This window comes from Echiichthys vipera (assembly GCF_963691815.1).
Source record: "Echiichthys vipera genome assembly, chromosome: 9".
Classification (NCBI taxonomy): Eukaryota; Metazoa; Chordata; class Actinopteri; order Perciformes; family Trachinidae; genus Echiichthys; species Echiichthys vipera.
Window position 1 is genome coordinate 20,383,077 of NC_139834.1, and position 72,089 is coordinate 20,455,165.

General features: G+C 39.5%; 1 protein-coding gene across 4 annotated transcripts; it reads left to right on the top strand.

Annotated features, from left to right (window-relative positions):
• The first annotated feature begins 8,048 nt into the window (after positions 1 to 8,048).
• chl1a (cell adhesion molecule L1-like a) lies at positions 8,049 to 58,138 on the top strand. 4 transcript variants are annotated; one of them, XM_083920036.1, is made up of 26 exons: positions 8,049 to 8,315; positions 25,251 to 25,404; positions 25,960 to 26,068; positions 26,206 to 26,393; positions 26,525 to 26,647; positions 29,752 to 29,922; positions 30,229 to 30,267; positions 30,467 to 30,578; positions 30,681 to 30,862; positions 30,967 to 31,101; positions 31,738 to 31,878; positions 32,484 to 32,595; positions 33,817 to 33,980; positions 34,519 to 34,684; positions 35,198 to 35,322; positions 35,456 to 35,560; positions 37,948 to 38,145; positions 38,477 to 38,547; positions 38,649 to 38,871; positions 40,287 to 40,402; positions 41,485 to 41,689; positions 42,392 to 42,514; positions 44,092 to 44,274; positions 52,201 to 52,380; positions 53,625 to 53,697; positions 57,667 to 58,138. In XM_083920036.1, exons 2-26 carry the CDS (start codon positions 25,323 to 25,325, stop codon positions 57,872 to 57,874), a joined length of 3,534 nt encoding a protein of 1,177 aa, XP_083776162.1. In that variant the 5' UTR covers positions 8,049 to 8,315; positions 25,251 to 25,322; the 3' UTR covers positions 57,875 to 58,138. The 4 variants fall into 4 exon arrangements, with proteins under 4 accessions (XP_083776162.1, XP_083776160.1, XP_083776161.1 ...); XM_083920034.1 differs by lacking the exon at positions 8,049 to 8,315 and adding an exon at positions 22,913 to 23,230; XM_083920035.1 differs by lacking the exon at positions 8,049 to 8,315 and adding an exon at positions 22,913 to 23,230 and having other exon boundaries at positions 52,201 to 52,332.
• Positions 58,139 to 72,089: the final 13,951 nt, after the last annotated feature.

Sequence of the window (72,089 nt, forward strand, 5' to 3'; positions counted from 1 at the left end):
CTGAATCACAGTTTTTACAATTAGTTTCCAAGCCAACATAAAGCAACTGAGGGATGCACGAAGAGGCTAAACAGTTTCTTACTCCTACTCTGCGCGGCAGTACATCACCCTCACAGTAATTTGGGGTTTAGTGTCTTACTCAAGGGCTCTCAAGCAGTGTTTGTAGTCTGTAACAACAGCCACCTTGCAGTTGATAGCGTGCACAATTTAATGGCCTATACACGCCTCACCCAGTGCCAGGAAATCAACCCAACTCTTACAGAGTTTCTAACAGTACTGTGTTGATAGTCAGTATCTCTACCTCTGGGCCAACCTTGAAGTTTTGACAAGATGAAATTGCACTGACATCATCATCTCCCGATGCCTTTACAGCCCTGGAAAAAAGGTCCCTAAATCTTGAACTAGCAGTGCAGACAGAATTGGACTGCCTGTGGCCTTGCAGTGCGGAGCAGAAAACATTGGGAGAGGAGCAGGTGGTAGCAGACATTACTGCCCACGTCCTCATGTCAATCGGAACAGAAATTTTCTGTGCAGCTCATTTGGTTATAAATTCTGCCGATGGCAACACTTCCGAGTGATAACTAAATTAAAATTGCTATAATGCTTTCGTTTCAGTCAGGATGGGGGGGATTTAGTGTTCTAAAGGGTGGGGAAGAGGAGGTTGTTAAATGGAACAACATGCCATGTGATCTGAGTTTTCAGGCAGGAAGTGAGGGAGTCTGCCCTGTTCTGATATTCTAGGAGATATACCAATTTATATCATGCTTTAAGACAACTCAAAAAACACTTTGTTTCCATAGAGACCGACACAGTCTCATGTCAGCATGTTTATATTTACAGAAGACATCTCCAATGTTTAGGTTGTGCGTCTATTCCATTTATTTTAGCAGCTATAAATGTTTTAACTGCAAAACTGTTGTGGGGGATGATACAAGTACTCTCAGCTGAATATTCATTACCTATAAATATTTTAGCTCTCATTTCACCAGGTTTCCATGGACTCATCTCTTGTGTGTGTGTGTGTGTGTGTGTGTGTGTGTGTGTGTGTGTGTGTGTGTGTGTGTGTGTGTGTGTGTGTGTATGTGTGTGTGTGTGTGTGTGTGTGTGTGTGTGTGTGTGTGTGTGTGTGTGTGTGTGTGTATACATGTGAGTTTGTGTTTGCAAGGTTCAATTTTGCTGCCCAATATTAGGTTGTCTGACATCTGCAATCAATAAAGCTATTGAACCTACAAGGTCAGCCACTCTCTCATGAGATTGGCAATTTTTCTCTTACATGAAGCTGCATGAATCAACACAATCGCACATGATTTTCGGTTGGCTGCAGGAACACATTTTCTTTCATATTTTTGGAAATCAGAAACTGACATTGTTGTAACATTGTTAATATTTATTTCACTGATGCAAAATAAATGAATGGAGCAAATGAATGCATTCATATTTATTATATAATATTAACGTGCATGCATGTTATTTGAGTATATGCAGAATTTTTTTTCAAATACCTTGCCAAGAGATTATATCAAACACAGGGCTCTAGTAACCATTAAAACCCATGCAGAAGTGAGCACATATAATCTATTATCAACAAAAAAAAGTGTTCATCTTCACCCATCTTGCTTAACCTATAGTGTGCCTCTTTAAAATAAATGTTTGCCTCCTTTATAAAAAGGAGGCATTTGGGAGTTGTGTTTACTTTCATTTTGAGAGCATTAGAGGCTTATATGTAAGTGAACCCAGCAGTAAAATGGAACAAATAATGGAGATGTCACTGAAATGGCTTCCCCCCCATACTTTTCCTCCAGAGAGGGCTCCTGCACATAAACACACATCATGGATGTGCAGCTAGCCTGAAGCCTGGTGCTGCTGGCATTTGTTTTCACACATTGTTCTCAAGTGTTCAATAAAAAGATCCATCCTTGGTGATTGGGATGTAAATATACATGTATATATATAAAGACCGCTGTATGGATTTCCTACTGTTGGATAGTCTCTTCCTGATGAATGTTTTCACTCCATCCCCTTTACTTAGAATACAAAAGCTACAAGCACATTAGCTTTTGTATAAAAAACAAAATTGAACTCGGCTGATTGGAGATGTGCTTTAGTTGCAAGTAGCCGCAAACATCAACACACACAAGATGCAGTACACAAACAGTCTCATCAGCAGCACACTCAAGAAGGTGCAAGACCACAGTCAACCTCAAACAGCTGGTAACAAGCAACAACTCTGCACTTCTCAAGTGTTAACTTGCACAATTTTTGGTGACAAATGATGCAGAAATAGTGTGAAATGGCAACATTTACTCATTATAGCCACCAGGAACATGGGTGCAGTAGATCTGCTTGGCTCTCCTTTTCTTGAATGACCATTAGCTGTTTAGGGCGAACACATCTGTCTTTCAATGTTTTTGCCTAGCTTAGCATTAAGGATTTCTAAAACATGAATTATTCAAATGGATTAATTAACATACAGGACCCCTTAATGGTCAACATGCTGACTTATGAGTGTACATGAAACAGAAAATCTATAATACAAGTGTATGAAGATAACACTTTGTTTAAAGAAACTAACAGTGTTTTTTTGTTATTGGTTCTGCACGTGATTCCTTAAAAATATATACTACTGTAAACTAAAGAACGCTAAACTAAACTAGCTCCCCATGTTCATTGAGATTCAGTATATACAAAGTGTTACTTTGAATGTGCTTGTTATAGTCCCAGTGCTCTACATTCATATTGTATTTTCATTTTTTATGTAAAGCTTTTCTCGTGTCTTTGAAATTAATAACAATTCATTAATGGGGTATCCCTTACAGTTGTTATTGTACACGTATTTCATGAGTGGGCTAAAGAAACTGCAGTACAATGCACTGGGCCTTGACTTTGTGACAATCTGGTCAAAGCATCTTTTATTTGGAATATTTGGCAATTTTTTCCATCTGATATATCAATATATCATCTGATACTGTACCTATTCAGAAATTGTGATAGTGAAATGAAAACGATTCAGCAGAAAAGTGCTTCATATGGAGCCCCTGAAGTCCTGAAAGATAATGTTTTATCTTGTGCGCACAAGTTATTATCATTATCTTGTGTGCACGAGAGAATTTGTCCGCACAAGATAAAAAAGATTTACCCTTCAGAACTTTAGGGGCCCTGTATAAATGCAACACTTAGTCACATATTCCCAATGTGCATGTGTGTTACAGTCTTTTAACATTTCAATTCGATTTTTTTCTGTGGGCACTAATAGTATAGCGAGCTGTTAAGTGGTGATGATGTAACATTTCGTATTCCACTGCAACACTGATATTATAACACATACACTCACACCCCTGGGCCTTGAGTCAATAAATGAAGGCAGCTGGCTTTGATTGCACTTAACAGTCAACATTTATTCCCAGTTTGTGTCCATTTAGTAGACCATCTCAATGCTGTTATCTTGTTGGGCAGCAAATATGAGTTGATCCATTGCCAGTATGACTGAAATTTTGCATCTCTACAATATGATCAGTCGTTTGAAAATGCATGCAGCATAAGCATTCATTTCTGATACAAGAAACACTTTCTGTATTCTCTGAAGCATTCTTCTTCAGAGAGAGCATTGCTCCACACAGCATCATCCCCTTTCTTTCCAGACCATTTTCTTCCATCCTGACACTCTTTCATGAATCTGACACTCAAAGGTAAGGTTGGTAAGATCAGATGCTGCAAAGAAACACCTGTGTTCTGCGTGGCAGGAAGATGTTGAAAATTGTACTGAAAGGAATGGTTGTGGAGAAAGACCTCTGACATCTTCAGGTCAATGCGCCCACATGCTGTGCCTCAATACAAAGAAACTCAAAATTGGATGATTTCAGTACTGTAGTTTAGCCTTGTACTATGGATAATCGTTAAAGCCCTGCTATTCAGTCTAAATGATATATTTGCAATAGCAAAAGGACTATCAGTCAAAAGCAGATGGCAGTGCAAAATCCCACTGAAATTCTGTTTATATGGCTGAAGAAATGTCTATGTTGAAAGTCAGTATCTCACCGAGGCGTCAGAAGGTGTATGTATAACATTTTTTATGAACTTTTTTTTGCCATTTTTATTAAGTTTGTATTTGAGACAAATATCTGTCATCTAAAGGAGCATACACTCACTTTGTTAACATTTTGATTGCACCAACATCACTGATAATATAATATTAAACTGCAATTTAGAAATAGGGAACAAGCTATCCAACATCATTGGGTTTTCAAATACAGTAAAAATGTTTTTAAAAGAATCCATCTTAAATGAGTCCCTAACTATGGAAGCCGAGGACTGCCGTGCATGCAATTTTTTTTTAAGTACGGGTATCTCAAAATCACAAGTTAATTATTCTTGTGATAATGGGATGATTATCTTGCTATCTCGAGATAGCAAAGCTCGTATTTTCAAGATAATGAGATAATTATTCCATTTCATGTGAAAAAACAAAGACTGTTTCTTCTCATTACATATTATATTCATTAGAGATCAGGAGTATGGAAGTTATTTTTCTTGAGGTAACTAAATAATTCACTTTTGATCTGGAGATAACGGCCTAAAAATAAAATATATCCAATCATGGCCAAAGTCGCCTTCTGTACCCTAATCCTTTTTGACCTTCTGTGTTTTGTTCACTTCATTTTCTCTTCTTTGCATGCAGCTTCAGTCACCTTCTTTGAAAATGATCAGAAGGTCAGAGCCACACTTTGGGAAGGATTCAGATTAAACATAACAATGTTTTCTGGTCAGGCCGAAACAACACAAAAGGAAAAAAGTTAAATAAAGATAACTAAAGGTCAACTTTTTGTTGGCCTAGTCTGCGTATTCAGACAGATCGCGGCAAATTGACGGCTGGATTTAGCCCCCATTGTGCTCGGACCCTAAACATATTGGCAGCTCGATTTCCGTGTAAATAGAATTTTGTGGCTTGCCGGCACATTGGGCGTCAGCGGGGAGTGTTAAAAGCAGGAAACAGTTGATCACAGGAATGAGAGACAGCAACATAGATACATATATATATACATATATATATAAAACATCATTATTCATGATTAGGAGGCGGACAGACCTATTCAAGATGGCCGCTGCGGTGCTCCATCAGCCAACTGGAGCTAAACTGGCGTATCTAGAGTTCTATATATATCTATGGACAGAAAGTCATCACCTGGTCATCACATCAATCACGATAGCAAAATATCGACCGTAGAGACCACACATAACCTTTTGTTTTTTCCTCGGTTTCACATAGACAGGAAGGCAGATTGCCGCCTTTGCCTGGCCACTAATGTAACGGCTAGTCCCTCTAGTGTTTAACTCTAATAAATTATATATATGTACACAACAGACCCAATAGTAGAAACGACAGAAGAATATTTCTTTCTTAACCAACTGAAAAATCCTTACCGATTTTTCACATTCAACCAAGAACCAAACACTCGAAGATGCAGTTGTGGTGCAGCAGGTATACATTGTAATTCATGCTCAAATGCACGACACCTTAGAAAACACCAACACTGTCCATCTACTTCATGAGAGGGTGACACTGACAGATAACTATATAATGCACACATCATCTTCTTCAAAATTGGACATAATTGTGAACTTTCAGTCTACTCACGCTCCCCAACTTCTCTGAAATCAGATGACATCAACAAGTGATGTTTTAACGTGCCAATATTTACCAAAATTACAACTACAGTCTTGTTAAATTATTTTAAATGTTATTTTGATTTCTCAGTTCGCTAGAGTAAGCCTCTGAAAATACTATTTTAGGATTGTGTTGCTGCTTCCCTGTTGTGCAAGGCCATCACACATGTCACTAGGGGGCATTGTTATACCGCAGGAGGAAAAACCTGCCACCAATTAAATATACATCCATTACTATGGCAACTAGATTTTTTACACTCCTTCCTCTGTTAAACATATTTTTACATTCTCCCTTTAACTCAAAAGCACAGGGCAGAATATATGACTATCATTGTGATTGTATTAATTGATAACAATTAATTTCTATGAGGTGTCCCACTCAACACTTTTGAGTTTTCAGTTTGAGCGAAATGTTGTTTTTCCCTAGAAGTACTTCTGTTAATACAAGCTGAGACTCAAACGTGGAGAGGCATCTGTAGATCTCATTTATCAGCAGTGAAGTGTGTGAGCGAGTCGGAGAGAAACATAACTTGAGGTCAAGATCACAGGTCAGCTCAGCACAATAGCTCTATAATGGTTGAAAATGTGTGCTCTCCAAGCTGTGCTCTTCTCTCTCTCGCTCTACGGAGGGTAATGTCAAGGTGCAAGACACAGTCTTCACTGCTGGTTCGAGTGGTAATTCGTATGTAAGCTTCTCCTCTATAGCCTTATAATTAAGTTGGTATACCTTGTTGGAATGGAGCATAGCATGGACAACTTGAGAGTCGAGAGCTCCATCTGTGGCCTGACGTGCTGACAGCACTAAAGATTTTAGTGTTCTATGTCCATCCATTAACAGCCCAAAAGTGCCATTAAAGATGAATAAGAACTAATCAATGCAAGTTTTGTGTTATACAAAAAGCACCAGCATTCGACGGCCTTGTCACTTGCCTTGGTCTAGACAGTTCTGTCTGACAGCAAGCAACCTCGCCACAAGAACATTTTCAAAGGCCTAACATTAACCTTGATTGCCAAATTAGGCTATACCTGTATATTTCAATCTCAAATTTAAAGTCCAACTAAGAGTACTTAAAAGAAACACTGTAAACAGAAGGAAACTTTTAAGTTGTGACAAAATAAGGTAAATGTAGGCTATCGAGTCTGAATCAGGGGCAAACCATGTGTTGCAGAATTAATAAGAGTTGATGTCTTGAATTTGTCTAACCTAAATCTGGTTTATAATGCCACTCTTATACAAAATAAACCAATATAGGTATAATTCAGAATCAGTAATGTGTAAATAAGATGAGAAATTTTCATTTTAGTGCCTTCTGGGCCCTTTCTTGTCTTTGTTTTATATTCAATAAATGTCAAATTATTATTTTTATTGTCATTAGGGATTGAGCTTCATCAATCGATGAATTGTCTATAAAAAGTCAGAAATTTGTTTCTAATTTTCTTAAGTGCTTGTCTGTCCAAACAGTCCAAAATAATGTTTATTATTATTATGATAATTGATTGACTAATTATTTTCAAATCCCTTCTGCATCTTGGGACTGGTCTTAGCTGATATACTCAGATGGTCTGGATTTGGATGTGGTCTCGAGCAAGAGCCTCTCAGTCTGAACATAGTGTGTTATTGTGCTTGTTTGTGTAGGTTCCGTGTTAAGTGTTTATCTCGAAGAATGCTCTCTTTCCACATACCGTAAGAGATGTGAACACAGTAAATAACACAACACATTTTCTTTCTGAGGTCTGTTCACTTCTAGAGCTGACACTGCACGGCTGCAGCTGGAGATGGGGTGTGTCATTCAGTACACTCCTGTGAATACCATATTGTAGGCTACAGTGTCACACTAGTGCACTAAAATGACATGTTGTAACCTACACCTTAGTGTTTGGGGAGACAGATACAGCAGAGGACGAGAGGAGGAACGTCCACATTCATCCTCTTTAGTTATTACTAAGGGGCAGTTAGCGACATGAATGAGCTGTGAAATAGAGCATCAACAATAACACATGTTGCAGACTTTAACAAGGAGGTTCAACTGTGTTTACTATTGCATATCAGAAATAACCTTGTGCACAGTTACCAGCTCTATGGATGTGGGAGAAAATGATGAAGCGTCCTCGCGCCTTCCCCTTGATTGACATTCGACACGCACACACACACACACACACACACACACAAACACACACACACACACACACACACACACACACACACACACACACACGTGCAATGGAATATCCCCACACGTTTTGTATAAGCACATATTTTACTTAAAGCCTCTATGGGTGCCTTCCGCTTATAGTATATGACAGCAGTCATTCCACGCGCACCGTCTTCGGAGTCCCCCGCGTGTCCTTTGACCTCTGTCACTTTTAAAATAGAGAAACGACCTTGTGGAGGCTTGAGTCAGTTGCAGTTGTTGACTGTGCAGTTTTGGCCGTCAGCGAAAGACTTCGACACGTCGGACGTCTGAGGTTCAAAAGTGGCCTACGGACTTGTCGCAAAGTATTCCCGCGGAAGCTGTGATGTTTGTCGTCTCGCGGACTAAAAGTTGACATCATTTTTCACTTTTTTTGGACTCGACCAGCTTCTCCTGAGGGAACTGAAAACGAAACCTCGATAGGAATGAGACTTGTCATCACTCCAGTTGCTCGTTTTATGGGTAAGCTGCACAACTAAATGAACTTCTAGACAACTTAATGTTGTTGTATTCAGGTTTCTGACAGAAAAAGCCATTTAGCGTTGACAAAGAGGGCGTATGGTGATAAGTTGGGATGTCAGCGTGAAGTAGCTAAAAGCATCAAGCCATCACGCTGCAAGTTGAAAGTCTTGTTTATCTGCTTAAATCAGAGGCACTTCTCGGGTAAAGACTTTACCTGTGTGCTGTCTGATCCCCGTGGAGATCAGAGGCGAAACAATCAAAGCTGAGTTTGTACCCATGCAGGTTATTGGAGCCAAAGTGTACAAATCCTACAGTGAATCATCAAAGAGTTAGAAACAAAAAAAGCCTGAACAAGTTCTGATTTATTGGCTATTCATTGCCTCTTCTGGAGATTGCAGTGTTTTTGTGTGCTTCTCTCTCCCTCTGGAGATCAGGATATATTTATGTACAGAATCATCAGAAGCTTTATTCATTGTGATATTAGTACCTGCTGTGCAAAACATTCATTCCCATTCATTTATAACATTTAATATCACACTGTGATAATAATCTTTAATCGTTTCAAGCTTTTAAAAACTTTTTTTCTGTAACCATGGTGTGGCTATTTTTACGAACATTTATATATTGAGTTTGTACTGTACCACTTTTTACTCTTGTGGCAGGCTTTTCTGATTACAAATGTGATGTTCGGGCTTATACCTATCCCTCATGCTGAGCAACATTTATCGCTACATTTCCTACAGCATATTTAATTAGAGTGTTAATTAGTGAGAGAGTTTTTAATGAAATGTAATGCAATTTAATGAAAATGTTTCTGGTAACATGATATAAATCCTCCACACCAGACTCACCAACCACAACAACAAAAAATAATATCAAGACAAGATAAAACAAACAATTCCACAGTATTCATGCCAAGATAATTGTGTCCATACATCCAAGTACCATTTTGCAAGTAAGCTTTAAAATTGTCAATTTAAAGTTATTGATAATGTTTTGGATTTTTGTGACTGATACAGGTTTTTCGGATTGGCACAAACATGGTTGATTTTGCTGTACAGTGATGTTAAACTCACTTGCTTTCTACCTTATTTAAAATTCCCAAGAATGCAAATGGTTCGCAGTGAGATCACTCGCTCTCTCTCTCTCCCCTCTGTCTGGCCACTCAGAGAGTGAAGAGGAGTGGTGGTGGGTGAGATGCCCAGGCCATTGGCCATGCTCAGCCCAGTGAGGCCGGCCCATTCAAGTCTGAACAGTCTTGTCATATTGAAATGGGTCCAGTCTCTCTCTCTCTCTTTATGACCCAACTTGACTGAAATGTGATAATTGGGGTATCCTGGGATCCTCACTCCCTGTGGTGATGCTTGGGCCAAGCTTTCAATAAATTCATTACAGTACAACAAGTTGTAGCATGAGAAACAGGTCAGTTTTTAATTCAAACTTTGAAAAACATCTTGTTATGTGTTTATTCAGGCATGGTGTGATTTCACTCAGATTCTCTCTCCTAGACATGGTACTAGAGAAATGTGTCCGATACTGCCTCAATGCTGGTTTTGGCATAGAAGAAAGTTATATATGGTATTAATTCTCTGTGTTTGCATTAGCTCATGTTTTGCAAATGGTTTATTCTGAGTCAGGTCATATGATAGCAATCATATTACATCCACACAGGCTTAGTAGTAAAGAGTAGGGTTGGGCGATATGACGATATTAGATTGTGAATGATTAGAATGTGTTGATGTCGTGTCGATCTGCCAAAGATTGACACAGCGTCCTAAACAGTATGGAGAGAGTGAAACGGTGAGGAGTCCAGCCACACCGCAGCCTGCAGAGGCAACAGGTAGCTTTAGGTAGCTCTTTGTTAAATGTCCATTGTATTCGGCACAATTGCACAAACTGATTAAAATCCGTTCAGAAAGGTTCTTTGGCCTAAATGCTTTCTTATATTTTTTTTTCTTTAAGGCTATGTTTTGTCATAGGGAAAAAGTTGGCATTGTTCAGTAACTTGCAAAAAAATTAAGAATCAATGTAAAACGTGATTTTACTGTAAAAAAAAAATTACATTTACTGTAATGATATTTTTGCCATATCAAACCATCCCTAGTATAGAGCTGTTAAAAAATCATATTGTATATACCGCATGTACTCATAAGCACTAGTAATGGAATGATTAGTTGATTACTTAATTGACAGAAATGTGTTGACTAAAGGGTTTATTAATTGGGACTTCCAAATCCATGGCTCACTGAAATTTCTGGTTTATTAGAGTCAGAGAAAGGATGATCATTTCTAAATGTCAGATGCTGAGTGTCTGAGTGCACTTCTTACGCAGCAAGCAATTGAATGCAAACTGACAGGGGATTCACAGTGGAAATGTCATAATGCCTTGACACCGTGAAATGGAAATCATAACTTTCCTAAGGCAAATAGCTCCCCGGTGGCAACAACAAGAGCGCATAACTGTAAAAGTGTCCTAGTAAATCACTTCCTACTGCTTTTTCAGAGGTTGTACACACCGTCACCCTGGGACAGGTATGTCTAGCATGTGTTGCCACATGCCATGCATGCAGGCATGCTGTCTTCACCTCCCTACTTAGCCTTCAAGAGAAAAAGAAAAGATAATTGCCTCTCAGCAACTTCTGTAATTGTATAATTGGAGTCTGTCAGAGGAGTTTTACTCACTCAATATAGTTCTACGTAAAACCCTGGCTTTACAGGAGGGGTAAATTGACAAAAAAAACTTCAAAAACTTTGATTTGGCAGACTGAATATTTTGTCGTTACTTTATGATTATAACATATTTTATATAGCATATCTATGCAGCACTCTGTTACTGTGTAATGCATTAAATGGGTTTGAAATGCAGCCAAATGTGTCGTGACAGAACAGAGTATATTTAGTTGTTGTCAGCATCTGAAAGGCTCATTGTTATCCATCAGGAGAAGCTAGTTCGGTGTAAGAGCCTTAACAGGCAGGGGGTGAGTTTCTCAGCCACTTAATCAGTGACGAGTTAGGAAGAGTAAAACTCCGTGCCAGTTACTTATCAACATGCGGACGCTGCTTGAAATGATTTGACATTACCTAATAATCTAATTAAGTGGTGGAAATAAACCGTCTAGATGGCAAATAACGTCCAGAGAGATTTCCGATGGTTATGTGTCCAACTGTTAGCCATGCATATACTGAATATATCTGTACTGACACATTATCGGCCTATAATTAGAAACTTATATCACAATGCATTATTCTGATGATAAAATAATCTGCTGATAATACAAAGCCAAATTGCTTTCATTGACTTGACAAGTACAGCATCTACACACTCACACACCTACATACTCATTCATACTAATACATAAGGTGGCAGTACGCACCTTTCAATTAAGTTCATAAACATGTCTGATTCGACATGTCAAAGCATTAGAATTCTTAAGCAAATGCTATATCAGAGCGAGTATGTCTGTTTAAAAGTTTAAGTTTTTTGATACACCTGACTAGCAAAAAACAAATGCACATTTCAAGAGTCAGAACTGTCCTTTGTTTTTGATGCATTAACAATAGTGACGTCAGTTAGATTAAGATTAAGTTACCCCTACATCATAGCCTTTCCTAACTACCCTCAGGTTTGCATAAAAACAGGTTTATGAACTTCTTTTGAAAATACAAACCCGTTAAATTATTTTTTATCTAATTGGTATCTGCCATGAGAAATGGATAATTATTAAGCAATTATTGGTGTCGGCTGAAAAAAAATCCATGTCCTGCATCCCTATATGAAAGAATACAACATAATCTAATATGATCTAATAATCTAATATAACGGTGGAATAAACTGTCTAGATTGAACAACCTTCCAGGGGGATTTCAGATGGTCGATCTCTGTGTTCGAACTTTATTGACGAGGCAGACACAGTTGGGAATTCCCTTAATTAGAAAGTATAGGAAGGGAGGCGAACACACAACTCAATCACCCACTATAAAACAATTAAAGGCTTCTTATCCCTGCAAAATATCATTAATCAGGCATAAGAAGCTAAGATATTCCATTTGCAAAGCTCTCAAATTGCGGTAGGAACAATAACAACAACAACCACGACAAACACATGAGACATTACAATTTCACCCTCAAATCATTCACATATTACTGTGTTCAATTCAACAAAAATGTGGGAAACAAAATGCCTGGACTGCTTTAAATGGCAAAGCCTGCAAAATATATGATTCCCAAAGCAAAGAATGAATGAAAAATACATTGTGTTTGCCTTTCTGGAGAAGCACAATAATCACATATTTTACATATCAATAGCCTCAGAGAAAGGATTAATGTGGATTAACTGTTAAAATACTGTTTAAGAAGATAATCTGAAAATACTGCATACATGAATAAATTTAGCGGTCTGTGTACTTGAGAATGTAAGATAACAGCAGTCAGAAACTGACGTGTCTTTTTGTATTAGGTCCAGTCTTCAGTACCACAGAGCCATCCAATATATATCAGCTCCCCAATGCAAAACTAATGGATAGAAAGGATCTAAAAATGGTACGTTTATGTTTGATAAAGAATAGCAGGTGGTTCTGCGGTGTCGTTCCCATGGTCTTTCCTGCTGTGAGTATTAGTTTGTGGAGTAACTCCCTGCTTCTGTGCCATGAAAGGACAAGGAATCCCTTCCTCACTCCTCGCTCGATAATTTAATGATGCTTGGTTGGCTTTGATCAGAAGATGTCCATGAAAGAGAAACTAAATGGGATGAACACCCATGTGCGTATTTGGTGAGGGGATTTATTGCCCTCCTCCGCAGACTTCCAGTCCACATTTGGAATGCTTGTGAAATATTTACAGGAGTCACTGACACAGGAACTCGCCATCAACACTCTGGTTTAAAATAGAGGGGTCACTGTCAGAAACTGATTGTGTCTTCAGCCTTCCTACCCTGTCTGCCTTTTTACATTTGTTGACAGATTTGTTAGGATCAAACTTTCTCCCATTCAGGGATTAAGTTTGTATCCTGTGGAAATGTTTTTAAAATTCACAGTGAATCTTTCCAGCATAGATACCAGCAGCCTTGTTGCCATGGTGTCTGGCTTTCTGCCTTTCGGCTCTGGCAGTTCCTAACAACCAAGGGCAAAGGTCGTGACCGCTCCAGCCGACAACTGTTTTGTGAAATCAACGCCTCACACAGGGGGCACAAATAACTTTGCACCCCATCTGAATTGGAGCAACTGAAGTTTCTCCAGCGAGCACCAGAGAAGCGGGATGATCTGGCTTTGAGGGCGGTCACGAATGCTGTCCTCAGCCTGCCTCTACCCCCCGTGTTGCACTTTCAGGAGCTTTTGTACAAGTTCAATTGACAATAGGCTGCATTCCTCCTAGCAAGTGAGGAACATGGTTTGCTGGCACTTGAAATGCTCTTCATGGCATTCTTATGGGCTCTTGCTTTTGAACAGTGCCCTCGCTGTTAAGACCCCTTTCGAGACAAACGCTCACTTTGAGATAGAAATACAGAAATAAGTTGTGACATATACAGTGCATCGTCTTGTTGCAAGTGACAGCGTGTCCCAGTTGCCCAACTGTGAAGTAAACATCCTCTCCGCATGTGGTCACCTCCTGCAGATTTCTGAGTGGATCATTGCAAACTTTGTTTTGTTTTTTTTGCTCCTGGATCCTGTAGAGAGGGAGCAAATTTCAATAGGCTTGTTCAAAATCAGGACGTGCCTCACAATCATCTGACTGTACAGCAAAGATGATGATAAGAGGTCTTCTGTGTTTGATAGGTAAAAAATATAGCTCTGACGCACGGTTTTCATGTTCATACATGTTCCCCTGCTTTAAGGCTGGGAAGATCTAAATGAGCCACAACCGGTCCCCACCACGGATGAGAAACTGGCTCAAAACATTTCTCTATTAGTTTTCTTCCGTGTGAAGAAGTATTTATCCTTTACCTAAGTGAAAGTAGCATAATGATAACAATATTGATCTACAAATAAATGTCTTGCATTACAAATTTGATATTATTAGAATTAAGTGTCACCGGCAAAATGTACTTAATGTATCAAAAGTAAAAAACAAACTAGTAACTACTGTATAGCTGTATATAGCTCATAGAGGTATGAAGCTGCATAAAATGGACATACTCAAATTAAGTACAAGGACCTCAAAGTTGCTACGACACACAGCTAAAGATAATACTGTCTTTTTCACATTGTGAGACATTGTATTATAAAATTAATATATTATTATGCTATGAAAATAATAATATAAATATACATCCTTATCATGTTTCCTCACCTCTACTTTTGTAACCCAACATGGGAGGATTAACTTTGACCCTTGTACTCTGCCCAATGATTTTACTTATCCACTGCTGGTATTCCTAACAACAGGCTGAACTGAATGCCTGTCTTTTCCTGCTGCTGGAATTTGATTCAAATGCTAATGAGCATAATTCCCATGGGTTTCTCTCTCCTGTGTCGTAGATATCACCCCAAAAACTTTGCCTCCCCCCTCTTGTTTTCTGCCTTTTTATTGTCTCTCCCCAGTCCCCAACTTCCATGCGTTTGCGGGGTCACAACCTTGCTCTCAGTAATCTTACACAAGACTCTTGTTTGCAGCTCTTCCTTTACAGCAGGTGTCGATATGAATATCCATTCTCATCCGGCCATGAAGAGGTTCAGACAAATCAGCATTCATCTGCTTGTCTGAAAAATCCCTCAGATAATTTTTTTTTGGGTGTCTTTGAAATTCTTGTGGAAGGAATCTACACATCAAAGTGCAAAATGGTTTCTTTTTGTTACCTTAAAATGAAGGACTAACTATAACTATACCTTGTCCCCAGAAAATACTTGCACTACATATATACTTAGAAAATCTTTCTAATTGGCTTGTAGGGGTCTGTTTAAATTGTATACGAGAGCATTGTGAACATAATTCTGGAAAAACATACATCTCTATAGCTAATTGATATTTTTTACAACTCATTCGTTCACATATAACTCATGCCTTCATACACGCAATTATGTATATTAAGGCTTAAAGCTATACAAATGTAAGTTGTGGCTGCTTTGAGTGACAAGTGGGTTTCATCATATGTGGCTAGCTCAACAACCAGGCTTTATTCGGCTCATCTCAGCTGCAGCCTTTTTGACCATTTTGTGATTAACCGAGAGCAGGCGTAGTCAGGCACTGCCAATTGCCGATGACCTGACCTGCTCACACTGAGCTTCACAATACCTCTTCAAAAACCTATAGATATAGTCATGGCGATGACTTGGATGTTTTATACAGACTATGTATGACAGTCATGAGCCGGAAGGTTCCTCTGAATGTCCTCCTCGCTCCCAATAGTACCTTTGTGTGAGAAAATGGGGCATTTCATAATTGTTAGTCAGGAGAGTTGCCGGGGGGATGTTGCAATATTTGATCTACAGTACGCAGGCTTCAGTTGATACTTGGCTTTCAATGTGAGACCAGCCGTTGTGAGTAACTGACAACCTGTTAACAAGATCAGTATCTGTGTTGAAACATGTAACTTGATTGATGTTGTTACTTGATATGTGGCCTACCTGTTCACATGCTGAAAATGTCAAGCAGTGTATCATCTGCATACAGATTGATCTGGGCCACCATGTACTTCAGAACATTTTATTCTTTCCTCTGACATTTTCCTCCATACACCAGATCCCAGACATCCGAGCCAACACACTGGAACCCCTAAAATACTCTTTAATGGACCCTTTCAATTGGGCACACAGACCAGAACAAACATTCATTCATGGTGTTCCAAAAATGCAAATGAAGCAAGGCCCTGACACTTACACAGGGGTACCCCTGTCATGTGCCTGTGTTAGCCAGCAGTGAGGCCATCACTCACACAGGGTAATGCAAGGTACAACTCCTATGTTTCTTGTCCCAAGAGTAATTTAGACCTACCAAGCTGATGAGTATCCTCAAGCACCATTAACTTTGAGCCAGAGGAGGTTAAAACAAGCTGAAATGGAAAATTTGTAGTCTGTTTCCAGAAAGATCACATGAAATGACCTGGCTGCCTTTAGTGCTGTAATTGTACTGTAGCACATTTTATCCACAATCAGTAACGCTTGTATTAAATTGACTGTGACTGTGTTTTTACTTTACTTATCTAACTGATTGAGATAACATGACTTGGAAATCCTCATTAAATTTCAGTTTCAAAAAAGATACTTAACAGATTCATTATGTGCCGTGAGCCCTTTTCAGAAATTGCTTCACATGTACTGATGTTTAAAGTATAGATTTAAAGGCGCACTTGGGTGAGGTGACTCATGAGCCTTAGTCTATTGACATGTTGCAGCAGATGCTTAATAACTCCTTGATTGCCAACGCATCACAGAAAAGTAATTTACTTTTGATTGAGTTTCTCTCAAGTGTGATGATTTAGTAAATGCAGCTGATTTCTTCTTCCACAAGCATGAAGTTAATGTGGGAATTTCAGCAATTAATTGTCAACACTGGAATAATGCTATTATGCATTTGAATGCGTATCGTTGGGGCGGCTGTGGCTTGGTGGAAGAGTGGGTCGTCCTCTGATCGAGAGATTGGTGGTGGGTGTGTGAATGTGGTGTGAATGGTTAGATCAGATTAGATGGTATGTAGATGTCCACTGCCATCAGCGTGAATGTCTGTGTGAATGGGTGAATGTGACAAACACTGTGAAGCGCCTTGAGTAGTCAGATGACTAGAAAGGCGCTATATAAGTACAAGTCCATTTACCATTTATCGTTATTGCCCCATGTGTCAGGTATATCTTTTTTAATCTGCATAGATTATCCATGATACCTCTTAATGTCACGTGCATTTATGGGATTGGAGCCTCGGCTCTTACTGTTAAGGCAGAAGTATAACTGCACATCCTTTTATGTCATGTTTGAGAAGATAAGATGCAGGTGCAAGCTGTTTGAAGAAAGGCCCAAGTGTGTTTTTTGTAAAAATGACAGGAAAATCACTCTTTTTGTTTTTTTCCTTTTATTTTAGTCTGCCTAAAGCTTGAGTAATGACATTGACATACTGTGCTTTGGTGGTTGAAAGGAAGGGTGGGAGAGGACACGTGGGAGAGTGAGAGTGTTTACAATGGTGTGTGTGTGTGTGTGTGTGTGTGTTTGTTTGTGTGTGTATGTGTGTGGTACAAGACCAGGCAGGTCGGGCCCTAAAGTGAGGCTTCATTACTTTCTGTGCCTGAGCCCGATGGAGATGAAGGCTAATCCCAAGGGTCGAACGACAGCTGTTATTTCTAAACATCATAAGATGGCATTTATCACAACTTGTCACTGTTTCCATGGAAGTCTGTGAAGCTCCATGGGTGGCTGCTATTGTCAGTTCCTTCTTTTCCTCCCACCAATGAGAAGAATAGTGAAATGAGAAGAGTTAAGCGTGTCAACAGGTGTATTCACTGTCCTTTGTCTCAAGTGGAAACAGAAAATGTACTGCCATTGCGTATGGACGTAAGAATTTCTCTTGGGTGGATATGTGTGTTGATTGTTATATTGTTATAGCCAAACAATAGCTGGAGATCAGTTAACATATTTCATTTCTAAATGTATATAAATGTCTTTAAATTCTCACACACAAGCAGAGTTATCTAAAAAAATAAACCCAGCACAACCCACTTGATCCATTAAACTAAAACAAAAAATGAGTGAATGAATAAAGGATGAATGAAACAAATTCCCCCACATTACAATTTCTTTATGAGGAAAGCATTGTGTTTAAAAACTGAATTCTCTCTCCTAGTGTCTCGTGCCATTGGAGCTAATCCTGCACATAAATAGAAACACACGTGCCAGCACTGAATTTATAGGTCATCTGCCCTGAGTGACTAAACACACATTATCATTATTAAAGTAAATTAAAGACATAAACCTTCAAGCGTACATATGTAGGCACAAAAATTCAAAGCACAGGAGTGGAACCTACCATGATGCCCAAAACTGACATGGCCTAACATTATAGAATGAAATATTGCAGTAAAATTTGTACACAACTGTGATCCCATAAAATGTTAATGTCTTAAATTAAACTTTAGCAAACTTAGCAGAAGGTTTGATAAAAACAGCCGCTTTAAGGCAAAAACTCTTTTAGACTTTTGGACTTCTTAAAAAATACTTCACCAACTCACCTAAATACCACTTAAGGCCTTCAAGATTATCCCATAAACTAATTAGTAGCTTAGTTCAGGCTATAGAGCACAGCACTACCCCCTTATCTGCCTTTATGCAACAGTGATGAACAATGTGTCAGGGTGAAGGTAGATGCGAAAAGGTCTTCTCGTGCCCTCAGCGTGTTTGAAGGGATGAAGCTGAGTGTGACTGTCTCCACACTGTCTCTCTGTGCTGCTAGCTGTGGCAAACTGATTAAGCTCCTGAATGCTACTCTTTGTCACTCTTCACTTCTGCAAGGGCCGTGTTTCTATAGTGATTCATGTTTTGTCCTAGCTTGTGTCATTTAACATGTTTTTTTTCCAGTGGAAATTCAGTTTTTGCAGTATTTCATTATTATATCCCCATGTTTTCTGTGACTGGGAAGTATTTCTCCAAAAAAAGCCAATGGAGTAGGAGGAGGTAATCTTTGTTTGTTAAGGAAATACCAATCTTGTGGTCTATGTTTTGGTACCAGGAATTTAATAGCGTGTCAACTTTTTGCGTGCCCGGCTAGCTACTGTTTATAGACGTGACATTTCACATGTCACTCCACAAAGCACTGTGTGCCAATGCAAAAGCCACTTTAAGCTTAGTGGCACTTAAAAGAGCCACAGATCTCAACAAACTTCTACACTGCAGTAGTCACATTTACATTAAAGGATGGAGGAATGAAACCACTGTTCTGAAGTTAGAGAGCTGAACTAACATGGTTTCATGAACTCAAAACCTATATGGTGTTTACATTTTCAAACCAAATGTAGGGACGGATCACAGGCAAAGACTATAAACCAGTGTGTGTTTAGGTTTAAATATATCACACGCCTGTGGGGTATAACATACAAAATTAGGTTAAGTGCAACATGCTTTGCAATGTTTTTGATGTTGAGGGTTTTAAAGTTTTAAAATATGAGCTGCTACACGCTTTTGCCTTGAACCTGTTTTACTTGTCTACAATTTAAAAGTGTAGAGCTCCTGCTCTTAACATAATACCGGCAGCACAGGTTTGATGTGGATGTGTTTGATGTCCGTCAGAGAGCTGTTTGTGTGAATTCCAGGCTTACATGATTACTAGCTCGCTCAGGGATTGAAACAGACAAGGCACATTACTGCATCAATTAGTAATGATGAAGACACGCTAACCTTAGAGGTTCAACGTGAGTTATGTTTTGACTTGAAGTATCTTAAAACTTTGATGTGTTTAGAGGGAAACACGGCTGTAGGCTGTTAAGCCCACATGTTAGTCACTGATGTTTATATTGCACATGTAAAACTTGTTTTGAAAATTCTTTAAACCATCATAAATTCATTGGCATCAGTTTTCTCTCTGAAGAAACTGAAGAAAAATATTTAATACCGACATGAATGAGAAAACTACTGTATCTCACATCATTTCTATGACACAATTATTCAGATATAATGATATCAGTACAGTACGTGAGACTTCTGTCATCTACAGAAAAGCCAGGCAATCATAAAGTACTGTTAAAGAAGCTTAGATAAGAAGCGTAGATGAAGAGATGTTATTCACCACAAATACTAATCAGACAGCAACATCTACTGTACATAGCGATCTAACGATTTGTGTCACCCATATAAAAACATCCAGCAAAGATGGTAACCAGTTTGGATGTATCAGTACCAGTAATACAGACAGAAACTCTTCAAAAGAAACACATTCAGAAACACATTCTTCAAAGCCAGTATTCTTTGCTTGTGGTTTTGCTGTTCTGTTGCAATAAAAGAAATAGTTTTCCCTGCATAACTCAGCAGCTTGAACACATGCACGAGAGTTTTCCTGAGGCAGTCAGAAAATTTACTTAATCACACATTCTTTACTATTACATTTGTTAAACGTCATGAATTTTAAGATCGAGATCTTAAGTTGCCCATTCAGTTTAAATACTTTGCTAAAACCAAAGCAAACAGGGATTTTTTATTTTTTATTTTTTATTTTTTTGCGAAAGCCCTCTAGTATTTGTTCATGGATAGCGTTTGTTTGAGTCTGAAGGCTAGTTTTCTCAGTCATTCCTCGAAGATTGTTATGGCATGTGAAACTTCCACACTTATTGCTGCCATTGTCTGTACTGACAGCAAATCTATTCACAGGGTATGTGTATCTTTTTGTGTCCGCAGTAGTATGTCTGCTTGTCTACACATTGTGTTGCATGGCCTCATGACACTCATTGAAATCTTTTCTATTGTGATTTTAGACAGTGTTGGAGAATGTAATAGCATCATGAATGGGCTACAACCTTACTGTTGTAATAGATTTACTGTACATACTTTGGTGTGTCCTGGTGACCTTCCGTCCTTTCTTTGATTACACTCATTACACACACGCACGCATATGCTTCAGATATTTAACAAAGACATTTTATGTTGCACTATGCAAAGCTTCTTTTTTTTTGAGAGGTATTTTGTAATTGCTATGCTTGTGTTTGCTTTGCATTAGGACAGAAGCAAAATACTTATAATTAGAAGAAGCACCTCAGGCAAGGATTGTTGAGGAGGAAATACATCATGACAAAGGCATGGGGCAGGGCAAACCTTGTTGGTTAGTCGCCAGAGTGGATAGAGATGTCGGGCAGACTTGATGTGGGGATTTGCAAATGTCGTTGACTCTCGTTTGTTTTTAACATTCACGTTAATTTAACAAGCACAATGAAATTGCTCATGAGTAGCGACCCTGACTTGGAAAAGTCCTTTTCATTCTCTTTTGTTTAGTTCTCTGTGTCAGAGTCTAGTTGTCATCAGTCGGCTGTGATTTATAATCATTAGAACAATGATATTTTGAATCTGATATATGTTTACCCGGTGCGACAGTATTGCTGATATTGTTTTTACCCTGAGAGGCTGTGTGCTGTGTGGGATCATGGCAATACTTTGATCCTGGAGACACCTACTGTAGCAGGAACTACCACAGAAGAGGACTTGAGTAATTTGAGTAAAGTCTGCCAATAGGGGAGTGACATATGATGGGACCCCCGCCCCCCAATACATTTTTACAAAAGATTACTTCAGCATTCATCTGTTATGTTCAGTCTGGTTTCCTTTTGGCACTGACTTGTTCAAACAGCATACAACCGGGTGACCCTGTGTGTATATTTACTAAGACCAGGTGAATGTTTGTTTGACCATTCTACAGCTATTGTCTTTTGATTTACATTAATCTTTTGTGCACATGCTCCCATGTCTGCATAGAAGTATGAGCTTTCAGTGGACATGCAAGTTAGGCTTCGCCTCTAAGGTTTGTTTCTCTATGTTTACAGAAGCCATGCTCTCTTAAACATGGAAAAGGTCCATTTGAAGTGAGGACAACTGCCCTAAATGGACTCTGTAATTATGTCCAGCCATTCTGAACTGACAATGACGTCAGTGAATTGCAGGGCAAACCAGGTTAAATCAAGGTTAAAAAAAAAGTAGGAGAGTATAAAAAGCATAGCTTCCTAATTTATGTCAGGGTTTTTTAATCCACAAATAAAGTGAAAGGCAGGGTTGAACTTCTAATTTCTTCTAATTTATTTTAAAGTAGAGTAAATGCAGTTCAGATTGTTTTCCTTTCAGAACTACTCAACATAGTTTTCTTTAAAACATTATTCTTCAATTCTTCACTTTAAATAGTTCATCTCAGAGTTGATGTAGCAAGGAACTTGCACGACCTAATTTCAGGCTTTGATATACTGGGCTGTGAAAGTCAGCTCTTTTTCATGCTGGTTGGATTACCGTGCAGGGCAGTGTAAGCATTTCTTACCCTATTGATGTGCCCATTATGTCTCTATTAGGCTTAGAAAATTATGTTGTAGATACAATCTCTATTATTCCTAAATACAATGCTGATCTGGAAACACTTTAAACTCAGAACGGTTTCTGTTGAGCCACCTGTATGTATCGCAAATCCCTGCTTTACTCCCTGGAATATAAATAGGGCCTATTGAGAGAGTTTCATATAGATAACATCCAAAGACCTCTGCATAAAAAGGATATTTAAGACACTCGAATAGCTTCAAGAGAAATACAGATTTGACTGAATCATTTCTTTACATATCTCCAGATAAGAAACTGTGCTTGAAAGAAAAGGCCAAATCACAAAGATACTAGTATACTAGTAGCCTGTTATCAACAACATCATGTCTATTTCAGGCATGTTCTCCTTATGCCTCCATCTATCAATACCCCGGAGCACTGCATGGAAATGGAAGTACACAAAAGCTCTGGTCCTCTGAGAGAAGGTGACTCCATTCTCTTTTCAACACATTGCATTACAATCATTGAGACGGAGCCGGGTGTAAATGGGCGTGCATAGTTTGTAGGATGGGCAGGGTGGAAGGATCCAGGGAAAAGGGAGTGTGATAGAGAGAGAGAGAGGGAGTGAGAGACATGCCTGTACTTCCTCTCCGCTCAGTCTTTAATTCTGAGTAGCCCTGCAGTGCAGGCTTTGTCCCAGTCATTGTCACAGGCTTAGAAACCTCTTTGCAAAGTGAGAGGCTTTGGCGACATATGTCACTTCAGTGAGTCTCCTGTCGCTCCTTTAGCCGCTTGAGTGAAGGGGCGGGCAGGGAGGCGTGTCTGTGCACTTGGAGAGTAACAACGTGAGGTGAGGAGGAAGGACATCTCAGAGATGTTGGTTCAGAGAGAGTTGTTGGAATGATCCCTTGATGGCCTCATACTTTTTTATGGACTTGTAGTGCAGCTGCCGTTGGCCTCTGCAAGAGGTGGATTTAAGATGTAGAATGACTCAAAAATCAGTAAGTAATGGTTACTTCATGAAGTTTGTGCTGTCATTAGTCCCTTTCTATACCTACTGTGTATGTATTAGAGTAAAATAACGTGTGTACAGATCATTTCTGGATCCCTTGGCACTCTTAACTTTGCAACTACACATTCACAGTCTGTAGGAGTGCTGGTTTGTTTGAGGGAGGTCGAACAAAGTTAGAGTTTAAAGAAAGGGCGGGGTCATTGTATTGTAAAGTCTGTGTTGGCAAGGATTAGTCATGTAGTATTCACACTCTTTTAGTGCCCTGGCCAACTACTGGCTTAGGAAACAAAATCCCTGCGGATTTGTGGCTATGATATGCCATGTGTTCAAGTGTCCACCCCCATTTTACGCTCTAAAGATTGTGCCTTTGAAATGGACAGCTTTGTTTGAGTTTTCATTTAAGTGGCAGGTTTGCAGATCTCCACATGCATATATAATGTAATAATCTGCCTAACCCACAAGGATCCTGGGTCTGCATTAGGCAGTGGCTTTGCTGAAGGAAAGTTTCTTGTGGGGTTGTTGCCGTTTTGCCAGGATCAACACAAATCTGGATAAAAGGTCCCACTTCTCATGTCACTGGTCAGCTGTGGGCCTCCTGCCTAACAAGGACTCTGCGTGCTCTGCTGGGCCGATGTGGTTTTCTGTCTGTGATTTAAATCACAACACTTTCACTAAAGTTTTTACTTACGTCTGTAAAATAGTACTGTAGGTGCATGTGTGCACATGTGGGCTTGTGTGTGTGTGTGCGCGCCTCTGTGTGTGAATTATAGTATACAGTAACATCAGGGTGGGAATGAGAGAGGCTTACAGCTCTATTATGACATGAAAATGTATGTTTATGCCACTGAAACAAACATCTAACTCTCTTCATCTTTGATTACCATTCAATCTGGGAGAAGATTATAGCAAAAAGTCCTTATTGCAGATAATACTCTGCCCAAATCTCTCAATTTGTTTAATTGATTCTAAATTCAAGCAGCTTAATCTTACATCTAGTCTACAACAATTACAACATTAACCTTTCTCACTAAGAAGGGGCAACACATGCAGCTTGGCGTCCTTAGAAGAACCCTGAGAAGCACTCTGTCATTGTTAAGCAGCGTAATGTATGATTGCCGGAACTCCCCCCCTTCATTCTCCTGATAGCAGGATTAGCTAGAGGGTGAACCCATTTGGCATTGCCAGTGCTGCTGCCACAGTCTCAGCACTTTGAGAACTAAGCCGTGAAATACTGACGGGCTTAGACCAATTTATAGTCTGCCATCTTGGATCTAACCATCGTATCAGACAGAGGCTTTGTGCCAGTCAGGTTTACTGTAAGCATGTCATGCGATGCCATCAGCCAGGCTTTACAGTTGAAAGGGTAATCTCCAAACAAGTGTTATTGTGTGTTTTGCTGCGACATCACAACAATAAGGGACAACTAACACTAAATAGCTAGTGTCCTCAATGGGATGTTTTGTGTACATTAGACACAGGTTCTTTAAATGGAGCTTTTTACAGAACTTTATGTTAAGTGTAAGTTGTTCTTTCTGAATGAAAAATCAAAGTTATTTAATGTGCAAACTGGTTACATTTTTATAATCATTTTGATTAAGTAAAAATTAGGATTTTTAATATTTAATTTGCCATCGCTACTACTCCTCTGTGACTGTTTTGCCTGTGAGTGCTAAGCCTTCAAATCAAATTCAATACATGCCCTTTAGGTAATTTACATTTACTTGCAAAACACCATGAAGAACATTATTCTTCAGAATATTTCAAAGGAAAGCATCAAAACAAAAATAATCTTTAGTGTATTTTAATTGGGATTGCCGTCAAAAAACACTGCAAAGTTTTGGGGTTTGACATGTTTTTACATTGTAAGATTTTGTTAATGTATTTGTCTTTTGATTTTCTTTCAACAATGCTACCTTAAGTAGAATTTGCAGCCCATTTAGAGCAAACCAGCTCTCCCTCTGTGATGATTAGAACAGATGCTATAGGGCTCTTAATTGTGATTCTTTCAGGTCCTCTGTGCCTTACAAATCCTAAGTGAGTTTCTCCTGATCTCTACTGCATCCAATAACCAGCGGAGGGGGATGAGGCTGGTGGGGAGCCTGCAGCTTGTTCTGCTTCTGGCCTCAACCTCCACAGCCACAGGCCTCAACATCCCTCTGGAAGGTAGGAGTGTCATGATACCGACTAAGGTCCTGCTTACTCGATCAGTATCTAAAATATGAAATCAAAATAATCTTTATTATCTTCTTTGTAAATCAAACTGGTTGCTCAATGAGAAATATTTAATTCTTCTCTATCATGCTGTTCTACATTTGTCAAAAGTGTGCGTTCATGATTTTAGTCCATCAAATGTAAATGTTTGCAGCTTTTAAAAATGATGACTAACACATAACAACTTAAAGTAAACTGTTTAAGTCACAAGTGCAACAGAGGTTGCTTTGTTTAGTGCTTCAATTGCTTTGCAATGAAGTCCCGGTGTGCTGTTTTAGTTCAGTGTCTATCTAAAGCACCTTATATGTACAGATTATAGTGATGTTGGCATTCAGTTTACTAACTTCTTAACTTCATACCGGGCAGTAGGAAAGAATAGGAAACAGCAGAGGAAAAATACAAAAAAGTTGTTTTTTCTTTTTTGCAGTGGGATCTTGTAACAGAAACTTAATCACCAATCTTCTAACACCTTTGTGATATTTTTTTGTGTGTGTCTTTATATCATAGTGGAGCAGCCTCCAACGATAATAACTTACACATCTGGTCCCATTATTGCACTTCCTTATGACAACACCATTACTCTGAGGTGTGAAGCCAGGGGCAACCCGCCACCAGAGTAAGTGACATCCACACTCATGACTGTCATAATAATTAAAATCGCTAAAGACGAAACGTGACAAAAGATCACAGCTCTGTTATAACATTATGCATTCTATTGATTGGGAATCTATTCTGTATATTTTGCTCGAACAGATACGGATGGACAAAAGATGGGGAAGACTTTATACCTCCCCATGTCACAACAAACAAACCAACACTCACAGATGGCACTTTTGTGCTTCACAAAAAGGACCTCGTCCAGTTTCGGGGTAAATACCGATGCTACGCTTCTAACAAGCTGGGAACAGCCATGACAGAGGAGATTGAACTCAGAGTTCCTAGTGAGTAACCTCCACATAAGAAGCTCATTTATTACGTGAAATTGCTGATTAATGCTTTTCACAGTCGAGTGATTATAAGTGAATTTTAATGATATGGTTTTCCTTTTCTTTAATATCTGTTTTTTTATTAGGTATCCCCAAGTTTCCAAAGGAGTTCAATTCCCCCATTGTTGTTAAGGAGGGAGAGCCAATCACCCTGGAGTGTAACCCTCCAGAAGGCGTGGCCCCACGTCAGATCTACTGGATGTCTCTTGGTAAGCCAAGAAGCAACTGTTTATGCTTATAATTCATACAGTATGTTAGATATGTCTGTTGGTTGATTGACTGCCCAAGAAATAGTTAATGGTTTTCAAATATAAGTCTTCATGAATATCGAAAGACACTACGAGCCATTGTGTCACTTTGAGTTGTGTTTCAATTTTTGTTACATCTGTGGTGCAGCAGTGGAAGAGTGAACAAACACTCATCCGCCACTGTAGTCTTCTCCAGGGAGGGATCAAGTCTTTGGGCAACACGTTCTAACTTCCAACTCATCAAATATGGCAGCTTGGTCGGTGGCCTTCAGCGGCTGATACCTACGCTCAAGGTACCCTTAAGCTTCTGCATCAGATGCTAAGGGCTTTGAAGTCCCTACGATGACATGACACAGTATAAAAAATGTGATTTCAATGGGTCCTGACCAAGCAGCCATATGTAACGAGTTGGGAGTAAGAATGTTTTGTATCAGGTGGAATAGTGTGGATAATATGAAGTTTCTCACAGATGAAGACAAGTAGCTTGCGACACCATGTACTTTGGAACAGGCACATGGCTGTCCTCACCCTCTAATGGCCATCAGTGAAGATAGCAGTGACAAGAAGATCAGTCGAGGAAAGGCACACACTCGAGGCCCACAACGTTTTTTTCCCACCACTGCCAAAGAAAGTGAATTACTGTATAAACAGTCACCTCAGTTCTTTCTGAAGCGCTTTGTCAATATTGGGCTGAGTTTTCTGTCCAATCCCTTGAGAACTCTTCAACCGCCTCCAACAAACCTGACTGATGTCAGGAAGGAAAACAATGTTTAGGTGGATGGGGCCTAGAGGCATCAAGCAGAGTGAGTGAAAACAATTCACAGTCTGTAATTCTCGTTTTAAATTTTGTTTAAAAGTTTTGTTTTTTTACTGCAGATTACCACGTTTATATTTCCAGGGATTGTCACAATAATCGATACACTTCATAAGATAAAAGCTACTTTAATGTCTGAAAATACAAACGCATCAAAGGCATCACTGGTGATTTATCATCTTTACTCCCAGCAGAATATTGTGCTCTCTGCATGAGTTGGAAAAATATTGTTCACTTTGTGTATGTATTACAACCCATTTCCAAAAGAGTTGGGACTCCAAAAATGTAAATGGAAACAGAATGTGACGACTTGCAAAACATTTAAACCCCCTATTTAATTGTAAACATCACAAAGACAACATATGGAATGTTGAAACTGAGATATGTCATTGTTTTATAAAATAATATGCCTGATTTGAATTTGATGCCAGCAACACATTTCAAACAAGTTGGGACGGTGGCAACAAAAGACCGGAAAAGTTGTGAAATGATAAAAGAAAACACCTGTTGGAACATCTCATAATTAATGAGGTTACTGGCAACATGACTAGGTATGGAAAGAGCACAACTGCAAAAAATGACAGTTAAAACTATATAAACCAGATTCCAGGAACGCTGTCACTTTCTCTGGGCCCGAGCTCAAGTAAGATGGACTGAGGTTAAATGGAAATCTCACCTGTGGTCTGACGAATCTTTTTTGAAGTAATTTTGGAAATCATGTCCTCCAGGTTAAGGAGGAAAGGGACCATCCGGTGTGATATCAGCGCACAGGTCAATAGCCAGCATCAGTGATGATATGGGGGTGCATTAGTGCACATGGCATGGGTAACCTGCAAATCTGTGAAGGCACCATTAATGCTCAACAATATCAACAGGTTTTAGAGCAACATATGCTGCCAAATAGATAATGTGTTTTTCAGCGAAGGCCTTGCCAATTTCAGCAAGAAAATATCAAACCACATTCTGCACGTGTTACAACAGTGTGGCTGCATAGTAAAAGAGTTCGGGTGTTAAACTGGCCTACCTGCAGTCCCGACTTGATCCCATTAAAAATGTTTTGTCCATTATGAAATGCAAAATAAGACAACAGAGACCCTGAACATTACAATTTCAAAATCACAACAATTGGTCTCCTCAGTTCCCAAACGCAGTGTTGTTAAATGAAGAGAGAGCAATTAATTTCATATTCGTATAATATTCAACATTTGATATGTTGACTTTGTGCTATTTGCATTTAATATTGTTGCTGTGTCCCAAATCACACACTTCGACTCTCAAACTGGCTTTTTTGAGGGTGGAAGTGCATTCATGCCGAAAGTCGGTAAAATGCAGCGAACTGCATTTATCCAGTCTCGCCCTCAAAACCGGCCCAACAGTTGCGTGTAGAGCGATGGACACTCACCGCCCTCAATCTCCGCCATTTTGTCTACGTAGCGGAAGAGGCGGGACTAAATTCAAACTGGAAAACAGTGAAACAACAGCGCAACCGAGCAGCAATAACTAGATTCACTTTATCAATGTAAAATGAGGTTCACAAGGATTTTTGGCGTTTTGCTGAATCTGAAGATTTGTTGGAAAAGCTTTTCGAAAAATAAACAGAAGAATAAATATGATCGTCAATTCCTGTAAGTGTGTGGCGGCAGTGTCTGATTTGAGACAGCATTTACTGGGGGAATTGAGTGTACTGATCGCGTCAGTACATAGGGCACACAGTGCACGAATGTCAATACACTTCTATTTACATCTGACACAGCGTCCCAACTCTTTTGAAAAAGAGGTTGTATATATCAGAAGCAAATTCTTTTTTTCATGAGTTTGCCTTGAACATTGACTGAACAACCAATGACTTGAGGCTATGTCTTAAATGAAGTGCTGTGATAGAGTTGACCAAGGAGTGACACCGAGCGTCACTGACCCGTGACCTAAATAATGACTCTATGTAAACCAAATATGTTGTCACAGTGCACTTTTGTGTTCACCGGCTCTATACAAGGAAACTCTTCAGGGCATTTCCATTAAAGTCTAGTGTATATGAGTCTTCGCTGTATTGCAGTTTGCTTTCATGTGACCTGAGTGTCTTGAGTGTCATTCTGAGCTTATATTTTTTAGATAATTTTTACCTTTTACTCTGGTGAACCTGATATACTTTGATATATCCGTCAAATTTGTGCTTTCTTACCATCCAAGATGAATCTAAAAAACAGACATTGTCTTCATTGCATATCAGTGATATAAATATGCTCTTTTCCAGGTCTCCAGCACATTGAGCAGGATGAGAGGGTTTCCATGGGCATTGATGGCAACCTGTACTTCTCTAATGCCTTACAGAAAGACAGTCGTCAGGACTACTGTTGCTTTGCTGCCTTCTCCAGAATACGCACCATCGTACAGAAAACCGCCATGGCTGTCGTGGTCAAGAGCTGTAGGTTTACAAAATAGTCTGTGAGCCTTTAACCAAAATACAACAATCTGTTCTACTGTGGGTCATTTGTTACAGTAAACATGACATCAAGATGTCCCTGAGATGTGAACAGAAAAAATGTTTATACATCCAGGTGTTTTTACTTTTAAGTTCAAGACATTCCTCTACTGCATACCGAGAACCAGGGCATGATGAGTCATGTTTATGCTCAAGGAAAGACACTGAATTGAGCAATACATGTTGAATAAGACAAACCATCACCACCCCTACCAGTATCTTTCTCACTGTATTTTGTTGTTGTTCCAGTGAGAAATGGCAATGAATCTGCTGACAGCGAAGAAGCCAGTGAGTGATATTCACACATCAAAGCCTTCACAGTACAAATGAAAAACACATTTCATATCACATAAGCGGGCAGCACACTTGCTTTGCATGTTGCAAAAAGCTACAGATAACAAATTGACTATAACTCGTTGTGTGTAGATTGTTTGACCAGTGATTCAATTTATGTATAACTAAGGAAGACTATTTGTGTTCAACACAGCTGAAGCCCCCCCAGTGAGAATTCCAGGCCTGCTGCTGCCCTCTGGTGTTCAGACAGAGAAGGTGCTGTTGAAGGGAGAGAAGCTGCAGCTTGAGTGTATACCACAGGGATAGTATGTATACATGCTGTATCGCCACACTAACATTACATCAACATAATATATTATCAGATTTGTCTGCCATTGTAGCTCATAACATCTTCTTTCATGTCTTAGTCCCACTCCAAAGATAACCTGGATGAAAATGGGAGACAAGCTGCCTCCTCGGACAAAATTTAACAACTTCGGAAAGCTGTTGTCCATATCTGCTGTAGATGAGAGGGATGGTGGGAAATACATGTGTAAAGCCCAAAACTCTGCTGGAGAGGCTGTCCACTACTTTGATGTAATAGTGGAAGGTAGGAGCTAATTATGCATGTATGTGGGGATGCATTTGTATTATGCTTCAAAGAGAAAGAAAGATGTTGACACGGACACAACAGTTCTTCTTTACATCTCCCAGAGCCACCAAAGTGGCAGAAAGAGCCCCCTCAGAGCCAGCTGACAGTGATTGGTTCTGATGTTCACATCAAGTGCTCCATCAGTGGAAAACCACCACCAGACATAACATGGAGGAGGAATGGAGACATTTTCAGAGGTGAGTAGGAATATTTCTAGCTGTGGTTTCAAGTGTCCTTCAAAGCTCTAGAGACAGGCTGTATTCCTCGATAGAAAATTGAGATTTCACATAGTTCAAGTATACACTGGCAACATTAAAAGTACTGGTAATCGTTTCTTGACTGATTATGTACATGCAAAAGGTACATGGTTATAGAAACGATGTATTGTATTCTTAAGATTGTTTTTTTTAAGCTGCATATGTGATTATATTTATAGTTATTTTAAAATGAGTTGATTTCCACTGAATTTTAGGGTTCAATTTTAAACTAATTAATTTTAGTATCAATTAATCTACTGTTTATTTTATCCATTAGATTATTAATCAAAGTAAAATGTAAAAATATCCATCTCAATTTCCTGACTGAGAAATGGAGCAAATCATCACATTCACAATGTTTGTCATTTTTGCTTCAAAATGTATTTAAACAGTTACTTGATTATCACAATTGTTGCCAATTTCCTGTCACTGATCAATCAACTAACTTTAAAAAAAACAAAAACTTTAAATATTGTCATAAGTGTTGACCTAAAAAAGCCATGTTGGTTGTACTCCAGTGAAGACCTTGCGAAACAATTTTGCTGCCATGTTTTTATTCCTGTACGTTGCGGTCAGATGACACAGAGAACGACAGGCGAGTGTTTGATGACACTGTGGTGTTCCATAATGCCAGACCAGAGGACAGTGCCGTCTACCAATGTGAAGCCTCCAACAGTCATGGCAGTGTTCTGGCCAACATTAACATCATGGTCATGAGTGAGTATTACAGAAAGACTACTGAAATACTTGTACAGTCAGCAAAGACATAGTTACTATCTAATAAAAACAAATGACAATACTTGTGCAGAAACGGTCTTTTAACATCCCGCAGTTTTAGTTGTAATCCATGCTGTGTAACACAACTACGCTGTTTGGCCATGTCTGTCCTGCTGTTACTACAGCCAGTTCATGTATTATTTAATTTAGTAATTGATTAATTGATACCTTTTTTACACATTTAGATTGCTTGTTTAGTCCAATCAGTGGACTAAAACTCAATGAGTGCATATTCGATTATCAAAATGGTTGCCAATTAATTTTATGTCAATTGACTAATTGATTAACTGTGTCAGTTCTACTGCCATGTTTCTCGACATAACCTAAACTTGAAATGGGATTTCGAATGACGTTTTCTTATTGAAGCACTTCGACTCTCTATGAGAAATCTGATATCTCTTGAAGTGCTATAAGAGGTGTGATGCTTGTGCCTGCGTCAGAATTATTAGTAGTTATCTGCTCCTCTGTCCTTCTCCTTGGTGGCTCATGGTCAATTCCCTGACATTTGAGCAGCTGTAATCTCTCCTTTCTACCCATGCTCTAAGATATGGCTCCTCAAATACTGACAAAGGACTACCAAGAGTATGCTGTAGTAATAGGAGGCAACATCATCATGAACTGTAGTGTTTTCGGCTCTCCACCACCAACCATTTCCTGGTAAGTGATTACCAGGAAGAACAGGTATATCAGTCCATGTGACATCACACGAAATGTCACAACATTGTGACACATAAAACAGAACAACTTCCCACCTTCATTTAGTAGGATATGTTTTCTCCACGTGACAGTTTATATAAGTGTCAGTTCTGTGCAGTTTAAAGATGTCTTTACTGTCATCTCAAGAATAAACCAGAGCATATACTGTACCACTACAGTGAGTGATGCTTAGTAATCCCACAGTGCATCAGGTATCTGCATGACATAGATGTTGACATTTATGTCAGTTTAATGAAATAATCCCCCTCCGTTCCCTGAAATTTGGCTGATTAAGTCTATAAAGTATCACTGCAGCTCTGCTACAGTGCTACAAAAGGGAAATAGGATCTCAGACAGTCCATGAAAAAAACACTCTCAGGGTTCCCTGGGAAACCTGGAAAACAGTTGACACATTTTCCAATCATGAAAAACACACGGAAAATGAGAGGAAAAGTAAAAAGTCCTGAAAAAAAAGGATTTCAACATTCTCCTATTTTCCTTTCAATTGAGAATTAACTACTAGGTAATGTATGAGAGCTCCCCAAAACAAATAACATTGCCATCTGAAAAGGGGTGATAGTTTATGGACTGAACTAATTTCAATAGTTATCTTGGGGAAAGGCTGTGAACACATCCCTAAGTCATGGCACATTGTAGCAATGTATTTTTATATTCTCTAATCATTTTGTCATGATTTCTAAACATGTACAATATGATTTCATAGCCATAGACTGTTTATCTTCTAAATCAGACTTTTATGGAGAGGAACATATTAGTGTATGATTTAATCCCCGTCTATTATACCAGCTAGATTATCACTTAAAATGTCCTGGAAAAGTTCTGGAAAATGGTCTTGAGAAACCCTGGCCCTTATGATATAAAGATACTTCTTCTGATTCAATTAGATGATATCCTAATGTTGATGATATGTAATGATGGCAATATGCACTACTGTATACAATATACTGATGATGATACTGTTGGAACTGTATGGAAGATACAGTAAATCTTCCCCTAAAATGACAAAAATTAAAAATTAAATAGACATGATTTACTTGACTCAAATCTGACCTAATTAATTGGTTGACACAACCTCAGGCTAAAATTGTTGCATCTTAATTGTCAAATTATCATTCTGCTGTCATTCTAAAAGAGTGAGTGTCTAAACTTTCTTTCCTATAGGGCCAAAGATGAGACTCCAGAAACCATTGAGGGGGAACGATTCTTATCTCTGAAGGAATCTTTGCAAATCATCCGTGCAGAAAAGAATGACAGTGGGAAATACGTGTGCGTTGCCTCTAACACGGAGGGCAAGTCAGCTGTCACTGCTGTGCTGGATGTGAAAGGTATCTCAGCAACATGATTAGTGCTTTCTTTATGTAGGAGTAATAATAGTCAGTGCACACAATTATGTATTATTCAAGGGCCAGTTCACACAAATGACAAACAGTTTTCAAATGCTACTATCTGCTTGGATAGGCTTTGGCTTGTGTGCAAACCACGTCACGAAAACACTTTCCTTAATATTTTTAACACGCTCTGCTGGGATTGATCAAGCTGTAAGATTAAGTGGCCTGTCCTCTGAAACATGCTTGGGCTGAAAAGCCAATAAACAGCTTATCATCTAGACTTTAAATGCATCTTTTATTGATGTTATATAGAGATGCCACATAAATAACAATGCCATGGAACATACAGTATTTAGAAATATGTCTTTAGTTTCGTAAATACAAATTACCATGGGAATTATTGATCAATTTTAAGGCCTTTCTGTTTTGGTTACTTATTTCACAAAGATGCAATTACTGGGCACATGACTCATTTATAAAGTAAAGACATACATATTATAATCCTGGCTGTTTTATATGTGCTATTTATCTTTAGACCCTACAAAAATAGCATATCCACCTCAGGACATGCAGATCATCAGTGGGACCACAGCCCAGTTGATGTGCCAGGCAGAGTATGATAAGAGCCTGCGGAGTACCTTCGAGGTGGTGTGGAGGAAGGATGGTGAGGAGATCCCGCTCCCCTTTGAGGATAATTCCAGGTAGGTTGCTTTTGTTTTTCAGGTGTATTTTTGTTTAAGATGGCTTTGTTAAGTGTCTTTATCGCAATGCAAATGGTAGAGAAGAAATATAAGTCCCAAAAGCCTTGTGCCTTATCCTGCTCAGCAGAGGGTCAAAGGCAGGGAATTTTTCATGTCTCTTGTCTGCTTAATAAATTCACTGATTATGGTTTAATGGGGGAAGTTTGTTATCTACATTTTTTTAAGCAGTTTTAGTTACAGTTGTTTGAAAGTCAGGCCATAGCACAAACTACTGCGCTCGAATCAAATAAATAATCTTGCACATATAAACCATGATTGTCTATCACTACGTGCATTTTGATGCAGATCTAGATTGAGATGTTAAGGGCAAAACATCTACATTTTTCTTATCAGTAAAATCAATAACAGGAGGAGGTGGATAATGCAACTTGCAAGCTGTATTTGCTCACTGAGGTCTTGATTGATTTCATTTATATTACAACTATGTACTAAGGAATGTGCTTATATGTTCAGGTACTTTGTGGACGACGACATGCTGCAGATCATGAATGTGAACCTGAGTGATCAGGGAATATACACATGCGTTGCTAGAACCATCCTAGATGAGGACAATGCCACTGCACTACTCACCGTGCTGGGTAAGATGCTTTTTTGAATAATATAGTATCGAATATCATTCATCATTGATTGACATCCGCGGTTGATTGTTTTGGATATTAAATTGACAGGTGCTACTGAGCATTTGATGTAATGTGCTATTTTGTGTTGCAGATGTTCCCGACGCTCCAAAAAATGTAAAGATATCTGTGCTTAAGAGTCCGAGAAACGTTAACCTGTCTTGGATACCAGGGAGCAATCACAACAGCTCTGTAACAGGTAGAAAAAGTACATCTGTAGAACATCTGAAGTCTGAAAAAGGGGGTAGAGGTGTTAAATTAACAACATTTTCTCAGAGATTCTCAACAGCTGCTTATACAGTATACTGTTTATAGCTGTGACTCAGTTGATGCACTCAATAATAATTACGAAGAGTTTTGAGGGTCAAAACAAGTAAAAGATGGATACCCGTATACACAATAGAAAGCCAAACAGTAAGGGCAAACAAAAACAAGAGGAAATTAAGGTCAAATAAAACAAGAATACAAAAGAGGTGAAAACAGTGTTGAGAACATAAAAAAATAGTGAAAGATAAGAGTGATAAAAAAAGATTAAAAACTACAAAAAAGTCAATAAAAATAAATACAAATTAAAAGAATAAAAGCAATTCAAGCAATGAAACGTGTGGATATTAGATGTGTGGGCCCATGCCACACAAGACAGACCTGGGCTGAATGAATGCAAAAGAATATAAAATAATAGCAATAATTTCCAACTTTCTTGTCTAAGTTCTTCTTACGCACATAATATTATATAGATAATAGCACATAAACAGTATTTACATGCATACACTTGAATGCATACAAACTACCCATGAACCTGGTACTCCAGCTGATTTTGTTCATTGACTGCTGTGTGGATAAAAGATCCACCACAAAAATAAGTTGAGCTGGATCGCCTAAGTTCGGCAAAGAACGGTTAAAAACTGGATTGGAATTGTTCCTGATGCAAGTTTAATTAATTTACTGTACACCGGGAAACACTGTCATTTGTCCTCTGAGAGTTACTGTTAAGTGCTAACTTAATTCAACAAGTGGCGGCTGCAAATTGCTGTGAATTGCTAAGGATCCTGGCAGAGAAGCTTGTCAAATTTATGCCTCAAAAAGAACCTGTTTATTTTTGGAACATAGTGACGATAAGAATTCAATTGGTAAATGTACCGTTGTAGAGTTCATTATCTTTGATATGCATTACCTTTGATCAGAAATTAGAAAAGACATGCCTGAAGAGAATCCTTTGTTAGGCTAAGATGCACAGTCATTTTCTTTGTTTAATGAAACATCTCAGAACAACAGAAATCAGTTGTGAGGCCAGCTCTTTTCTAAACGATATCTGTGGATCAGTATGGCTCAGTACCAGGTGGAAGTTTGTGTAGAAATATTCATTTAATATAATCTATTTGATAGGGAAACTGTTAAATGCTATGGCTTGGTTACTTATTGTATATCCCCTATGATAAACATTTAATTGGGTACTCTTTGCTGATATTTTGCACACTTACTAATGAGCATAATTTTCCACACACTTACAGGTGTAGTGTGGCTTTATGAATTTATCTGTTATTTTATGGAATAATTGAATTCCATTAAGGGATTTATCGCATTTAAAAATGTAAGAATTTACAGCCTTAAATATCACCGTCTTTTAAGTTGATTAACTGCTCATTTAGGGTGTGTGTCCACAAAGCTTATTTTTCTGGCATGACAACATTAATGTTAGCTAGGTGGCTATGACTAATAAGCTATCAACAAGCCGTACGGTGATAAAAGCACAACAATCACCAGCATCAATCAGTGGACAGTCAATCTGCTCGCACATATGGACTTCTCTGTCTCTGTTGTGATAGTTTGCTCTACTGGAGCAGCTGTGATGAAACCAGCACTTTTTTTGAAAAGTTCAGAGATTTTCAACTGGAATTGCCTGCAGCGGCTGCACAAAAAAGGTAGAGCGCTCGGGAAAAAAACACTGGGTTTACCCCCTTTTCGGCGCATACCCTCTCTCCTATTAGGGATTAATTGAATAAAGAAGATAGTTTTCAGAAAAACAAGCTATGTGGACACAGCTCCTGAGGCTGCATTGACACTAACTTAGGTGTTGTAGCGAAGTTCTCCAATTCTAAATATATAATAATAATACTCATAATTCTCTTTAGGTTCATCGCTACGGTTGACCTCTTCCACATTGTCACATTGTTTTCTTATCATCATTTGATACATTGTAAAAAGAAAAAAAGATTCTTCAAAGTTAGATGAGATCAATCCCACTCTCATGCTTAGCTTAGCATAAAAACTGAAAGCAGGGGGAAACATCTGTCATCTCCTAAATTTAAAAGAAATCTCCTACCAACACCCCTTAAGCTTTATGCTCAGCTTAGCTAATTGCCACGGACTCTAGCTTTGTACTTAATGCACAGATATGAGAGTCCTCTCTTCTAAGTCCCAGAAAGGAAGCAAACAAACGTTTTTATTAGACTGTTGAACTGTTCCTATTAAAAGTGTTGAGCAATAGATCAATAATGTCTAGTGGATTGTGCAGTAAGTGAAACAAATAAAAGGAGGATGCTGATGACTTAATGTGTGTGTGCCTTGTCTCTTTCATAAACACAGAATTTATAGTGGAGTATGAGGAGAGCCAATGGGAGCCTGGAAGGTGGAAGGAGCTACAGAAAGTCCCCGGTAACCAGGCAACAGCCGAGCTATCGTTACATGGACACCTTAACTACCAGTTCAGAGTGTATGCTGTTAATGCTGTTGGACCTGGACCCCCCAGTGAGCCCACAGAGAGATACAAGACACCCCCTGCTGGTGAGGCTCACTCCCTTTAATGAACATTTTCTGCTGATTGTGAAAGCATTCAAGTTTTACCATTTCTTTTGAAATGTACAGAGAGTTGCTTTGTGGAGAAGCCAGCCTTTGGCCACAGGACTTTGCAGCAGTAGGGGGTGTGATTAATATTGAGTTTCAGAAGCCCTTAAAGTCCCCAAGTATTAGCTCCAGCACATGCTGGTACTTAATTATAGCTCCGATTTGAATATGCTTATGTGTGAAATGAGGATACTTGGATTATTACTAAAATTTTTACATGAATTATTATTATTATTTAGTATCTTTAGTATTGTACACATTTTCCTCAAAGCTCCTGATAGGAACCCAGAAAACATCAAAATTCAAGGCCATCTTCCTCATCAGATGGACATTAGCTGGGAGGTAAGAGTAAGAACAGACCTATCTATAAGACTATACACTAGAAACCAGTATGAAAGCATTTTTCAATATTTCAAAGTCATCAGTGCCCTTTCCTGTTGTAGCCGCTGTTGCCTATCGAACACAATGGCCCAGGCCTCGAGTATAAGGTGAGCTACAGGAAATTGGAGGTGGAAGATGTCTGGAGGGAGCATCTGGTCAAAAGACACTCCTTTGTCGTGAGGAACACGTCCACTTATGTCCCCTACGAGATCAAAATTCAGAGCAGGAACAGCCACGGCTGGGGACCGGATCCTAAAGTTGTCACTGGTTACTCTGGAGAAGATAGTGAGTTACATACTTAATACTTCCTCTAATGTATGTATTCATGTCAGTCATATATTTATCTTGAGTTCTGCTGTTTCATTAATACACACTAACGCGCTTAACTAGCACTTATAAGTGTAACTTTTTGTGTTATCCTATCCCACCCTGTCTTCAGTCTTCTCTTGGCACTGTCTGCGGGAAAATGTGTCAGGTTAAGTTCTTTCCTTTTTTCCTTTTGCCCCTGGTTTTTACCCCCATGCAGGTGTGCAGTAGTGAGTTTTCCTATCCTCTGAAAAAATAAAAATAAATAAAAACACCGTTGCAAAATCCAGCAGGTGGCACATAACCTTTGTAGAACAGAGGGATGTTAAATTTCCACTTCTGTCTCAGAAGCTGTGGGAGCTTTGACACATCACAACACACTTTTTGCTGTAGGCCTCTTAAAGCACAATGTCTGCTTCTCTCTCTAGTGTCTGCTGTGCTCCTATCCCTTACTACTCCCAGTTCAGTAATATGTAGAGCAGAAAATATTAAGAGCAATTTAATTTCATGTTTGGTGTTTTATTTGTCCCTACTGAAAAAAAATTAAATAATAATAATAAAAAAGAGCCTAATTTGGTGTCCAGCTGATTATGGATTTGGTACACATTTATGCTAAGCATCACTGTCTTCATTTACCAACGTAATCTGCAATAGACCATTTCTGCACTAAACCAAAAGAACGACCTGTCTAGTCTTTATCTATATATTTATACTCACCGAGTGTTGCCTTGAAGTCTTGACGGAAGCATTGTTTTTGTTGCATGCCTCCCCAGTGAACAGAGAATCAAAAATTGGAGAATAGTCTTGATGCATCAACGGAAATGGAACGGAAATGGAGGCCACGAAACAACAGCAAAACGAAGAAAAACAAACACTTTTATATAAACAGTCTCACAGACTTGCATGGACAAGTAGTGTGCCCGTGCGTTCGTCTTTAACGAGTAGCAAGTGTTGTAAATTGTAAAATTTTGGCAAAGATGCATGTGTTTTGGAAGTACTAAGAATAGGACTGGATAGACGAGACATTGCTTATACTGCATGAGTTATGTGAGAGTTCTTAAATGTATGTTTTGCTATTGTTAAACACTGACCCCTATTTCTTCAAAGCATCAAGACTTTTCTCTGTTTTTGGAATTCTCCGTTCACACAAGCATGCAACAGAAGATATCTCTTTATTCAAGGCAATGCTCTGTGTGTAAGTGATATACAAATGGGCATTTTGAGGGGGAAGATTGTGCCTCAGACCATTGAATAAGACTTGCTTACTGTATCTGCAAGCATTTTTTTCAGTTTATTTTCTGTCTTTATACATTTTTTATGGTAGAGTTTCTGCAGGGGTAGCCTGTTGTTTGCAGTACATCTGTGTACCTGACCTTCCTCTATGTGTTCTTCAGTTCCGACTGCAGCACCACGGGATGTAGCAGTGGAGGTGATCAACACCACTGTTCTGAGAGTTAGCTGGACCCCGGCTCCACCTAACACAGTGAGAGGTCATTTGGGGGGCTACGATGTAAGTCGACACGGCCCTGAAACCTGATTTCTTTTAGTCTGTGTTGTATAACTGAAGGCTTTTAATGCCAACAGAGGAATGCTAGAAATTTTCAATAAACAATAAACAATTGTATTAAAGGTCTCATTATAATAGATATTTCAGGTCTTTACCTCTTCACCTGGCTTCAGTTGAACCAAAAACAGCTCCACAGGACAGAGACACCACTCACTCACTGTCTTTTATAAGTGTCATTTCAGCCAATACTTTAAGAGCAAATGCTATAATAGGCAGGATATGGCTGAGAGAAAAAAGTTCATCATGTGATTTTACAAACAAGATTTTTCTTGTCTTCTTTTACGTGCTATATCCCAATTGTCTTAGACTCAGCCCTGAAATAAATATTTATATATATTTTTATATTTATAAGCTTCCATAGTAGTGTGACTTTGTAATGGGAATTATCTAGTTGAAAGTGAGATTGCAACACATTGACATTGCTTGTAAAGCGTAAAACACATTGTTTTCTAAAAATAAAGGTATACATCATATGTTTGACAAATGTATATCTGGTAGTGTAATAATAATAGAAACATTTTTGTTTTTCACTACCTGTATTTCAAACTCACCTTATGGCTCTTTTCTGAATCGTTGCGGTGTGAAAGGATTTTTCATTAGTCGGCTAAGAAACAGCAGTGCACCACCACCACCACCTTATGAACTCAACGATGTGATACCTGCATGTGCTCACAGAGGCACCTCAGCTTTGAGGTGAAGTCTCGTCATTTTAAGTATGTAGGCGTTACAGTAGTTAACAGAGTGACAATGACAACATGATTGTGCAAAGTAGCGACTGTCACACACCATCACTTGAGGTGATTGGTAACAAAAGCAACCTCTCAGACTCACAGTTCTTATATGATGTCTAATTTCAGATAGCTGTCTCATTAAAGGGGAAACCAAGCATTAATTGCTACTCCTCAACATTTACTATTTCATTTTTCTGTCTAACACTGTCACACTTTCTCTTGCCTCCCTTCTCACTGTGGTCTCTGTTCAGACTTGTTCCTCATCACAATTTTCTATTAACTTCCCTCTCACAGGTTCACTGGTTGAGGAAACGAAGTTTGCTGAATCCCAACAAGATTTTAGATGAGCGTCGGTCCCTGTCTTTTTCTGGGAAAAGGACTCATGCCATCGTGCCGGGTCTCCAACCTTTCTCCGAGTACAGACTCACTGTCAATGTTTTCAACAAAAAGGGGAATGGGCCCAACAGTGACCCTGTCACCTTCAATACTCCAGAGGGAGGTGAGGTGATGCAAACATACAGCACACATATCGATGCTCCTCACACACTTATAGATACAAACCAATTACAAAATACACTAAACTTGCAGAAAATACAGCAATGACATGGTAATGTGATTTTAACAGAAGCACATGAAAGGTAGGTGGGAAACACAAACACAAACAAAAAACATTTACAAAGTCATACATTCCGGATTTTTCAATGAGGAAGAAGCATTACATGTAATGAATAAATAAATAAAATTTGCTAATTGAATATTGAAATAAAATATAATTAAAGTATTTTTTATATTTCAAAGCATGTCTGAAATAAAAACAATTAATACAACACAATATGTAGCTTAAAGACCAGGAGACAAAAAAAATTGTTATGAAAATATTTAACACTTATGTAAAAGGTTGTTCAATATTACAACCCTGTGAAATGACCATGCTGCTCAAAACATTCATATGCTATATCAGTGTGTTTTTCATCTCTTTAACAAATAAGTAAAGGTAAAAGGAATCTTAAAGCACTGACTAAATATCAAGCATAAAACAACATTTTTACATGAGAGAGAGAAATCTTAATTTATTTAGACATGACTGAATAAAACACTAAAACAGACTGGCGCTTGATGTAATGTTTAACCACAGCCAAATAAGCTGCTACAGTAACATGTTTGTACAATAGATGCATTAACATCACTGTCATTTTCATAGTTCCTGAGCAAATACCGATCCTGACAGCCTCCAACGCCCAGAAAGACTCCATTTTACTGGTATGGGGCCCACCGCTGGAGGCTAACGGCATCCTCATTGGTTATCTCCTGCGGTACCACCTCAGTATGTACACAGACAATGTTGTTGGACTAATTACTCATTGACATACACAGTGTAGACCTTTGATCCTATGTGAGGTTTTTCATTAATAGAATTCTCATTGCTGTAGCTCGGTGCTTTGTAGTGTGAGGCGCTGTGGGTGAAGCGTAAGCAGGAGTGTAGCTGCAGTGTGTAGTTGAGAAAAGACACACAGGGAGGGAGCGCAGAGTGGGTGGATCTGAAATACGGCTTATCTTTGAGTCTACAGATTGAATGTACTTTTGATAAACCTGAAAACATACTACAGTGTACACAGTGATCTACTCTTCTTTCCTCTCATCTCCTGTGTTATCATACAAGACACTAGGTTGCACTGTTTAACACTGAACGCTCCACAGTGGTCTGCAACAGCTCAGTTGTGCAGGCCACTTCAGACAGTTTCTTATCTTGTATCCTCCTGTTCTGCAGGTTCTTTTCCAAAGTACTGTTTGTGCCTTTTATCAATTTTCTTTGGCATTTATCACTCAGAAGCCAAAATGAAGAAAAAAAAAGCTTGAGAACAGTCAGGGTGAAGAAGTGAGTGAGGAACTTTTATTACACCCTCTGTGTTTTCAAAGCCTACACTCTCACTGGCTGACATTTCTGAAATCTTTTGTGTAAAATGTGAAGGCAGAGACAGCCCTTTGCCGCCTCCACCAGCACCCACGGAGTCTGGCCAGCTCCTCAATACACTCTCCTTTCTGCTTTTTCCCGTATCAGATGTCAGACTTTACTCAGGTTTTCACACACACTGCAGTCCGTGGGTGTTGCAGGTGCTTTGGTTGAACTGATTCACCATTTAACTTAGTTTAGTTTTCTTTTAATTCTATGATGACATGCAGCATATGCACAATGAGTCAGTGAATACTCCTGTGTTCACACAAACACAGGCAATATCCAGTTTTCTGTGCTGCAGCCATCGTCTTTCTGGTCATCACAGGCTTGACTTATATTTGGCTCTCACCTGCATTTCAACTTTGCCACAGTAATGACAACAATGTGGGGGTTTCTACAGTTGACGCACATACTGGTTCTCTGATCTATATTGCAAGTTTGGTAATACATAATGCTGCTTGTGATTGCTACTCCTCTGATTTCTTTGTACTGCTTTCTGCCTAATGTTTATTCTTTCCCTTTTTCTTCCTTCTGCTTTTGTCCCACCTGTTCTGTGTTCTTTCTGCTTTCTTTCTGCCTCCATCATATCTGCTTCATTTCATCCTACTGTATTCTTTCTCTTTATTCCTCCTCCTCCTCTTTTCATCCTTTGCCACTTGTTTACACTCAAGAGGAGCTATCTACTCCTTTCATCTCCTTTCCTCTTTCTTCATAATGTATTCCTCCTCAGCCCACCTGTCACGGCATATATCTGCTATATTCACTTTCTGCATGGACTAGCATGACATCTCTTCATCTTCCCCCTCCCTCAACCATTGGCCCTCATTATAGCTGTGTCCCATTAACATACAACATGAGCCAATGTTGATGACTTTTTCTATGTGTATCCGTCGTATACTCACTTATGCCTCGTGAACTGACCTGACATCTTTCTCCTTCTTCTATAGTTAATGAGACCACACTGGAGGTGGTTGATTCCCAGGAGAAGAACATCACTGGGGCTGACACCACCCAGTGGCAGCTTCAGAGCTTAGAGTGGGGAAGCCTCTACCGCTTCCACCTTAGTGCCTGCACTAATGCAGGCTGTGGACCTTCGCTGGCCCAGGAGAGCAGCACTGTTTCTCAAGCAGGTGAGTGGATGAAATCAGTGTACCTGTTGTGATAATGTGGGTAAGAAGCAAGCACCTGTGTGGGTTTGGGTATGAAAGCTCCACCACTTTTTGAAGTAACCTATTAACATGGTAGTTACATTGTAATAATTCATAAAAAGCACTGATTTATAGCAATGATATATTGTACTATATCATCAATGAAAAAAACTGTTTAGTCATGGTACTAATAAGCCTTTGGAAAAAGATGTATAATGTCTTCTGTGGCTCTGGAGGACAGTTTGTCAAGTCTGTGAAAATAACCTGCTTCTTTAGGTTTTCACAATGATAAAAAGCAATTTCAATTGTGCCCTTCACACAAATAAAGTGCTTTACAATATTAAGAGACAAAGAGGATAGAAGGAAGAAAATAGCACAAAAACAAGCACAAAGTAATTAATGGAACAATGGAATACGCACAATAACACCAGGATTAGTTATTAGATATGATACTACAGTAATAGAGATGGGAACTAACTGAAATAGCTAAATTATGTTTCATACTTTTTTAAATGCTCTGTAAGATTACCTCCCTAATATCCCTGTGAATGCTTTTCCACAGTTTGCATATCAGAAGGTTCAGCAGAAAGTCTACAGTTTAGGCCGGTATACTGAACCATTTAAATCTTTATATAAAATCTCAAGGACTTTCTTTTAGACAATTTCTGAAAGATACAAGGAGCCAGCATAGCCCATCTAAAACTAGAGTGCTGTACTTCCTCTTTATAGTTTTGTTTTGAAGTCTAGCAGCAGAATTGTGAATATTTTTTCTCCTCTAAATACCCTTTTAAAGAAGACCAGGGAAAAGTTAAAATAGTGTGCTTGAGATGAATGCTTGAATTGGCTTTGTGGCGTCTTGCTAGCTTAGAGAGTATCCCTGCAGTATTTCTCACAGTGCCCGAGATGTTGGCTTATACATAAACTATGGTCTCTCTGCTGTTGTGCGATTTTAAAGCTTAGTTGGATTCCAAGACACAGGGAAGTACTACTTCTGATTCAATCTGGGGAACCAGAGATGTAAGATTCTTGGAGGTATCTCTTTAGCCTCGAGGTTGTTGGTGTTTTTTTAGCCGTAGATTTTATTCATCTAGTTTTTGATTGCAGAAACACAACGTGAGAGTAAGATTATGGCATTTTGTTAATTTGGTTTAAAATGCACTACTTTTGGACTTGGACATTTATATATAGTCTTTCTACCTTACGCTTGACAATTAGCTCCTCATTCACACATTCATACACAGATGGTGGGGGAGCTGTCATGTAAGATACTGGCACAACAGCCTAATGACCTACCCATCAGGAACAGCTTGGGGTTCAGTGTCTTGCTCAAGAACACTGCGCCATGTCGATAGGAAGATAGAACTACCAACCTTGTGATTAAAGGAAGTCCCACTCTATCTTCTGAGCCACAGCCACCACTGAAATGGTCATGTTCATGAATCGTGTGTCATCTGCATAGCCGTGAAAATTACTATTCCACACATTTTGAAGACTACACCTAAAGGAGGCTTGAAAACATAGAAGACAGGGCAGGGGATAAAGGCAACTTTCCAGTGTTACAACAAAAGAAATGTTTCTTCCTCAACGGCATAAATACAAAAAAAAATGTAATTGCTGTCAAGATGTAAAATGTCCTCCCCCCTTTCCTAGCTTTTAAGAGGGAGGTTTGGGTTTCTAACTAATGACAACTTTTATTGTTCACGGTTCCTTAGAACAACAGCCTAATGGCAGCACAAAAGATGTCAGTCTCATGTTTATGATTTTAAGGACATTATCTCTGACACCATTAAAAACAAAGTCAACACGAACAGTTGTTGTAGTTGAATCAAGACAGCACATGCGGGATTTACTTTCACACTTACAGGGCTTTCAACAACAAACAAAAAATAGCCCTATGAATCAGAGTCAGCTTTAATGGTCGAGTATTACACTTACTCCAGTTTGTTGTTTCTGTCAATGTACATATAGACAGAGATAGACTAAGCTATCTAAGACAAAGACAGAAAGCAGAACAAAGATCGACATTAACATTTGCCTGCCATGTACAGATCAATTTAAGTTTAATAAAAGTGTGTACATACACATAAATACAATAGTGCAATGGTGCAGAGTGTAAATTGTGCTGGAATACAATATAGAGTGATAAATATAATACTGTAGGCTGCTTATATACATGAGGCAGGTTGATTTGGCAGCATTTACATATACATATACAGTAAATGTTTTGACAGGTACTTTGTATACAGAATGTATTTATTTACCGCTATAATAATATGTAGTTAACTCGAAAAGTGGATGCTTGGATTTACAGGTTTATTGCACAGGGATTGTTCCCGACACTATGCACTGGTATTAAAGCTGAAGTCTGTAACTTTGGGGACAGTAGACCGGTCAGCTGTTAGGCAGGGCTTACTTTTAGCTTGGTTTGATCAACGTTTTACAGCTAGTACACTAAAATTTGTTTTCGAAAAGTCTTTATGCAAGAAATTCGCTATTCAGTAAGAGAATCTTGATTAATATTTTATCCGCACCACGGAGCTTAACAGTTTCATTGGAGCTCATGAGCAGCATTGACACTGCGTCGTTGTGCGGTGGAATCTTTCAGAAGCCAAGCAGCAGTTTCGATGTCCATGACTTTTTCACAGATTGTCCGTCTCATAGTGCTGTCAGGAGATAGTGACAATTTCAGCAAAACAAAATACTGAAAGTTACAGACTTCAGCAGAAACTATTTCTGTGTGTTTAATTTTGTGTGTACAGTGTTCTGTAGTGCATACTAGAGGGAAGACGTTGGAACAGGTTCTGTTTGGTCTGTGAAGGGTCCAGTGATGCTTCCTGCCTGTGTCCTGACTCTGGAGGAGTATAAGTCATGGATGGTGGGCAGGCTGGTACTGATGATTCTTTCTGCATTCCTCACTGTCCGTTGCACTGTCCTGTTTGGTGGCTTATCCAAACCGCACAAAGATGGCCGAACAGAAACTTATTGCACTGTTGATTTGTATCAGCAGCTTTTGAAACAGGTTGAACTTCCTGAGTTGGCACAGGCAGTACATCCTCTTCTGGGCCTTTTTCCTGATGGTCTGGATGTTGGAAGTCAACTTCAGATCTTGAGAGATAGTGGATCCCAGAAACCTGAAGGATTAAGCAGCGGACGCAGCGTGGTTCAGTATGGTGATGGGCAGCAGTGTTGGTGGACTTTTCCTAAAGTCTACTGCCATCTCCAGAGTTTTTGAGAGCATTCAGATCTAGGTTGTTTGTCCAGCTGTCTAGGAGGATGGAGGATGAAGAAGTGAACACAGGAATTCTTAAGTCTAGAAAGTGAATGTCAGAGGTTCGAACAAGTTTTAACAGCTGATAGAGCTCATAGAGAACAGTACTGCAAAACTTCCACTGTTCTCTCTGATAATTCAAGAAAAATTGTCTCTCAGTGCATACAGCTTCATAATAAGGCGTCGTGGCATCTTTATAAATTAAACATGGACTTAAAGTTCAGTTAACAGTGGCTCTACATGATCTCTTCAGCACTCAAATGGAGTTGATAAATCATGCTGATGTTCTGCCCTGTAATGACCTTGAGTATTCATCAGGTTGTTGTTAAGGGTGTCATCCGTTTCTCCCACAGGCTCGGTCTCACTGAGCGAATTAATGAGCTTATAAGCTCAGAGAACAAAACACCATCAGCCACACTGTCCACTTTGAGACACTACATGAAAATCCATGTTATAACATGAATTGATTAAAGCTAATATGTGTCAAATTTGATGTTGTAATAGCATATAGCAATAGTAATAATAGCATCTATTTAAGTAATTCTAATGGCACAGGCTTTTTAAGACAAACCTGGTCTAAATTGTATTAATATTATAATTATAATTGTGTATTTTGATGTGTGTGTTGCTTTCAGCATATGTTTTTATGACCAATGGCTTCAATTTGTATCTTACATAAAGCAAAGTCATGTCTGTCTGTTTTGGTTTAGCTCTTTGTTAACACTTAATTTATCGCTGAATTAACAGCCAATCGGGCTAGTCGACTGACAGTAAGTGTCACTATTAAATTAAGCTGCACTTGGCAGGTTTTTATTTCAGCTCTCTTAGTACTTGATAAATAGAGGAAATGTATTGCTAGAACAGTTAAAAGTTCTTGGAAAACTCCTCCTTCCATTACTTGGCGAAAAATATGAATGCATGAGGAAAATATGTTTCCATTATCTCTAATTTTTTTTGATAAAAGTTATTCATTCCTCTCTGGCTTTTATGTTTCCTTTGAGAGGTACTGCATCTTGTATAGATGTCCAGCCTGAGAGCCATTAGAAGCATTGTTTGTAAATATGGTTGAGTAGGAGCTCGGCGGGGAGATAAAATGGTTCTGTTTTGGAGCGCTGTCCTCGGGGCAGGTTAGTCACAATGCAGCAGGGCAGATTTATGGATGCCAATAGCATGGAGCAGGGGCACTATGAATTTAGAGTCGTTGATGGAGAGTAATGAAGTGACAGTAAGAGAAATGAATGCATGTGGGTAAGTGTGCCCTGTGAAGTGCTCCTTAGATTTCACCTTTGTGACTGTATGAGCTTTTAATGCTTTTCGGCATTTGTTGGGATAAATGGTAGCTTAAAATTATCTGGACAAACAGACTGACATACCAGAACAAAAATGCAGCCATGGAGGTATTAGCAGATGGGTGTCCACGTGTCAACGTTTAAAAGGCTTAGAGAGTGGCTAAAGTAAGAGAGAGGAAAAAAAACACAGAGGGATGGGGTGAAGCATCTGTGAGAAAGAATGGCAGGGGGAACAATGGGAGAACAGCCACTAACCATAGCAGAAGACTGTGACAGACAGAGAAAAATATCTATTTTTCTCCATCAGGTCTCATGAGATAACAAAGAAGCAGACATAAAGCAGAGTGCAAACATGACAAAAAGCACAGTGGAGCATATACCTCTCAAGTCACATAAAAATAACCAGCTTCTCTGGGGATTCAATTATTTGCTCCCTGGCACAGCATTTGACCCAAGTTGTTATCTCTGACGTAGTTGCTAATGGTTTGAAATTAAAATTTGGAAACGTTTAGTCATGGAAACATTATTAATGGCCGGCTTCATTTTTGAAGCGGTCACTACAGGATTCAGCAGTCAGTGCGGAATAGTCTGTGTTGGTGTACAGCTGTGTGGATAATTAGCGACAGTTCATCAGAAAAATTCCAACATAGTGAAAGACATCCCACAACATAATCCAAAACCAATAACGGTCATTCAATATGCACTTATCAAATTCAGATTATTCAGATCCAAAAAGTGTTTACTTGTCATCTTATGTTTAAGTACAGTGCATATCCGATATAATACACTACAGATTTATTGAATCGTACATTTGGCAGTCAGTATGCAAAAAAATATGACTTCAAGCTACTACAATCAATATTTGCAACTTTTCTTTTGTAGCACAATTTCCACCAAAAGAACAAATCTGTTTTCAATTATTTGTGTGTGTCACGGGCATCAGTTAAACTGTGATTTTGATTTTGAAACTGACAGGAATTTGGACTCCCACCCCCAATATTTGGAATAATAATGTCAGTTTTGAGTGGTGGCAACAATCAGGCAACTGACATCTATTGAATACACTGCATTTGTTATTCAATACACACTACATACTCAATTCCTGCTTATAATTAGTAAGTACTGGTAAATGGGAGGACAAAGTCTATGGTGATATTTTGTCTCCATTGTGCCCTCTGGTAGAGCACCTCTCCATCAGTCACTACCACACCATGAACAAACAGATTTTCTCATGCAGGCATCCACCTGCGTGTGGTTTTATTTTTGAGGATGCACCACCCACATATCTGTGTGTGTGTGTGTGTGTGTGTGTGTGTGTGTGTGTGTGTGTGTGTGTGTGTGTGTGTGTGTGTGTGTGTGTGTGTGTGTGTGTGTGTGTGTGTGTGTGTGTGTGTTTGTGTGTGTCTGCGCACATGTGTTCGTGTTTGTGCCTGGTCTATAAACCTTAAAGCTGGCTTTCCATATATTTGTAATCTTCTGCTGTATTTCATTTTCTTTTTATCCCTCTGAAGATTTGTCCCTGACTCCAGCTGTGGCCCCTGTTCAGAGCAGTATGTATCACTGCCTGCAGCTACCGCTGCAGCTAGCTAACATAGAAGTAGTGGTAGAAATACACAATTTTGTAGGTGTGTTTTTGTAGCAAGTAGCTGGTCTTAGCCTCAGTAAAGGTTTGTCCTTCATAGCTGTACAGGTATAGTTTAGGAACAAGGAACTTCTCTTTTGTTGTAATATGTCGGCCCAACTCCTACTGCAGATGCGTTGCAGTTTAGTTGCAGTTGCACTGTACTTGCGTAGTTACTTCTATTCATCTAGGTTTCCCAGTTAATCTAACACTCCTGCCTTCATGTAGTCTATAGAGCTCGCTTGTTGCACAATGTCGAGTATTAGATCCGGAAGCACTGCAGCAGGAATCTAACATCTGAGGCTTCTCTTTCATTTCAGGCCACAACTGCTCTCTCTTCTTTCCCAGCTCTCTCCCAGCCACTTCTATTCATCCTCCTTTAGGTATAGCGCACACTCACGCATGTACAGCCAATGATATCCCCTGTGATCTCATCTTGATGTTCCTTCAACTTTCAACTAACAATATGATTGCAGACATGGAGCCATTCCAGTCTATTCTGATATTCACTCATGGTGGGGGAGGAGTCAGGAAATGCAGCTTTGCTTAAGAGAGAGTGAAGACTAGATGTCATTCCCGCCCACGATCTCTATATCTACCCTTTATGAGCCAAAATCCAGCTCCACTCAATTAAGTCTTGGGCCCAGCACTGCCTTTTGAACTGTCATCTTGAAGAGTTTCTGCCAGCTGAACTGTTCTCAAGCTGCAGGGGAACCTATTTGCCTCTGCTAATCCTCTTTTCCTGCCTTCTTTCTCCTTTTTTCCTCTGCCTGGTTGTGTTTTCCTTTCCTCCTCTTTCTTCTCTCTTTATCAGTTCCAGCCCTGTTGAACATAAGCTCTTATGTGAGTGACACCTTTGCCAAAATCAGCTGGACTGCCAGAGAAGAGCAGCAGGACTCAGAGCTTTATGTGGCTTATATGAATAACCGTAAGCTGCTTTTCCTGTCCCCGCCTTGCTAAACATTGATAGGAATTTTAGGTGGCATCATGTGTAGGTTCAACTGGTTTAATGCAAACATCTAAAAATATATTTTAAGCTTGCTTCCATCATTTCCATGATTGCCTCAACTTGTATTTAAAGTTATATTTTATACAAAAAATAAATTTCTACTATTTATTACGTGGCAATAGCTCACTCTTCATTTTCCATTGCATGAATGCTAATACAGACTTGCTGCTTGTGCACTTCTTGTGCTTGGCTGTGCAGGTGATGGTAACTGGCGGATTTCAGAGGCTGTAAATGCTTCTCAAAGTTTCCACATAATTGATGGGCTCAAACCTGGGACAGTGTACACTGTGCGCCTCATGGCCAAGAGGCTGCTTGATAACGCTAGCATTTTCGAAGACGTTATCCAGACTCGAGTCAAAGGTGAGAGGAGAGAAAGGCGTCGCAGTCAATAGAGTTTATTGAGTTGAGTTCTAACCTGCCATAAGCGTACAAGCAAATCCTTGACAAATTGATATCGACTGTGGTGAATGTGTGAGTTTATTTATTTTTCTTGCATCATTTGTTTTTCTTTCTATCTGATATTCACTCAGAAGAGATAGAGTGTTATAGCTGAAGGGAATGTGAGTCAAATACGATGTGAGAACATCCTCTCAAACTAGAATCCATCAAGTTCTTCTGTTTTCCTTCAAAGATAAAGTTGTATGAGGAGCGCTTGAGGGGACTGTCATACTCTAATAGACCAGCGTGTATATCCTCAGCTTTGTCTCTCTTTTGTTCACAGGTGCTGAGGGTCAGCAGACTGACTTTTCCACCCAGGGCTGGTTCATTGGGACCATGTGTGCTGTGGCACTCCTCACCCTTGTTGCGCTCATGGCCTGCTTTGTACGGAGAAACAAAGGTGGCAAGTATGCAGGTACGCCGCCGCCGACCCAGCGACGAGACATTTTCTCCATGGAAAAAGGTCAGTTAGACTTTGACCAGGGTTGGGTCCCTCTGTTGTCCATGTTTCAGAAAGTGAACCAAAATTCAACTCAGGAAATGTGCAGTACATGTAGGAGATATCAGTCTGACTTGGTTATAAGCAGTTTAATTTTCTCTAGAATCTTTAAACATAACCAGTTTTGCGGGTTGATGCTTTGATTTGACTTTTGATATCATTTTGGTTCACCTCCTGAAATAATGACAATGTGCAACAGGCTTGAACCCTGACCTCCAACCCGCTTGGAAATGCATTATACATGCATGTCTGACAACTATGCATGTTATCCCTGCCAAGCCCAATATCCTAAGCCCAAAATGAACTGTCCACAAGATGCATGCGGCTACCATAGCTTGCTTTTCTGCATTGTGAAATAATTTGTTTGGCCCTGATAATTCTGCTCGGTACCTCTGATTACAAACCTTGTCAAGCCAGAGGAGTGGGAACCAGCTGGCTTTGCTCCACACCTCCCCACCCCCTCACCTGTGCAGACCTCCTGGCTCTTGTTGCTGTGCCTTGTATCAGAGCCAAATTCAGTCTCACAATGGTTTCTACCTGCACAGTGTCTCCCCACTCAGTTTCTCTCCTCTCAACCGGCTTTCCCATCTTCTCCCCACCACTCAACCTCTTTGCCTGCAGTAGCTTTTGACATGAAGCACTGAATATTTTATCAGCTCCTTTGGATTCTCTCTTTGCCCATCCAGCTCTTTTCATGAAACCCCTCTTTTGTCTCTCTTGAAAGCAACTGGTATTTTTTAAAGCATATTTGCACAAAGAACTGCTGTGTAGCACTTTAGGCAGACAAACAGAAGAGAGGCTTTCAGTGTACAGACTTGATATAATGTTTACTCAGTCATATTTAGTTCTTCTCAAAAGCTTTTCGGTTCTAACATTTGAATTTCACCTTGTATATACACTCAAGTGATGTAAAATTTCAGATAATTTATTCTTGTATATCTACCAAGCATTAGTGTTGAGTTTGTTGTCGCTCTCGTTTGCAGAAATGAGCTGACATAAAACCACTGATGTTGATTAAAACTAATGAAAGACAGATGCTGTTTGAGTTATTTTCCTTTGGAAACCATTAAAGACACAATCCCTTATAGTTATTTGAATTTGAAGCATTACAAATGATTTAGTTTTCCCAATAGCACAAGTAATATGTAATACGGTCTATAGGGAGAGTACTGCTCTAACATTGAAATGTCTGTCCACTCCCCCTGCAGTGAAAGAGAAGGAGGACCTCCACCCTGACACAGAGTCACACGGAATGAATGATGACACCTTCTGTGAATACAGGTGGGCTGTTCTCCTGCTCTGCAGAGCGCTGCAGTGCCAAAGTGTACTGAGGAAATTACTTTTTTTTTTTATATGTAGTTGAAGGGAATTCTGTAGTAGCAATATTAATCTAACAACCATATGTTAAATATTTTCCATCTGGAAACCCAGTTGTCATTTGTTACAGTAATGCTTTTCTCTCCCATTCCAAAAGCAAACCATGCATTCATGAGCTTTACCAGGATCAGCCAAGAAGCCATTGCTCACGTCATTTAATGGGCTAGGTAATCACATGGTGTAGTTAAGAGCAGTGGGTAACAAAAACATGTTCTTTGCTCTCCTTTAGTTGGAATTATGTGCTTTTATATTGTTGTCAGATTCTCATCTGAGTGTGTGAGTAAGCTTGCTCCTGTAGGCATCAGTAGCTTATTTTGTCTGTTACTGTGTGTGCGTCTATCTATACATCTCTCTCTCTCTCTCTCTCTCTCTCTCTCTCTCTCTCTCTCTCTCTCTCTCTCTCTCTCTCTCTCTATATATATATATATATATATATATATATATATATTATATATATATATTTACTTTCATTCATATATATATATATATATGAATGAAAGTAAAACATGAAATACTACCGTTAAAGCCAAATTAACATATTTATTTATATCTCCCTGTCAGGCCCTTGGATGTGGTCAGAATCATTTTTTCTAGCTGCTTGCATTTTGAGATCATATTTAATGTTGAATGTCTGATGTTTCGAATACTTAATAATCCATCCATTTTCAACCACTTGTCCCCATCGGGGTCGTGGGGGGGCTGGCGCCGATCCCAGCTGACATCGGGCATAAAGCGGGGTACACCCTGGACAGTACCAGTCTATCGCAGGGCACATAGAGATGAACAGAGACAGACAACTATTCACACTCACATTCACACCTATGGGCAATTTAGAGTCATCAATTGACCTAACACATGCATGTCTTTGGACTGTGGGAGGAAGCAGAAGAACTCGGAGAAAACCTACGCAGACACAGAGAACATGCAAACTCCAAACAGAAGGCCCCCCTCTCGCTGTGAGGCGACAGTGCTAACCACCACTTCACCGTGTCGCCCACACTTAATAATCTAGTTCTGTAATATAATTACAAAAAAGTTGTCTATTCCGTCATTTCAGACGATACGTTGACAAAATTGATAAAAGGTGAACTTTGACATGTACGTTTAGTTACTAGTAAGTTAAGTACTTACTAACCCTATTGTCTGCATTATGTTTCTGGTGGTCTGGGCTGGAGCTCGCACCTAAACAGGAAACTTGTACTTAAATACAGCAGTTTCAGGGGCTTTACTTCAAGTGAGTAGTATGAAGGAGCTAAAAGATTGGTGGTAGTGAGACCTCACTTTGCAAAACATTTCTTAGACAACAGCTGTACTGCTATTCATTATTTAAGCTCTTATATCAGCTGCCTCCTGAACCTATTAAGGTTATGTTTTAAGCAACTCCAATGTATAAGTAAACAGGCATTAACTAAGCATGGCAAATGGGTGAGAAAACCGAGTCTTTAAGCCTGAAGCAGACAGCCGTTCTACTTTATAATAGCTGTTGAATTTCCATTGTTTGCATTGTTTAGCTGCTACGGTGACAGTTTAGGGAAAATGGCTGAATCCTATTTTTCTTGACAGCACTGCAGCAACTGTGTGACAATGGCGTGTCTGTCTGTGCACACACACAACACAAATCACCCAAAATAGCCTCTTCTGTCCACTTTGATTCTGCTCGTCATCACATTATTAAGAGCGTGATTACTCACAACTGTGTGGTTGCTGCCAGTTGCATTCCTGTGATTCTTGCCAAGATTATAATTGCGTTGCACAGGAAATAATGCATTGTCTACGGCCCTGTTTATAGATTTCATAAGTGTGTTTTTATTGTCCCACAGGGCCGTTGATCAATACCAGTGACTTAATGATTGCTGTGCAAATACTAAGGGCGCTTTCAAAATGTTGTTTTCTCTGACGTTTAAAACTGATGGAAAGCACGCAATTTTACTGTCCAAATGAATACACAAAATATTATTTATTTTTGCTCTGATACCAAGTTCACATAAGAGCTCCTGAGGAAGAAGAAGCTAAGCTAATATAAGTTTGTGAGTTGATGCAACTACCTGTTTAGGATGCCTCTCATGGTTGGTTTCATGAGGCTGTTCTAACTATTGTCCCCCCAGAGTGCCCTTAGCCCAACTATGATGTTGTTTTCCTGGCTTTAGAGCTGGATTCAGAGCTCTCTTGTGCCCTTTGAATATCTGACAGCAATAGACCACCCACTGCCACGTGTCTGGGGAGCTGACAAGTGGTAATTATGCTTCAGACGATGTCTCTTTGGAGACATGCCTTTGCTACCTTGCCCCTCTGTCCATTGCAAGAACAGCAGGTGTCATGGCTGTTGTAGGCTACCAACAGTGTGATTTTTTCCACAGCTAGTGTATCAGTATTTTGTTCTGTATTGTCTTCTTTTATCTTATCTTAGCGCTTCCCGCCATGTTCATGTGCAATTAGGGAAATGGCAGTAGCTGTGGAGAGAGCTTTCCTCCACCTTTAAACTAAAAGAAATAAAAAGAGGGGAAGGAAAAAAAAATCCCATTCATCTGACATTTCTGTTCTGTTTCCAGACCAAGTCAGCATGGGTCAATGGCGAGACAAATTTAATTACCTTCTGCCAGGTGATGTGGCTCCATCTCACACCTGTTTGTGAGGCTTAAGGAAAGCCTTTTTAAGGAAAGCCAAGACTGAGCTGAATACCGACCAGGGTCCTGAATGAGAACTGGGGCTCCAAAGCCCTTGGCCCCAATTTTATCAACGTATTCAAAGGCACTGTGGGCGGGCTGCGGCAGCTATGACATTCCACTGGTCTTAGATAACAACCACTTATCTTCAGCGCTCTAGAGTCGGCAGGGAAAGAAGGTTTGATAAGAGCTGAAATGCGGACCTTATGTGGCTTGCATGGTAAACGGCCTTATGAAATAGGATAGATAAGATTGGTTATTAAAAAATCCCTGTGAAGGATACCCGATTTGTAAACTTAGCTTGAACCACGTCTCTGCACGAAAGGGCTGTTCCAAATGTCGAGCTTGTATTTGACACAGGTGTCAACTATAGGACGCCTCAAATGGCGCTATCATATACCAGGCACCTGAGAGTAGTCTCAGAACGCAGACGCTCTGTGTTATGAATACTAAACCAAAGACGAGAGAGAGAAGTGTTGCCAAACATGGATGGTCTAGGGAATTAGAAAAAGAGAACAGGGAGGAAAAATATCCACAGTGTTTTGAGGTGACCCTGCGTCTTTTAGTGAGACACCTGCAAGTTGGCCGGTTGCCCGGCCTTAAATTGGCATCTAATCTCCTCGGCCCGCGTGTGGGCCCCTCGGGAATACCAGGAATGACAGGCTGTTTGTCTGGGATTGCATATGCCCCACCCCTTCGCTCCCTTTCTTGATCTCAGCCCCCACCTCACCCCAAACACACACACACACACACACACACATACACACACCGCCCACTCTTCTTCTTTCTCACTGCACTCTGGCAATTTCCATCCCTGGTTCTAAAGAGATTTGAAATTGCCTTTGGTCTTGAAGCCTTGGCAATTAGCAATTAGTGAAGTGATTGCAGCAAGCCCTCCCTGCCTCCCTTGTGCTCCCTTTCCTGCTGAGCAGCCGCTGCATCCACCCCTGCCTATCATCCATAGTGATGTATTGAAACCCCAAGAATTTACTTTGTGACTTAGAGCCTGTGTGTGTACGTATGTTAGTGCAGCCTAGCATTTAACAGTATATATGTATTGTACAGGCTCTGTGTTCTTGTGTTTCTGTGTATGTGTGATACATGTGCTATTGTGTATGTGCGCTCACGTGTCAGCCTCTGAGTGTTGCTTCTAAACATATGCACTGCACCACTGACCCTGACCATCCTTCTCTGTTGTTGTTGATGGCAGTGACAGCGAAGAGAAGCCACTGAAGGGTAGTAGCTTGTGTTCCCTGAATGAGGCGTTGGGGGACAGTGTCAGCAGAGACAGCCTGGTTGACTACGCCGACGGTGGAGGAGAATTCAATGAGGATGGTTCATTTATCGGAGAATATTCCGGACGCAAGCACGGAGGCTCTGTTAGCGAGCCCAGCGGACCCAGACCAGTCACTGCATAAAGCCAGGCTCCAGTTGAAACGGTCTACTTCAAATCCTTTCAAGATACTTTTTAAAATTCAGCTTCCCTGGCATTAAATATAGCTTGAATAGCCAAAATATGGGGGAATAAAAATGAATCTATTGTTCAGAAGTTCTGCACAGGGACTAATAATGAAAGAATGCACCAATCATACACATCAAACCATGTAAGTCTTTGTACATACTGTAAGAGAATGACCTGTATCATTTTTATTAACGATAATAAAGTGTTTTTGTACCCATTAGCCACAATCTTCCGTTGTGTTCTTTCAGTAAAAAGACGCAAAATAGTAAACATTTTCACCATATGTATTGTTTTACACAGGGGATGAGAATAACAGAGTAGAAATACATGTGTGTTCATTCATGTATATCTAGTCCTAAATTATTTACCACCCATTATTGTCTATTTTATGTTTCTGACTTTTGTCAATAATCAAATGTATTAATGTTGATTATTTGTTTTAATCAAAATGCTGATCAGCATTTTATATCAATACATCAAATAACTGGATTGCTTACTCCGGGTAGGGAATGAGTCCTTACCCCAACTGAAGGAGTTAAAGTACCTCGGGGTCTTGTCCACGAGTGAGGGGACGATGGAGTGTGAGTTTGGCCGGAGAATCAGAGCAGCAGGGGCGGTATTGCAGTCGCTTTAGTGGTGTGGTAAATCTACAGGTCAATCTTCATTCCTACCCTTACCTATGGTCATGACCCAAAGAACGAGGTTGCAGGTACAAGCGGCTGAAATGGGTTTTCTCAGAAGGGTGGCTGGAGTCTCCCTTACAGATATTGTAAGAAGTTCGGCCATCCGTGAGAAACTCGGAGTAGAGCCGCTGCTCCTTTGTTGAAAGGAGCCAGTTGAGGTGGTTTGGGCATCTGGTAAGGATGCGTCCTTGGCGCCTCCCTAGGGAGGTGTTCCAGGCACGTCAAGCTGGAAGGAGACCTTGGGGAAGACCAAGGACTAGGTGGAGAGATATAATCTCTTGTAACTACTAACTTCTCATGTAAACATTAGAACAACATTAACACAAGATCAAATTTAAAAATCAAATTCCCCCAACGATGCCCCCAACCGCACTATACATCAAGTGTATACAAGTTGTTAAAGTCATGTGTGCTGCTGCATTTATCTCTGGAGTGGAATCATGAATACATTTATTTAAGAAACTTGTCGCTTTCACCTTCAGTAATGAACTCCTATTTATTTTGTACTTTTTAATTATGTGTCTTTATTCTGCTGGATATCAGCAGTATGAATCACCTTTCATTCCTTTAAAATAATCAGGCTGCTGGGCTATTTATTATTTAGTTTTGATTTAAACTTAGTGCAATGATTCATCCTTTTATAAAGTATATGCTACTTCTTTTCTTTAATTTAAAAAGCACCCACTCATATAGTGATTTACTTTCAAGTTGTCACAACGTGGTGAAAGGTGTCCTGTCTTTGAGTTTTTTGTCTTGTGAGATTCATGTTTTATTTCGAAAAAGTAATCTTCCTCTCGTTTCTGGTCACTTGCCCTTACTCCTGTGTCACCGCTCTGCTGTGTTCCCTGATTAACCGATTGTGTCTACCTATGTCATCCTCCCTCATGTGTATATAGTTCTCGTCTTCCCCTGTCTTGTTGCCAGAGTATATTGTCTCGTTGTGTACCTCCAGCCATAGCCATAGCCTTGTCTTGTCTCTAAGTATTGCCTTGTCTATATTTCTGTTTCCAAAAGCACTTTTGAAGAAGAGTGAATTTTTGTTTTCTAAAGTTTTTTGGTCAGCTTGTGTTACTAGTTACATTTCTTAGTGCCTTTGTTTTTCCTCCTTCTGAGTGATTTTTCTTTCGTGAAACTTTCAAAGATAGATATTCAGATCAGTGTAGTTATAGCCTGTAGCCTTTTCCTCCCTCTGGAGCGATTTTCAGTTTATATGTTTGATGATTTTTGCCGCGTCTGTTTTGCTTGTTAATTCCCTCGTCCGAACTGACGAGTAAAGTTTTTTATAGCCTGTTTATTTATCGCTCTGCATTAACCAGAAATAAAGCTTGCATCAATCGTTCCCGACTACAGTTGAGTCCACATTTTACCCAGTCCTAACACAAGTCGAGATATCCTTCCACTGAACATCAGATGTGAATACATTCTAAGAAGATATCCTACCCCGGTGCTTAGCTTTACCGCAAATTTTGTTCACAAACTGCACAAAGCGATATCGGAGTGATACAAACATGGCTAAATTAAGCTTGATATTCTCAAAGGTCAAATATATTTCAAATCCCCTGGGTTTTTTCCTGTTATCTCCCTAACACATGCAGTGAATCCTTGCATGCATAATATATGTTGCTAAAATATTCATCAAGGATATAAGTAAAGTTGAGATTCGTCCAATTCAACAATTTTACCTAAACTGTAATAAGGGATTTAAGGTTCACCACCGAGCTCTTTTAACATAAAAAGACCTCTGTAAAAACAAAGAAAGTTCTTGATAACCAAAGAGATACAGTTAACTTTGTCAAATTGCAGTGGGGACTTTTCATATTTAAGTAAGAGGACATTTGGTCTATAGAAATGCAAACCAGACCCACATTATCCCACACAATAAACAACATGAGAAAACAATACAAGAGAATATTCACTTCAAACCGAAAAGAAAGAAAATTGGTCATATGGAAGAAAGTTCATCTATGAAATATAGTCAACATCTTCATCAATCTCTTTCCTATTATTTGGTTCAGATAATTGGAGCCAGGTCCCATGGCTCCAATTATCTGAACCAAAACAGCTCTCCCTTCAATTTCTGAGGAGAAAATATACCTAGCACCTTTGATGAGGCAAAAATCCCAACTAACAAAGATGGGAGATGCTCGACTCATCCATCATTTCGTGGGAGCCTCTAAAAAAGCCCAGATTCACTCCATTATTTTTGAGTCTTTCACATAGTCTAGGTTCAAAAGGATTTTATTTTGTCTTATTAACTATATTGTCCCGCCATTCAAAAACAAACAAGTATAAAGGCAGGATGAAAGGACAAACCATTATAAAATGCTTATTTTTCTTTATTTCAGCTTCCCTTGTTCAAATCCTCTAACTTCTGACACTGGACTTCGCGTACATCTCTAAAATACCTTGGATGCCATTATCTTCCATTTTGAATACACAGCTTCCTCGCGGCTGTATAGTCTGCCTATATCCTGGTGATTATAAATAGGCATGCCATTGTAATCAACCCAGACTTGGGATAGTGGAGTTGAAAAGCACTCCATGCCTCATGGCAAGATAAAGGTCATTTAAAGAGATAATCCCTGTATTGTCGGGATTACGCCCTCATCCGTTTCAAAATTGCTTTCTCAATGGAACGTTAAAACCTCTAAACAACAACAAAAGATTATTCTAGTCAAAACCCCCCTTGAGTGTGACACAAGCAGCTTTTTTGCTCCACTAAATCTATTTGGAGGACATGCAGGTGACCCTTTTCATAAAAAGTCCTGTTAACCCTGTTTTTGAACGAGCAAAGGTCAGGACGAAAACATGTACATCACCTGGATCCATGTTCAATGGAACAGCCTCGTTTGTTTCGTTCATGTTACCGCTGCACGCTCACACACGGACTTATAGATTCAAGCTCACTCCATTTCAGTCAGTTTGATCGGAGCTGATATTTAGGTTAAGTATCCTAGAAATTGCCCGGTGGGAGGAAATCAATAGCATACTGACGCACGCTGTGAGTTCAGCCCAGTAACCGTGAGCTGTAACTCAGCGTTGCATCAATCTTTAACCAACTTCTCAGGGTAGGAGATATTGAGTTTACGTTCTGACTATACCCAGTAAAGAAGAAGGTAGCACGATGGCTGTGGTGATCTCATCAATAATAAACACGGTTGGGTTCACAGAGAGGGCCACTGTCACAGGTGTTTCTGGAGATGCTCCTATGAAAGACCCACAGTATTGGCCTCTTTTGAAGCAATGCATTTGCAGAGGAATTTGCATCAGGAGTTAAACCAGTGTCACAGCTCCCGCTCTCTTAAAGCGACAAACAGTCAGTTCATTGAGAGCAACACAAGCAAACACTCTCAAGGACGAGCTTTGAGCACTTTACCAGAGAAAAGGGGTTGAGGTTGGGTGGAGAAAAGAGGGGTTGCATATTGGAGGTTATTTGACAGCAGGCTCTTTATTGACAGCATTGCAGATGAAGAAAGGCAGTTCAGGAAGACAGTTCATGACCTTGCCTCGCAGATGTTTTATCTTGCATATTCCTCCAATGGCCTTCACTCTTTGTCTGCATGTTTTGAAGTGGATGTGGGCTGAATGCCTGGGCTTACCTTTTCAGTGAAAGCCAAAGCAGACAGCCATTGAGTGAGATATCAACGCCCAGACACAGATACAAGAGGCTGCTATTAGAACAGTCTAACATCTGTTTTGTCTCATTCACAAAATCTTAATAACCTGTGACTTCTATTGATTCCAAGTAGAATAAATTGAAATGCATCAATATCTGAAATAAGATTCTCCCAGTAACAGTAACACCGGGAAGAACTCCAATTTAACGTAGGTCTCAGGCATCCTCCCACTCCTGGTCATTCTTTTGTCATCTCGACATGGTGCTATACTCACCTTTCTCTAAAATTAAATTTGTCTCACTATGCAAATGGAATGGGATGATTCTGCATACACAGAATCCTTTTAGAGGGCTATTATTTCCCTGGTAAACTGCTTTAGATGCAAGCCCAGACACTCTCAAATGACAGCCAGCAATTGAGTTGTGTGTGCATGTGTGTGTGTGTGTGTGTGTGCGTGTGTGTGTGTGTGTGTGTGTGTGTCTTTGTGTTTGTGTGTGTGTGTGTGTGTGTGTGTGTGTGTGTGTGTGTGTGTGTGTGTGTGTGTGTGTGTGTGTGTGTGTGTGTGTGTGAGAGAGAGAGAGAGATAGAGAGAGAGTGAGAGAGAGAGAAAGAGAGAGGGTATGAGTAGAGCAGGATGAGGCAGGGACACTCAGCCATAGCAGAAACTAATGAGACATGCATCAGTAATATGATTACAGAGTCAGCCTGGCTGTGTCAGAGACCAGGGGGGCGCTTAAGAGACATCTGCAAGGGACAAAAGTGGACACTGGGATGTGAGTTACCTTACGCCTTACATTACTCTACCTGTAGGCTGAACAAGCGGCAGCGAGTACAGATGGTGAAAACAATGATCACGCTGTTACGCTGCCATTCAGATTATGACAACACTTAACATCGATGAAATTGAGCTTGATGAATTGTGATCGGCAACAACTCAGGTGCGCCTATCATTAAGGAACGCAGCCCGGGCCCTTTGAGGTCAACAGTTCCCGAGTTTGATCCAGAAAAGGATTTTACAGAGACTATACTGCTGGTGGATTAGATAAGAGACTTGTAAGTGCTGCGTGGGTGGTGAATAATTCTCACCTTCCTTTCTTAACCCGGGGGCTGTCAAAGCAACAACTTGGCACAAACCACAATCCATACACAATATACGGAAGTCAGACTCAAAGTCTCTGCGACAAAGCCTCGAGGAAAATGGCATCCTTAACGTGCACACAGCTTAAAGGAAGCAAATCAAAAATGATTTTCTCATTTGTTCATGTTTGAACGCTCCACCTGCTCACCCACACTGATGTTTTTAATGTTATTTTTAGTGCATCAAAACCCTTGTTAATAACAATTCAATTGGTCTATTTTAATGTTAGAACACAGAGTGCAGCAGAGTGTGTTCTGCTTTTTAATTTTTTTCTTTCTTTGTAGGCAGTAATCAGACTGGTATTGTACAACACCCACCCACCCACCTCCTAAAAATAAAAGTTTGAAACCTTACTATGATATTTGCTGTTAGTTTTATTAACGTACAAAAGGCAGCCAGTAGCAAGAGAGAAGTGGAGTGAGCGTATCTCTCATGCTTTCAAAACTAATCAAATGGGTTATTTCAGTTTGCGTGTGTGTGTTGATAAGCAAGTGATAGAGCAGGCCTGGATATCAAACAGAAGGGAGAGATACTTCAATGTCAGTTTTTGTTTTCCAAATCAATCCTTTTTCTTTTTTTTCTATGAATGTGCTCCTGCCGTGTGTTTCTCGTGGAACACCACTCCTGAATTATTCATTGTACCTTCATTAAAACACCTCTATTTGCATAACACAGAGGGCCGCAAAGAATGCATTAGAGCTTTTGATCCTTGTTGTACATGTCAAATAATCTAAAGCAGAACTGGACCGCCAGAAAGCCACATGGAAGACTTTAAATGTCTCAAAATAAGCTACTAAACCTTACTGGGCTTAAAGTTTGAAATGAAAAATGATCATGCAGAGATGTAAGTGGGTCAGACTGGACCCCTTTGGTGCAATAACCCACTTGAAGAAGTAAATAAAGTATTTTGGAAGACATTAGTGTTTCTTCAGGGAAGCCACAGCGTCGTGATTTATTACAAAAAATATTTTAACGGAGGCGATGAGAGTTGTTTGTCAATTATGGTTTTCCGAATGTATTTATAATGATAAAGAAAATTTGGTTGCGTTTTACTTTGAAGTCACACACATTTGCAATCCTACCCTGATCAGAACGGAGGATCCATCATATTTTAAATGCTTTCGGGGTTCTTCCTCCCTGGTTGCAGCAAGCACAATAATGAGCATGGATTGAATGATAAAAGCTGCACATGCCTCTGTTTCCAAAACGCTGTTACAGCTGAATTTCATTGATACTGGTAGCTCCAACTAGGGACATGTCAAGTGTGAATTCAATTGCCACCCCCTACTGAGAGATATACTCAGTCAACGTATATTCTCATCAATAGGTTCGTATAATATCTTACCAAATATGAAATTCTATTCAGGCGGTCACACTTCACAGTAGCCTGGTGCAGCAGCTCCAGCTGGCCCAAGGCCGTTTAAGCTGCCTAGCTCTGCTGGCCATTGAGAGGACACTGGTCAAGTCCCTGGAAAAGACGCCTAGTTGGTACGACAAGGTCACAAAATATTTTATTGAAAAGGAACGAAGGGTAGAATTTATATATAAATAAACAAACACAATTATGATGTTGGCCGGGAAAATGAGCCTCCCCTCCTTGAAAGACCAGCAGCCGCCACTGCGTTCCAGCCACCATTGGGACCTATCCACCACCACAACCTCCCTCCCTACGCAGAGTTTAGTGGTTTTATACTATTTCACTGATTTCCCTTTTTTGCTCCAGGCATAATTTCTACAGTAATTAATATGTGGATCACACACAGATTACAGTGCATTATGTTTTGCTGTTTCATGTATGAGCAGTGAATGATAACAGCCTGCACAAATGTAAAAAGTTATATCAACATATGTTTTGCATTGTTCCTGGTTGAAATTCTGCTAAAGAAGCGAAACAAGTTGATTCAATACGGTGCTAAGTTGGTCATAATGTTGCGCAATAGTGAACTTGGGAAACAAGCCGTCATGCTAAAATAACTTGTTGATCTTATATTGCTGTGTGAGCTAACCTTAGCGAGCGTAAGAGCAAAAAGTCAGGGGATCACCAAAGTCAGAGGGTTACTCCCTCTGGGTGATGGAAAAAAAGTCGACATGTTATCATTAGAATAATGTGTGAACTCTGGCTGCATTAATTGTTTTGTGTTCCACTGTGCGAAGAGAGACCTTTCTCACAGTGCATGTTGAGCCGGCAAGACTGCGGATTGTTTTGGGAAACCTGGAGATAACTTAATATGTTTTCTAAATATATCACCATGACAGCCATTACTGTTCAACTTCATGGTAACATGATTTGGGCTCTGAGGACTGCCCTCAGAGCATGTTGAGACAAGTTTACTATATGCTCTCTTCTTGTACAAGAATACATTTTGTTTTTATTATAACTTGATTCTGGTTCCGAACTGGTTCTTGTGTCACAAGTATTCTAACCCTGGGTACCACGGATATCTGTACCGCATTTCATGGAAAAGTATTTAATAGTTGTTGAGAATTGTAGTATGGACCAAAGTGGCCAACCAACATTACTACCCAGTCTATAGAGCCCTTTTCCTCCTGGACAAAAAAAACACTGATACCCACTAACATCTGGCTTTTGTCCATAGTTGGAAAGGTTACAATTGGCATTTGTTCAGGGGACAAACGATGGGCTCCAGCTCCTGTGTGAACACGATCCTTTTTGCTCATTTTTGGCACAATGCTATGACACTTGTTGCCTCTGTCCGTAACTTCTGCAACTCTTTGTCATATCAGACACATCATTACAAGAATAACTCAACACCAAGTTTGAAAGAGAGACTGAATATGCAACAGATACGGTAATTTTGGCTTAAAAAAGGGTATGAAAGTAAATGCATCATTGACTTTAAAGCCCTACAGTTGGGGATGTTAGGGAATGATCCACCATCAGAGTAATGAACCCATAATCGATGTCATAAGTTAAATTAAATGCTTTGATACACCCTGAAGAAGTCAACTACAAGAAAGGTTAAAAAAAGAAATTAATATTTTACAATGACAAAGTCGTCACATAGAGCTTTAATAATTTAAAACATTTTTTTAAACAATCTCCCAGGGCCCCAATTAACTCTTATTTCAAACACAGACTGTCTGCTTTGGTTAACATTATGAATAATTATGTGGTCCAACATCTCACTCTCCTTGTGCTCAATTCCCTCATGCTATATTGGACTGATTGCATTGCCACAATCTCTGTGTTGTAGGATCAGACTTGAGAATCACCCACAGTCACCACACTCTGATATCTGATATCATATCTGAATTATGAGAAAAACAACATCTGACTAGGACCACTCTCACAGTGTGAGCATATCCTAACGTTTCTTCTCTGGTATCAGTCATTGGATTGTTTACTTATGATTCCTCCCCGAGCTGTCCATCTTTGCCTTTTTTGCAAAAGCAGAAATGTTACGGGTAATAACCAATGTGTTTTTGTGACATTTTGATGCTTTCCCCCAATTTTGTTGTCCCTTTTACATCACAATTTGTTGTGAAAAGGCGAGAGAGCATAATGGATGAAAAAGGCAAGTAGAACTGGTGCAAAAGGTATCATTTGGCCAGAGATAATCACACAATCGACTCTTAAATCCTGGTGGAACACTAACATGAAAGCCTGCGTATTTGGTTCTTTCAATTCCACTCAACACAGACTGATTACTGTAATGGCTTTATCCTGCTCTACACCATGAACATACTTGATCCTTTTGCATGCTGTGTACTATTACTGCAGTGCTGAGCATTTAAACATGCACACACGCACACACACGCACACACACACACACACACACACACAAACACACACACACACACACATACACACACACTGGAGCAATAAGTGCAGATGGGCATTATGTGTTCAGTGGGGTTTCTATCTCTCACTGTCATTCTTTATTACTATCTTCATTATAATCATGCCGTCCCCTCAAGGAATGATCAAATACTTCTGTTAAAAGTCCAGGCTGACAGTGGTAGCAGTGAACAATGTTGTGTTGCAGTACTACATGAATGTTATTGCAAGGACAAACTTGAGCCTTTGTTGATTCCTTTGCAAAATACTGCTGCTACACGAGGACAATCATTTGTAACGTTTCGTAACAATCTTAACATACTGAACTTTTAAATAAATGGCAGCAGCTAGTGACAGTTTATTGGAGGTTAGCAGACAGCATCTGAAGTCTCTGATGATTCAGAGAGGACTTATTGTTCAGCAAAGCAATGTGTGATCCGGCAGAGACAAGGTAGATGTCAGCATGTCCTGTTACAATTATAGATCATGTAATTCGGATAGCAAAAAACTTTTAATACAACACTGCAGACCAGTTGTGTCGAGTCTACTCCCAGGATTCTCAGCTGCTCTTCTCTCTATTTTGAAGTGCTTTTTTTTATAGGTTTTTTTCAGGTTAAGTGTTTCCATCCCCTTGTTTTTATAGGCATTTTTATGGTGGCCCTGAGGGTTCATTGCAGCGCAAATGAAGAAAAAACACGCAAATAGAGAAAACACAAGAAAATACAAAAAAACATCATAACCAATTTGACAGCACATAGCTGCAAATACAGTGATATGTGTGGCTGAGACATAGCGCGCTAGTTAGTTATCGTCTGACCGATTCCTTTTCTTCAAGTTGATACGTGTAAATGACACTCAAGGCCTAGTTCAGCTCAACAGGTGTGAAAACTTTGAGGAGCACAGAGGGACTGGTTATAGGCTGAGTGGACTAGGTACAGTATATTCAGGGACGCTTTAAGACAGTCAGAGTTGGGGGTGCTGAGAGATACTCTCTATAATGACAAAATACTGGGCGACAGTCATGGGTATTACTTTCATTTGAATGGACAGTGTGGTGTCGCCACCTCATTCAGATGATGAAGTGGTGGCACACCAAAAACGTATTAAAAAGGGGTCTTTGAGAAGCCGGATAGGGTGTAAGATAAATGCAAAAATGTTTGATTTATTAACAAAACAAAACTTACAAAATTTAAACCTGAGTTTCACCATCCAACTAAATTGAACTGAGGCAAATTGACGACAGACAAACAAACAAACAAACAAACAAACAAACAAACAAACATACATACACACTGCAACCTCAAAGCAGGCTGCCCACTTCCCCTCACTCTTGTGAAGCCATTTATACAGGTCAGCCTCAGCTAAATGGACCCTACCACCTGCCTAGGTAGGTATGGGGTGAGCTAAGGGGGGACAAATGATATGCACATAGATACATTGCTATATAAATATATATTTATGGATACAACTAACAAGATTCACACAAATATTACAAAAATGAAAATGCCCAGCCACACCCTACTGAGAGGATCTAATTAGGCAAACCTGCAGGCACTCTCCTGCTGATCCAAACCCACAATCACAGGTAGAACCAAAACACAAAAACTATAAACCCATTAACAAACACAGGCCTGTAAAATTTATACAAATCAATTGATAATTTATAAAAACCTATCTGAAACATTGTACTGAACACAATGGTTTAGCACATACTAAAACACTGTTAATGATGGCAATAGGACCAGGTGACAAGGGGGTATACAGCCTTTTCACAGACAGGATAACTGTTATAGAAGGAAATAAGAAATATTGTACTTTTTACTCCACTACATTCATTTGGTAAATTTAGTTTCTATTTTTTTTTTGACAGATTCCGATTAATAATACAAAATATTATCGACAAATTAAACAACATGTACTGTTTTAGATATACACGGCAGTATATAAAGTAAATAAAATGAACCTTTATCAGCTGCAACATTGAATTATATTAATATATTATATATATTAATCCATCAATAATTATAATCTATTAATATAATACGTAACAAGTACTTTTTGTACTTAAAGTATATTTGGGGGTTGTTTTCATGCTATTTTTGCCCCTAATTCTAACAAAATGTGCAAAGGTTTGGGAAGGTACAGACAAATGATGGTGATTTTTGATGTTGTAACTTATTTTTAGTATTTGAACTGTTGTCATACTTTTGTAAGATACTATTGTGCAAAAGTTTTTTTTCTCTCTAGGTGTTGAGTTGAAGAGTTGTTATTATGTGGGTCGGGATCTGTAAGAGAAAGGAAGTGAAGTGAACAGGCACGCACGCATGCACATCACACACACACACACACACACACACACACACACACACACACACACACACACACACACACACCAAACAATGACATATTTATGGCTCACTAAATACCACTGTTGAGGTTACGCGAACTTCCGTGTCAAACTTTTTGCAATGTTGGATTTGATATCTCTACTGTACATGATGAAGAAGTTTAGGGACACAGAATTTGACTTGTCTGGGCTCATAATACCTAAGCTCTTATAACATTTCACACTCCAGGGGTTGCGAGCTTCCCTAAGGAGCTGTGTCCTCTGCATCTTTCAGTCTTAAATCGCCTCATTTCATTTGCTTCCATTATACTCTATCGCATCTTATATCTCCCATGTGACTTCAGAAAACCTAATTTGCCCTCCATTGTCTCGGCGACATGCAGTGAGACACAGCAGGGCGCCTCTTCCTCAATTAGTGGCCAGTCATCCTCCTCTGGAATCCATCAAGCCCTGCCTACCTCATTTATTTGCGCTTCACCTTCTTCTTAAATCCACATTTTCTGCCTGAGAGAAATAAGCTCTGACATGCACGATTACTAGAGAGCCTCTCACTGTCCTTTCCCATCATACTTATTGAATGGTGATGGAGCCTAATTCTGCTCTATAGAAGGCAGAGTGTGAAATTCAGTGTTCTCTATATGCCATTTGTTGTATGTAGATGGACAGTATTTGCACGTACGACACAGCAATCTTCAGACAGCAAGTCGTTTCTTCCTCTCTCTTTGTTTATTGGCGCGTAGACAAAAATGGCCCTGAAGAAGAATGAGGAGCGTGTATAAACACTTAATGAACATGATGTTTTTGTGGCTCTGCACACACATAAACCCCAAGCCAGCATACCTTATTTGTCTCTCTTCAAAGGATTCAAGCTATTTGACGTGATCATATACAGTATTTCCTTTTACATGCTGTTCATCCTTACAACATTTTATTTGTTGATGTATTTTTCTCTTTATACCTCTAAATTAAGTTTCACATGCTGTTTGTCCTTGATATACAGTATGTGTCATACAGTATGTGTATTTTGTGAGCATATTTATTTTTTTCTATGACATTTCTCTATACTCTCTTTAAAAAATCAAACTTCTGTATTTGGACCAATGGGGTCATAAAGCTCTTAATTTATTTGTTATGTGTCCCCTTTATAGACATTTCCTGTTTCTGGGTAGTTTGAGCCTCACATAATGCATTCATTACTTTATTTTGCACAAACATAGACTAGTTTCATGACTACTTTTCCTCAATAGAGGAATGTAGAGCGTGCATATAACAATGTGAATGGATGTGGTTATCAAGGTTCTTTTTCTGTATTGTATTGTTGTTTTTTTTAATTATCTTCATTTATTAATCTGGATGGTATAGTTCCTTATATACATGGTGTGTTCCAGCTCTACTGGAAGTCAGAAGTTGAAAGTTCCTAGCCACAAATTTTAACTGAACGCCCCTCTGAAGGTGGATTTCCGACTCAGAAAGTTGGGAGAACCTCGCCATCTTGACGTCACAATTTAACATGGCTGCTGTACGAATACACAGTTTATTCACGCTTCTGTTTTATTTGTATCTCATTAAATCAGTCATAATGTGTTATTATCAACTGGTATTGCTAACAATGGCTCACCTGTTTTGGGCTCAAGTGATTGGGACTATGGAAGAGTGGCTGGAGCAGCCCTTGCCAAGCTCACCTCATCTCTGCCTACATGGTGATCAAACAGTGCTAACAACTGGACTTACAAAGGCACAGTTTGAGCCAGCTCTCGCTGGCTTCCTTAATGCAGCCGGGGGAAAAAAAAAAAGGTGAATTACCAAAACAATGGCTCACCTGGCTAGAACCCTTGTTAAATATAATGTTGTTTCAAACTTGTAACTGGAACTTTGTTGTGAGTTCCGATGTTAACAGACCTTAGCAAGTCTTTTGTGTTGTGTTTTATTTCTGGAGAATTCAGTTTTATATATTCACTACCTTTCAAATCGTGACGCTTGTCATTGTTGAAGACAATATTGGTCAGTCCTTATTTTTTTTAGAAAGGAGAGGCCGGTTCTGTGCAGCTCATTTACATATGGATCGCAGTTATCCACCATCTTTTGTGATTGTTGTTTGAACCCCACCTGTGTATATGAATTGTAATTGTTGCTGTTTTGAATACGCTGATGAGGGCTTTGAACTGACTCAAATTAATTTTTGCCCTCGACAAATAAAAGGACTACTGCGAGTGCCAGAGTAATGTTTTTTCTCAAAAGCCAACAGACCTTGCCAGAACATGAAGGAAAAATTATGAGGTAGAGTGTCATTGACCTCCTGCTCCCTGAGCTCTTCTTGCTCCAGTAAAGAGCTCTACTCGCACACCTAGCTGCTGTAATCATTAATTTGTGATGATTCCTGGGTGGAGAGATCGTGTTCAGACACTATTCAAAGCTCCCAGAGAAGACACTCACTTGGCATTTATTTATCAGTTGCTATAGCACCTCGACAGGGTCATGTCTTAGAAAAAAAACTTTGCTGTACTCTACACCTTTTTTTTTTAGTTAAAGTACATTAATGCTGCTTTTGTCCTCAGAGACCAATTTTCTCCTGTCTGCTGCTGAGTGC

Coding starts and splice junctions, on each gene's coding strand:
- chl1a (XM_083920034.1), top strand. Junction 33,981..34,518: donor TGCTGTGCTGGATGTGAAAG/GTATCTCAGCAA, acceptor ATTTATCTTTAG/ACCCTACAAAAATAGCATAT. Junction 53,698..57,666: donor GACACCTTCTGTGAATACAG/GTGGGCTGTTCT, acceptor TGTTGATGGCAG/TGACAGCGAAGAGAAGCCAC.